This window comes from Talpa occidentalis, unplaced genomic scaffold (genome assembly GCF_014898055.3).
Source record: "Talpa occidentalis isolate TD23 unplaced genomic scaffold, MPIMG_talOcc4v2.1 talOcc4.15, whole genome shotgun sequence".
Lineage (NCBI taxonomy): Eukaryota > Metazoa > Chordata > Mammalia > Eulipotyphla > Talpidae > Talpa > Talpa occidentalis.
The window spans coordinates 87,681,507-87,753,214 of NW_023601543.1; the positions used below are offsets into that span (position 1 = coordinate 87,681,507).

The following is a 71,708-nucleotide window of genomic DNA, read 5'->3' on the forward strand; positions in this document are numbered from 1 at the left end:
AAAAATTCAGACAGAGCAAAGATTAGAATTTCAGAAATCCTTCGTTAACCCTGTAGTTCTCCACCGATTTTGCATTTGATGTTTACCCAAAAAAAAAAGAAAATGTTTACCCCAAAACTAGCAGGGACGTAGCCAGAAAAAAATATGGGTTACCGGTCAGTGTGGGGGGGTGAAGACAGAGGCTGCACCCACAAGGCCTCTCTTGGAGTGTTTTCCCAGCGATAGAAATTCCCAAGAGGCAACCACAAAAAAAAATGTGAATTTTTAAAGGAGAAGGATCATTTTTAAGGCAAGATCACAGTCTTTGAGTACCAGGTAATGGGTACGCCAACCTCCGTGAAAGGCTGGAATCGAGCAAGTTTTCATGCGTACGACGTGTGACCTCTGAGGCAGAAATTTATGGTAACCGTCCTGATTGTTAGTGTGCGACTGGAAGTACGCGACATTTTTGTTGTCTCCAAAAAAGCAGGTGGATAATAGATTTTTGCATTTTTAATGTACAGCTGCCCACATTTTGGGGGAGACTGGAACCCTCGCACACTGTTAGTAGAATGAACAATAATATAGCCATGCTGGTGAAATGGATAGCAGGCTCTCAACGCCAAGAAATGCCAGGATCCAGGATAGACACCCATAAAAACAGGGTCTCGGCGTGTTGTTTGCACACCCACGTAGGTAACAGCATGTTCACGAGAGCCAAGAGGTGGAGAAAACCCAGGTGTCCATCCCAGCGTGAATGCCAAGCCAAATAGAATCTCTACAGTGGGGTGGAATATTACTCAGCCATGAAAAGGGAAGCTATTTTGACACCTGCTGCCACACGCATGAGCCTCCAAGGCATGACATGTCCAGAAAGAAGTCAGCCACAGAACACATGTGCACGCTGTTTCCAACCACAGGAGGCTTGGAGCGTGGTCAGGTTCACAGACACAGACAGGAGAATGCCCGTTGGCAGAGCCAGGGGGGCTGGGGGCGGGGAAAGGGAGTTCCCACTGCAAGAGTAAAGACTTTCCGCTTGAGAAACAATGTGGGAATCCGGAGGTGGCCACGTCTGCACACCCCAAATCTACTGAATGAACCCCATCTATACCACCTGCTGAAGACGCTGCACCGACACACTTCAAAAATGATCAAGATGATCCATCTGGTGAGTGTTTGAAGCCCGCAACGAAAATTAAAACGTAAAGAAGAGAAGAAACAAAAGCAATAGATCCGCCGCACAGGCACCAAGGAACAGAACCCACATAGAACTAAATCCGTGATATCTAAGGACCCCTTTAGAGACATCAATGCAATCACAAAACAGAGGCGTGACGAAAGCGCCGTGTTGCGGGATCAAAGCGTGTCTGCATTATTGATTTTCCCGCTGGCTGGCAGCTCCGGGAGGACTCACAAGGGCCCCCAGCAGCCCACCTGGCCTCTTAAGTCGCCTGATTTAATTCCAGCTCCTCGGCTCTCACGAAGGAACGGATTTCCTTCCCAGGAGACAGATGGCAAAGTCTGGGTTCATTTTATCCCAGCCCTGGAGGGGCGGAGGCTGCTGGCATCTGCAGGGATGCAGCTCAGCAGCCCCCACGGGCACAGGGCACCCCACCACAGAGACGTGCAGCCCCCCATGTCCATGGCGCCAGGCTTCGGAGCCCTCCGCGGCTGATCACGGCTCCTCAGGGCTCTGCGTCTGCATCGACCTCCCCAGCCAGCCCGGAACCACCATCGTGCTAGATCTCTGTCTCGTTAAGTTTGCTGAAATCACACGCGCCATCTGTGCTGCCTGCACCACCCGCCACTTGTGGGTTCCTGGGGCGCAGCAGCAAATGGAACACAATCCCGCGAGGCCAAACCGGACACCCCTGAGCTCAGCCCCCAGCCCGCCCGTGCCCGCTCCAGAAAGACCATCGCCTCGCCACAGAGGCAAGAGTGATGTCCGCTCCTGTTTTCAATAATCGTGTCAGCAGCCGAGACCCAGCCTGATCGAAGTCCGGTCAAGAGGACAGGAGCCTCCCGTCCGCCTGCCGCTGCGGGGAATTTTCGAGCTGAAACGCTGGAAGATGGGGCATCGTGATGGAGCCAGCCCTGGACACCAGACACCCCAGTTTGCTCAAGCCTGTGTGCGTGGTGAGTTTGCAGCAGTTTCTGCAAAGTTACCTCCTCCCCAGGGAGAGTCCGCCCGAGAATGGAGGGAACAGAGACACGGGAGAGCGTCGCTCCGGGGCCCGCCACGGCGGACACGTGGCATCCGCTGCGGCGACACAGCCGGGCAGGAGGAGGCCGTGTCCAGGTCCCCGCGGGCACCGCGCCCTGGCAGCTCACGCCACCGCACGGCCCAGCCCCGCATACCCGGATCAGCATCACCGTAAACTTATTACCCCAAATTAAATTCTTGGCTCCCTGCACCTGTGTAATGTGCGGCAGAAATCCATGACCGTGCGAGCCATGAAACTTGAGTTAGATCTCGTTGCAGAAAAAAGCAATGTTGCCAAACGCCGGCTGCAAATTTTAATTAGGTTGGTCGTGGCCTGGAATTTCCAGCCAAGGCCACGGAGTCCGGCCGTGGCTGCGGCCTCGGGACCGGCACGGCTGGTTCAGGAAGGCCGAAGTTTCCGAAGGGGCGGCCGGCGGCCCTGGCAGCTGCCCGCCTGGAAAGTGTCAGCGAGCCTCGCGCTCAGGGCAGCGGCTCATCCCCGCACGCCCCGGGGGCTTCCCTGCACTTCCCCGTCCCCAAGTTGGGCTCCACGATGGGGGACGAAGCCGCGTCCATCCGCTTGCGGGGAAGCTTCTCTGAGTCCCCACTGGAGAGCGTGGACACAGGCGCTCGGGCGCCCGGTTCCCACGCAGCCTGGCCGTGCCGGGAGCTGCTGGCCCGGGGTCCGGGGTCTCGCAAGAAGAGCGGGGCGGCTTGGAGCCAGGGGCCAAAGATACCCCGTCCCCTCGCAGACCGTTTAGGCAACAGAAAAAGAGAAATTATGAGCCAGTGGGAGGCTTTTGGCGAAGTCAGTCAAGGGAGTGCCGGATCCCCCACCCTCCCCCATGGACCGGAGATGCAGAATGCCGGGCGCGGAAACCCCAAGGGCCGTGTTCGACCAGGTGGACAGTCCTGTTCGCTGACCAGTCCTACTTGAAGGCCCCTCCCGTGCTCATCACCTGCCAGGCCCACCAAGGCGCACGCTGCTTGACGGTCGCCCTACAGCTTCCTGCAGGGGGCCAGGCTGAGACCCCACCTGCCAAGGCAGCCTCACCCACAAACTTCCCTCCCCGAACCCCCAGTCTTCCCTCAGAGCAAAGCCAAAACTTCCTCCTCCATCTCCCACTGCTCCTGGACAAGGGTGAGGACTCGCATCCTGTCGCGGGTGTCCAGGGAGCTCCCTGAGAAATGCAAACCTCAGCCTCCTGCCCCGACTGTGGCCCTCGAATGTTTTCAGTGCATTCAAGCCAGAGGCAGGACACCCGGGGTTACCTGCTTGGGCATCGTTGTGCCTGAAGCCAATTCTTTCAAAATCGTTGCGTTTACTCCTGAAGGGCACTGGGCATCCTCTGCATCGCCTGGCTGGGAGAACCGCTGTTTTTTCTCTAAAATGCATGAAACAGGGGCCTCGCTGGTCGTCCAAGGGGTTAAGCACAGCACCGTGAAGCTGTCTGCAGCCTCTGCAGCACGAGTTCCTTCCCCGACCGGCCAGGGAGCTACCCACAGGGTGCAGCAGACCTCTCCTGCCTCCCCGCTGCTCCCCTCAGCAGTGCATTTCAGTAGATGCACCTGTTCTGCTCCCCACTTTGTCTCTGGTGGGTCCCCTCACCCTCCCACACCTCCGGCCTGCACCCCAGCTCTCGCATGCATCAATAAATCCTCGAAAATAAATAAAGTTCTCACCAAGACACGGCAGGAAGGGGTTACTACCCCCTCCCTGCTCTGTTTGCCGCGGCTCGCTGTGCAAATGTCACCCCGGCTGCGGGGAGCCCGGCTGAAGTCCTTGCAGGCTGCAGAACACTATTATTTCATGCTGCTCGGAGATAATCTTTTCAGCTGCCATTTTCCAGGGAGAATCCTCAAAGCGAAAGCTGCAAAGCACCGACGCCGGCCTTTCTTCGCCGACGAACATCGTCGGTTAAGTGACTTTCGCCTCGGCGCGCTGGGACCCCGGCCGGGAGCCTCTGATATCTCGGCCGCTTAAATGTCGTCTTGCTGCGCGTTTTCAAAGAGCCTCTCCCCGGCCGGGACGACACCCCAGAATCCTTCCATTATCGAAAGGGAGCCTGGCGTCCACGGAACGGCGCCTCTGTGCCAGCGGCAGGTCTCCGAAGACGATTTGGGGCGAAATAAACCTTTTGTGAACGTGGCCCTGTTTGCTCACGATTCCAGTTCCCGTTGCTGGGATGAGCTCAAGCGTGTGGACACGCCACCGGCCACACACACACATGCTGAGCGTGGCGTCGGGCAGCACCGCGCCGATCAAGACACGGGCGCCGTGGAGCGGGCCGCGCAAGGCAGGATGCTGCTGAGAGCAAGATCCTGGCCGTTTTTATTGATAGAACAATCCCAGAGCATCCGCTGCGTGTGTGAGGAGGACAAGGAGAAAGTGGGGGGACACTCAGGGATGTTATGCAGCGCTTGGGGGTCATGAGTCTGCTGACCATGTTATCAGCTTGATGACACCCCGTCCTGCTCTCGGGCCGTGTGCAGGGATGTTTATACAAAAGGGGACTAGGCGGAGGTGGACGAGGGTCTACAAAGGGGAGCAGGAAGGCTCAGCCAGTCCTTTTCATGCAGGCATGAGGACGTTGCTTGGATTTTTGGGGTGCACCCCAGTTTGCTGTGTCAACAACTGCCATTGAGCTCCCTTTTCCTTGCATGAAGCAGACAACCCTGTTCAACAAGGGGGGATGGCAGGAGAAACTTGTTCATGCTCATCTGAGACCCCAGTCATTGGAAAGCGCACCCCTAAGTGAAAGCAGTCCCCCCACATGCACGCATTTGCTGCATTATTCCACCTACAGAGGATGCCGCCAGCAGGCAGATCCCCGGAGACCGCGAGCAGCTGGTCTCTGTCAGGGACTGAGGCTCGAGGGAGGGAGTCAAGACCATCGAAGCTTCTGAGGCTATGGGGGGCCCCCTTTGGGGGTGAGAAAACCACGTTGGCGCCCGCCGCTCTGTCCTCAGCGCCGCCGAGTGGCCAACACGAAAGGTTAATCGGGTTATGCAACATTCAGCTCATAGAACGCTAAAAACTAATTAAAGGCTGTAATTCTGCCGCGCGCCGGAGCCGACGGCTCATCTCCGCCGTTGCCCTCGGCCCCGAAGGTCCGTGGCGGTGCAAGTTACACCGTGACGAGAGCCGCGTTGCGTAAAGTCCCCTGCTGCACCTCAGAGCGGGTCGGGCGGCAGCGACAGCGGACAGCGGTGGACGCCAGGCGCAGCAGGTGCCCCGTTGCACAGCCCTGCTACGGAGACTCCCGGAACCGGCGGGAGCAGCGCTGCCTGGGGCAGGTGCCCGATGCGACCCCACCCCAGGGCGGCAGCACCACAGCCTGCATTTTCCCAGGTTCCCCAGGTGAGACGGGCCCTCGACGGTCCGCCAGGTTGGGCTTCTGAGCTCTGGAAAACCAGCTCGTGCAGCGTGGACGCACGTCTCTCGCCCTCCGCAGCTGCCGGGCAGGGCGGGGTGTGCCCGGGTGCCCACCGCACACTCTGGCCGTCCCAAGGGGTCAATAACATTTTAATAGTTAGGAAATAAGCAGAGAATGTCCGCAGAATGTTGCCGGAGGTGAACGCTGCTGCTGGGGCTTTGTTTTCTAGTTGTTCCTCGAGGTCACGTTGGCTGTTGTGACTGTGCTCAGATCGCCACAGCCCAGCCAGGTGGCCTCACCCCCTTCCCGCCACCTGATCCTCCAAGGGGCACTCCCCGTGAACTCCGCGTGTCTGCCGTGATCCACGACGCGCCGCTTGCGGGAGGGACATCGGGACCCACCTCCTGAAACCGAAACATCCCTCAGGGCCGATCAGCAACCCCATCATCTCCTCACGGGTGGGAACAGCTTCATCCTCCTGATCGGCCTCCACTCTCCCCTCCGAAATATCCGAAACACCCATTTCAATTCCCAGAGTGTCCTCGGCATCCCTTGGACGCGGCTCCCCAAAGAACTGACAAATTTAATTCCTTGTTTGTTTTCCCTCCGCCTTGTGAACAATGTTCTTTCATTTTTCCTTGAGAATGAAACCGTGCGTGAGCTTTCCATTTCTCCAGATCCGGCCGCGCGCTCCATCTCCGATGCGGATGCGGGTGTTCGGCTCTAGCCCTCGGAAAGGATTGGGGTGCACGTGATTGCAAGGCCACCCCCAAGCCTGTCCTCTCCGCGTTGGCATCGGCTGTAAAGCCGGGCGAGTCCTGAAGACGAGGCTCAACCTCATAATGAATCAAGGAATAAAAAACCCAGACTCTAGCCCACCCCCTTGAATGAAAAAGAATGAAAAAACAGCAACTCCGCAGAAGGTGGCCGGAAGGTGGCCGTGGGGTCCGCGCGGGCAAAACCACGTTGGGCTTGGGAGCAAGAAAGGCTCACGGGAGACCCGCCGCCTGCGGTTTCTTACCCAACGACCGGACGAGAAAGGCAAGGGTGCCTGAGACCCGCCCGAGGTGGTGAGAAATGAAGCCATCAGAAAAATGAGAAGCCGGAGCGGGGACCAAAACGTGTCACCCGCTATGGAAACCAATTTGACCCCATCTTTCAGGTTTGAGGAGGCCTGAGGAGCAGAGGCATCACGAGTGCTTGGAAAACGTGGGCTCAGCCTCCCCCAGAAGGGCCAGACGGGCTTTCCTTGGTGAGTCCAGAGTCTGCTCTCGTCACCTGGGTGAGGAACTCGGGGTCCCTCGGGCCGTGAGCCTGGGCGCTGTCCCTGGGACTACAGAACCCAGAGGGTTTGGGGTCCAGAGCAGCAGGGCTGCGGTGGGAGACGCTCTGGCCTCCTTGCACCCTCCCCTTCTCTCAGTGTGAGCTTCTGCCCCTTCCCTGCCCAGAGAGGCCCTCCCTGCCCCCTCTGGTGACCCAGAATGAGTCTGGGGTCTCGTCCGCATGCACGTTCTTCTGTCCCCGAAGCCCCAGGCCCCTAAATGCAGGAGACGCCCCCTGGGTCTCCCCCATCGCCCTTTAGCCCACACGCCCGTGTGCGTTCTGCGCGCGCAGCTGATTAAATTGCTTTTTTTCTTGATCACCCAAACCCGATGCCGCTGGGGTGACTCGCCCCGTCTGAGAACCACCCAGGGGGTGCGGGATGAGCTCCTTTGTTCCCCGACTTCAGTAGCATATTCTGTGCGCTGCGTGCGTCTCTGGGGAATTTGCCGCCCGCCTGGACTCAAGAGGTCAGATCCAGCAATTTTCTTTTCTTTAAAAAGGGTAATTGGTTTTGGTGTGTCCCATGTATTTTGCAATATTGTGCTTAGTGTATAAAACGCTTCTCGTCTACCCCGAGCTTATGATTTTGATAAATCTGACGGAACCATGAAGACCGCCTGGGTATTTGCATGTCCACCAGACAGAGACGGAGTCATTCCTCCGGCCGTATTGATCAAAGGCAGCACATGCCCGAAGAAAAAGGAAATTCCAATTCATGTCACAGAATCCATAGCACGTGATTCCCTTTCTGATCGCAGAGCAATTAAACGGGGTTCAGTGGGAAAAACTGAACTTTTCATAAAGCAGACCGAACGATGCGTATTTGGAACAATAAATTCTGCCGTCCTAATTAATCCGTGTTCACAAGGAGACCAGGGATTCATCTCTGTGCGATGCATGACCTCAAAAATAAGTTATTTAAAACAATGCTGTTACTTAAATGATTTTTATTGAGGTGACATTGGTTGACACCCCCTCTAGGATTTAGGGGGACAGGTGCTCACGTCTCAGATCTACGTGACCGCACCAGCCACCACGAACCAACCCTTAATCCCCCTCCGCTGTCCGTCCCACTTCGCTTCTTATCCTCCCTCCTCTCTCTCTGGCTGAGTTCTGCAGATTTCCGGAGTTTGTCTTGGTAATTTTTGCCTTTTCCTTTGCTTATTTCTCTATATTTCATACATGAGTGAAATCATTGGTATTTGTGTCCTTCCGACTTATTACACTTAGCATCACCCCTCCACTTCTATCCATGGTGTTGCCAATGGCAAGATGCTATCCTTTTCAGGGCTGTGTAGTACTCCAAAACCATCACTTTGTCTGCTTAGCACACCACTGGTTAACAGGTATGGCTACGGGTCAGCTGCCCCATGGGATTCCTCTGGGAGCCTGCAAGCTCCTGCCAGATCCATGGAGACCAGAGGAGCCTCCAGGAGGTCACTTCAGCTCCATCCCATGAGGTCTTAGTTTCCAAGAAGGTGAGAGAAGGAAATTCAAGACCCCTAGAGGTATCCACCCAGGACTCCCACCTTGCTGCCTGGCTAACAACCTGTTGGTCAGAGTCTGACCTGGATAAGCTGAGATTCAGGAGGTGAAAGAGGTAGAATCCATCTCTTTGTGCAAATCTCAAAGACATCACATGCAAGGAGCTGTCCCTGGGCCTCCCCGGTGGCGCAGCAGTTGAGCGCTGGGTTGCGAAGCTGCCCGCGGCCTCTGCAGCGCCGGTTCGATGCCCGGCTGCTCCCCGGCCACCGGAGGAGGGTCCCCCATGGCGCGCAGACCTCTCCTGCCGCCCGCTGCTCCCCTCAGCAGTGCACTTCGGTCCTTCTGCTTATTCTTCTCCCCGCTCTGGCTCTGGTGAATTCTCTCACCCTCCCGCGCTTCTGACTGTACCCAGTGCTTGTATGAATAAATAAAAATAAATCTTAAAAAAAAATAGTCTTTAAAAAAAAAAAAAAGAAGCTGTCCCTGTAGGGACAGGAGAGGTTTTCAGCCAGTTGTTAGTCATCTGCTCCACTCAATGGCTTTCTCACCGCCACGTGTTTACAGAGAGGATAGTCTGGCAATAGAGCTTTGAGTAGATATGGATATGGATAGATATAGAGACAGATGAAATAGGAATAGATAGAGGCATGGATATTGATGAAATAGATCCAGATATAGATGAAATATACAGATACACTTAGGAAGTCAGAGATAGATACAGGTAGATGAAATAGGTGTCAACATAGGTGAAGTAGAGGGGCACATCAGAGTTGTAGGTGATAGGGAGCTAGAGATAGGGAGAAATAGTCTAGACATAAGGTATGGACGGATAGATGGGAAGATAGAGAGGTAGATAGATATGGATGGATGGACGGATGGAGGGATGGATGGATGGATGGATGGATGGATGGATGGATGGATGATGGATGATGGATGGATGGATGGATGATGGATGGATGTTGGATGATAGATGAGGGATGGATGAGGGATGGATGAGGGATGATGAGGAATGGATGATGGATGGATGATGGATGGATGATGGATGGATGAGGGATGGATGATGGATGGATGAGGGATGGATGAGGGATGATGAGGAATGGATGATGGAAGATGGATGGATGATGATGGATGGATGGTGATGGGTAGATGGATGATGGATGGATGATGGATGGACACCTAGATATCAATAGATAATTAAACAGTTGGACTCATGATGGATGGATGGATTGATCAGTAGGTAGGTAGGTGGCTGGGTGGGTGGGTGGATGGGTGAATAGGATAGATGCATATTAATTATATATGATTAATTACATAGATACACCGGAGGGTGACAGACACACACAGATGGTGACAGACAGCTTGAGCTCCCAAAGGACATAGAAATCAAGTGGACTTTAATTCTAATGAAACGATGTAAAAGTTGAATTACAAAACCCCGTGGGGGAGCAGTGGAGGAATCCCCAAACAAGTTGAGATCATCAACATCAGCCCAAAAATGAGGGAATTCAAAGCGCAGCACCTCCTGGGGAAAACCCAGAGAAAAGCAAAATCCATCTCCCTTCACCAACAAGGACGACGGAACCCCAGCATCAAGAAAGGACAAATGAAAACCCAAAGCTCCATTCTGAGGGGTTTGGGGGTTCAGCGAGAGCTCAGAGATCCGAGTTCGCTGCATGAATTTGAGAATCATCGACTGAACAATGTGCCCGAGACCCCACAGAGGCTGAGCAGAGAGAGGAAGGGGAACCTCTTTTATCAGAAGAGAGAAAGTTTGCTTGGCCAACAGCCTCCGGGTGCCGGGGTGCTCGCCTGAGGGAAAGCCTTTGGCCACGCGCACTTCACAGCAGCGCCCACGCCAGCCGGGGCCGCGGAACCTGAGCGGCTGCCTGCGGGGGGTGCAGTGATGTTTTCAGGTGGCCCCTGCATCTGCGGCTGGTCAAGCGACGCCAGGGCCTTGCATTTTGCAAGTCGGTCAGCACTGACCCCACTCGGGAGACCTGGGTCCTTCCCTGCGGGGAAAACGCGTATTTCACGGTTTACAGTTCAACCCACAACCGAGAGAGAAAGACGGAAAAATTGAAATAAAAGAGAAGGCGATGTTTCCAGTCGGAGGGCGAAAGGGAAAAACAAAAACCTTGAGCTCGCAGGCTGAGCACGTCGGCAGCAGCCTCACCCCAGGACTTCCCTCCGGGCTTCCAAAGGGGGGGTCCTTTCGCCAGCCCCAGGCCTGGCAACCCCTGGAGTCTTCCTTCGAATGAGCCGCTGAGACCCGGACTCTGTGGAGCGCTGCTGGCACCTAGTGGCTGCAGATCGGGGATCCCGGCAACACCCCAGATGAGGCCGTCCGGACGGCCACTGGCTGCGTCTTCATTTCCAACGGAAATGTCCACAGTACCCCTCGGTGTCTTCCCTCCAAGCCACACACGAGCCCACGCCACGTTTCCACGACATTGAGACCTTCAGGCACCCATGGGCGAAAACGCAAGAGCGGGACGGGGCAGGGGGCGGTGTGTGCCTTGCAAGGGGGCACCATTGGCGTGGTTTTGGTGGACCTACAAAACATCCCCACGGGCAGGACCACGCCGAGCGCCACGCCATGCCCGGGAGCTGTGCGGAGAGGCCATGGGCGAGAAGCAGAGCCGGGGATGTCCCAGCAGGTGGGCCGGGTCTCTGGGTGATGGAGACATTGACCGGATGGTGCTGCCGGCTCAGTTCTGCGATGCACAAAACGCTTCACGCGGCCAGACAGGACAGGAGAGGACCCTGCGGGGGTTGGGGTCTGCGGAGCATCAAGGCTGCGTCCTGCAAATGGGCGGCCAGCACACGAGCGGGCCCCAGGGTCCAGCCACCGGTCCTGATTCTAACCCCAATCTTGTGTCCTCGCTAAGCTGCTGAGAGGCTCGATCTCGAAGATCCTCGCGCGGGGAGAGCACGCAGTGAGGTGGCAGGAGACGGTGTCACCCAGCGGGGCTCAGAGCACACGGCGGCGTCTGCACATAAAATCAGGGTCAACAATCACAGGGTGACATCCCCGCAGCACCCACACTAGCCAAGTCATGCACCTTGGTCTGCCTTGGGCTCTGTCCGGGCGTGCAAGGAGCAGGAGCTGGGGGTGCACCCGAGGGGCGCCCCAGGTGGTCAGGGAGGGAACGGCCGGGAAGACCCAGGTGCTCCACCTGTCCTGCTCACCTGACCTGGAGGCTCAGTGCCGCTAGAGCCGGGTCTGGGCTGTGCAGGAAGGGACGCCCCAGGGCCCGCGACCAGAGCCCTCGGGTGCTGCCTCCCCAAGCTGGACGCATTTCTCCCAGTCTCACCTGCTCCCCAGCCCGGGTTTCCTTCGCGCTCCAGCCCCCCCAGAGCCCGAAGACGGACGGTTCTTCACAAACGCGCATTCCAGATAATTCAACCCTCTGACTTTCAGCCACCGTAGAATTATTTTCGGGACTTAATGGAGCTTAATTCTGAGTAAACAATCTTTCGTAAGCATCTCTCTCCGCATCCATATCGGTATCACAGCTCCTCGCTTCCGTAATAATATTTTCACCAAAATTAAGTGGAACTAAACACCGGATTTATTTTCGAGGCATTCACTTATCTTCCCTGCTCCATCTCCCTCCAAAAGGATTTAAGGGGCTTCATTAGCCACTTAATATGCCACTCCGAGCAGGACGGCGTCGTGAGAGGGGGAGCTGCCTCTATGTTTGTCTTCCCTTGAGGGAAAATCGTGAATACCTTTCCTTCAGTCGGGCCACGCTGTGGAAGCGCCCGTCGCGGGAGCCGTGTGTGAGCAATCGGGCACGAATGTGTGAATTCCATTCGTGGAATTTATTTCCATTCAGTGCCCTGCACCTCCGGCCTGCACCCCAGCTCTCGTAGGCATCCATAAAAAAAATTTAAAAATGAAGAAGAGCCACTGGAAATAGATCTCCCCCCAGGCTTGGGGGTCTTGCTTTCCAGAGCGAGGCAGCAGTCCGTAGCCTTGGGGGACAGGCAGCCCGTGCAGGAGAAGGTGCGACCCAGGGCGGGACCCCACAGGTCAGTCGCCTTCTCATGAAAGCCCCTGACCCCGGCCCCAACCATAGCGGTCAGCGTGTAGATTAGGGGAAGGAGGTTGGACCCTTGAGGTTCTCCGGGACGACCCAACATCAAGCAACATGGCTGGGGAGCCTCGAATCTGGGGTGACCCGAGGCCCCAGCTCTTCCTACAGCTCCTTTCAATCCTGGCTGAACCTCAAAGTCCCATTAGGTCAAAGCCCCCTCCTTCGCCCCAGGCCCACATCGCTGAGGCGCCTGAGACGAAGCTCGTGGCCAAGGTCACACCGCCAGAGGGGTTCCTGGCACGTGGGGGCCACAACAGTGTTTGCGTCTCGCGGCGCGAGTCTCCGCAGCTCGCGACCAACCTCAGCAGCCAAGACTGAGCCAAGGGACCTCAGCGGCGAGAACGCCCAGGGATCAGCCGGTCCAGAGGCAAATTCGCTTGTCAGAAAAAGTGGGATGTGCGCGTTTCCTCTCCGCTGCGAGCGCCTCGGCCACCTCTCAGCACCTCGCCTGCCCGGCCTGCAGGTCCCCCAGCAGCGAGGGAAGAACCCGCAGGCGAAATGGCCCATTTGTCTCCATCTCCACTCTCAAAATGCATTAGCGGGGCGGCGCGCTCCTGGATGCAAAAATTGCTTCACGGTGACAGGAAGAGAAAGCGTCATGTCTCATCGAATTAGCCACGGAGTGAAAACTCAGGAGCTCGCGAGAGCAAAGCTGACGCCCCTCGCAATCTGAGTAACCAAATTCTGTATATTTTTAAACACTCCTCCAAGAAACCCTGTCCTGTCAGAGTGGTGCCGCGTCCCCCAGAGAGCCGGAGTCACACTCCGTCAGCAAACGCTCGTGCACACTTGCCCGGGAGAGCCTGGCATGGCGCCCAGCATGGACAGTGAGCGCTGGGAGGTCAGCGTCCTCCAAGGAAACGCAACAGCCAGGAGATGCCACGTCCTCACTTGAGTCCTCGGCGGCTCTTGGGCCCCGACATTTAGCTAAACCAGGGAGGAAGGAAACCCGATGGGTCGTGGAAACGTCACCAAACTTCTCAACGGAGACCCTTCTTCATCCCAGGGGGACAGTCCCCGTTTGGAAGAAGTCCAGGAAGGCAGGGGACGGAGACGGAATCGGGGTGACCAGACCACGTGGGGTTTATGCAGCACATCTGGTCAAGCAGAAACCAGTTGCAGCCTGCTCGGGGGGTGCAAGTGGCATCTGTCACGTCCCAGAAGGACCCTCATACGGACGGAATTTCTTCAGAAAGAGAAATCGGTGTTAATGAAGCGTCAGTGTACACGTTTCTGTGCATGGAAATCCACTGAGACAATTGCCTCAAAGCCACCCCAGTAGAACTCTACTGAGCTCTACCCCAGTAGAGCTCTACTGAGCTCCACCCCAGTAGAGCTCTACTGACCTCCACCCCAGTAGACCTCTACTGAGCTCCACCCCAGTAGAGCTCTACTGACCTCCACCCCAGTAGAGCTCTACTGACCTCCACCCCAGTAGACCCCAGTAGAGCTCTACTGACCTCCACCCCAGTAGAGCTCTACTGACCTCCACCCCAGTAGACCTCTACTGAGCTCCACCCCAGTAGACCTCTACTGAGCTGTGGACTCCACGCATCTGGCCCCTTCCTACCCCGGGTCGCCGTCGGCTGCTGTGTGTTGCAAACAGAGACATGGAAACCTCCCAGCGCAGGGGAGACCAGACGGCGGGCGTTTCCTCTTTCAAGGGCCTGACATTTCCCCCCAACATTTTACGCGATATGAATAAAAGAACTCTGGTGGCTGGCAACTGCCCCCTGCTCCGTCGTGCCTCAAACCCACAAGATGAGAAAAACGCAGCCCACACGACAATAACCGCACATAAAAGGGAAAACGGTACCTGGCAGATTGCATTAAAAATAATTCTGTTTGGAGTGATTATCCGCAGCCTCATTTGCTGTGAAGGTTTAAAATAACCCGTTTTTAGAATTTCAGCCAGCAGAAGCCTGGAACGATCTTAAGAGGATCCCACATCAGAGCGAGTCTCTAACTAAAGTCAAGACCCTCCTTTAAAAAAAAAAAAAAGGAAAGCATTTCACTTTATTTAATTAAGATGCATCACTTGATTACTGCCTCGGCTTTTAATAATTTTGTTTTTGCCATTAAATGGATTCTTACTTCCATTTAATTACTTTAATTTGTTTTGCAGTATGCTTTGAGACACATCAATAATGCCTTCAGCCAGAACAAACACTCGGGCTCCTAAATCAAGTCAACTCGGGGGGATGTGACCACGTTCCTTCGTCACCGCCGAGAGAGGAGAGTCACTTGAGGGAAATGTGTTCAGACCATTAAAAAGTCCTCAGAAAGAAGAATAGCAGGGGACGGAGGCGGGGCGGAGAGATTCCAAGAGACTTTCTTCATTTTAGGCTCCATATTTTAGCAAATACCCTCAAGAAATAACAGACTTGAGTCCTTGCTCTGTCCGCTGACAGAAAAACCAAACTAGGCGGACCCGATGGGCTCTACCCCACCCAAAATTATAGAGACCCCCTCCAAGAAGGAGCACAGAAACTCCCAGGTTCTCAGCTCCTCCATTAGCTGAAAAACTCGTCATAGAATAATTGTGGCTTTTCTAGGAAGTCACTGAAGAGAGCATTTGACGCCAAAATCCTATAAAACCCCAGCAAAGAATAAGCTTGTGCAGTCATTGGTGGAAATACCTACTGGTGGGGCTTTAGGATTTGCTCAGTCTTTGTTCTGGGATTACTCACCACGGCCCCCGTGACATTCACCCTAGTCCCCTGCTGGCTGCCTCAGGTCTTTCGTTTGTCTGCAAATGTTGTCTTTTTTCAGACTCTTTGTTCTGTTTCTACCTGTAAGTGAAACCATCGGAAATTTCTTTTTCCTTCTGACTTATTTTGCTTAACAACATCCCTTCCAGCTCCATCCATGGTGCTGGAGATGCCTCGGGTTCATCTTTTTGATGGCTGCATAGTATTCCACGGTGTGTGCAGACCACATGCCTGAGCCATTCATCTGTTCTGGGGCATTTGGGTTATTTCCATATATTGGTTGCTGTAGGTAGAGCTGCATTAAACACAGAAGGACAGATTTCCTTTCGATTTAGTGGTTTTGTGTCCTTTGGATAGATTCCTAGGAGTGGAATTGCTGGATCATAAGATTGTTTTCTTTGTGCAAATACATGGTATGAACAAATATGCTTTTTTTGCCAAAAATGGATAATTTTAATAGCTATTATTCTCCCAGCTCTCCTTACACTGCAGTGGTGGATTCCATTCCTTCGATGCAGTCCTACATTTGTTTTATCTACATGGAAGTTGACTTTCCACAAAGTCATGTCCTGCCTAAGAACAATCGATCATCTATACTTTGATCTGGATAAAAACATCAAACAATCTGTATTCTCTGAGCTCAAAGAGAATCATCATGAAAATTGGAACTTTACAAAAGTTGATGATCACAAATCAATCAGATCATGCATTTGTCGGTGCTCCGTTCTTTCGTACACTGAGATATTTGCAATTATTCCGTGGAACTATGACTCTATCAATAGGAATTTGTGATCTCATAATAATGAGACATTGACTCACAGATTCAAGTTGGTTCGAAAATCCTTTTGCAATTTCATCTCCTAACTTTAAAGCTCATGGAAGTCTATGCTCATTGTAAGTCTTCAACTGGCCGATGGGTCTTTCGCCGTATTAATAGATCTTTTAAATAAGGCACCGTGTCCAAGACCACGTACAAGATCCATTGGATTCTACCCCAAATCAGTGTGTACTTTACTTTTCTACTCCATAAGTTTCTTAAAGAATATGCATTTTAAGGCTGGGGAAAAGAAGACCTTGACGAATTTATTAACAAACATAAGTGCATTTAAAAGGATCCGGTGCCTCCATAATTTATGAAGTAATTAATTCTGACTTAAACAATTATTTACTCGAAACTGAGATTTTCTCTGAAACTCAAAGTAATGTTTCTTTGCTGCGAGATAATAAAGTTCTTATGCAATTACTAATTAGTCTCAAGCATGACAAATGTTTTAATTAAAATCATTGAAACAGTTAATCATTCATCACTCTTTCTTCATCTTTTCACTTTATTCACTTTAGATTAACTCTTTCGTGGTCACAGAGTCTGCATGTGCACAACACCATTCACCAACGAAAGGATATTTTCTGGTGGGGATGCTAATCGGGGAGGGAAAAACAAAACCTTCTGATTTCCAATATTTTACAAAATATCTTCTGCAAATAAATTTGAAGTTATAGGAAGGATTGAGTAGCTCACTCTGGCCCACAGAGGCAGATTTCACCTCCACTGCCTTGTTCAATGGTGCCCTTGACAACAGGGAGGCAGCAAAGACCATGGAAGAATTGTTTGAGGTCATCTCTAATTCTTCAGTTCAAGGTCATTTTAAGCCATCAAGGACACAAGACTTACATGATGGAAATCTCTGGTTCAGTGTCTCTCCCTTGATGAAAGGATGGGTGGGCTATCATCCTTAGCTGCTGGGCAACATCTGTGTCCACAGTGTTAGTTGATTATGGAATAAGAGTTCACTCAGAACAATGAGTCCCCATTGGTGGTCCTGGACGATGCTTTGCTGAAGACCACCTGGTGCAGTCCCCACAGGATAACGCCCATGGAGAATGGACTTTCACACAGCAAGACCAAGACCATGGAGAACGGGCATTTATGGATGAAGACCAAGACACATGGACAGTGGGCTTCCATGACCCAAAACCAGCTAACACCAATGGGGAATGGACATCCATACACCAAGACCAACTGACTCCAACAGACAATGGACTTTGATACCCCAACACCAACATCAAGGGGGAGTGGGCATCCATACACCAAGACCAAGATGCATGGACAATGGACACTGATGGGTGAAGACCCAAACCGAGACCCATGGAGAATGGACTTTCATACACCAACACCAAGACCATAGAGGATGGACATTGATGGACCGACGGACACCAACGGCAATGGAGAGTGGACTTCCATGAATCAAAACAACAAACGCCAATGGGTAACGGACCTTCATACACCAACACCAAGACCAACGTGCACGGAGAATGGACATTTGTGAACAAAGACCAAGACCAATAGAGAAAGGACTTTGATACACCAAGACCAAGACCCATGGGGAAACACCAACACCGATGGAGAGTGCGCTTCCAGGAAGCAAAACCAACCGACACGGATGGAGAACGGCCTTTCCTCCACAGCCCGCAAACCAGTCGAGAGTGGACACTCGTCTGTCAACACCAAGACCGAGGGACAATGGACACCCATGTCCTTCCTGCACCTCTTCTGTCTCCTCTGAGATATTATCTTGTCCGCCCCTCCCCACCCAGTCCCAGCGCCCCAGTTTAGCAGGACTGCTTGCCTACTTCTGTCAATTTTTTGTGTTTTTTTTTTCTTTTTGGTGTCCCCCCCCCCAACCTGAAAACGGATGGCACAGACGCCAGCTATTCTGGCCCCTCTGAGGTCACAGTGTTTCGTTAGGACACCTGTGCCGCCGTCCTGGAGTCGATGGCAACTGCAGTATTCATGAGGAAAGACCAGCATGTCCTTCAAGTTTGGGTTTGTTTCTTGGTTTCTTAACTAACGGACAGAAAAGCAGCTTCCAAGGATGACTCTAAGGTCGAGTTTCCCACTGGGGCACTGTGCCATGTGGAGCAAATCTCTTTGGCTCGATTTTTTCTCTCAGTTTTTCCCTTGACGCATATGAAATTTCCTTGAAAACCCACGGCTGGTGACACCGTCCATTTTCCTTCCAGGGGGCTGGACGTGATGACCACAAGGCAGGGGCGCTTGGGCACCCCCAGAAATTCGTATCCACAGGCTGTTTCTCATCCCCACCTATTTCCTCTCCGCCTCCTAGAATCCAGGGGCACCTGCAGGGACTTTGCTGTAAAAATGGGTTCATTCTTGGGAATTTAATTTCACGGAAATAGTTAACAAAACAGAGGCTCGGTGGCATCTCAACACGGGGCTTTGAAACCTCGTAGGATCTGCTGCCCGGGAGTGACCAGCGGAGCAGGTAAGTGGCGCTTTCCGTGGAAGGACGCGTCCCTGCGCCCCCCGCGTAGCTCGCCGCCGATTTTAAGCTCTCAGTACATTTTTGGAGTTTAATTTCATCAAATATTGACTCGCTCAGTGGTTCAACTCAATTAACTGCTTTGTTTACTGTTTACCCACCGCGCGGCGCGTGGATTGACCTGCAGAGAAGAATCCAAGAGGAAGAAATGTGGTTAGAAGGGAAACGATCAATAGAATCATAAATTCTCTTTCCGATACACACGGTGGCCGGGCTTCCGGCTCCTCTCTTGAGACGGCCCGTAAATTCCAGGGATATTTCTAGGCCTTCCGTCTAGGGTGAGGATTCTCCTGACATTCCTAAGCCCATGTGCCCTCCACGTAACTTCTCCCGTGACTGGGAAGTGACAGTGGTGCCCGGTCTACGGGGAAGGGCTTCCACCCACGGACCAGGACTCTGGGATTTCCAGTCACGGCTCTCGTTCCGTTGGGTTTGCTTCCGAGAGGCGAGACGTCTCCGTGTGTCCCCGGGAATCTCGTCACCGTGGTGAGTCAAATGCACCGATGTGACAGGGCACATCTGCGCCCCAATGTGTCCTAGGCTGTCGAACTCTGGGGACATGTGACGGGGACAGAAAACATAGCGATGGGATGTGGGCATGTTCTTGGGGCTGACCCAGACCTCATGGTTCCGGGGGGACAGAGCAGCCAAGTACCGGGACTAAGACGAGCGTGAGTCCTGAGCTTGCAGTGTCACAGGTCTTGATCCTGTTCCGTGGACTCAATGTGCTGGCTCAACTCTCCACTCGTGGAAGATTCTGGAGAGAATTTTTCACCCGAGATCGTAGCTTTTCCTAGGATCAAAGGCGAGATTCTGGGGTGTCGGGGCATGTATTGGAAATAGGCTTATAAGGACTTCATTGCAAAATGGTGGCCCCAGGGGCCTCCTTGATGGTGCAAGGTGTTAAGTCTCAGTGCTATGAAGCTGTCCGCAGTCTCTGCAGCAGGAGTTCAATCCCCGGCCAGGGAGCTACCCCCAGGGCGCAGCAGACCTCTCCTGACTCGCCCGCTGCTCCCCTCAGCAGTGGATTTCAGTAGATCCACCTGTTCTGTTCCCCACTCTGTCTCTGGGGGGGTCCTCTCACCGCCCCCCACACCTCAAGCCTGCACCCCACTTCTAGTATGCATAAATAAATAAAAAATCTTTAAAAAAAACCCAAAATGGTGGCCCCAAAGTTAAGTTTACAGCTTCAATTCCCAGAGCCCGTGAGCATTGCTTTATGGAGCGGAAGAGTGGATGACATCTCATCTAATAAAAAGGATTAACATTTTATTTTTATGATTTTTTGTTTTAATGTTATTTTTCAAATTTATTGTACTTTTTTTTTTCCATTGAAGTAACATTGGTTTACAACACTGTGTATGTTTTCAGGGGGGCAGGTCCACACGTCTGTGAATGTTTGTGACCACACCCCACCCACACTAGAGCCCCATAATCCTCAACCGCAGCCCATAAGGACCCTCCCTTCCCATTTTGCTCTCCCCCTCCAGCCTGCCCCTCGGGAAGCCTCAGCTCTACAGTCAGATTTCAAGCAAAGTTCGCTTGGGGTTAGTTTTGTCTGTTCCTGTGTTTTGCTTCTTTATATTCTGCATGTGAGTGACATCATCCTGTATTAGTCTTTCTCCTCTCTCTACCCACCCCTGTTCCATCGAGGCTGCAACAAATAGCAAATCCCACCTTTTTAACGGCCATGTAGTATTCCACCATGCAGATCCACCCCAGTGCCTCTTGGGAGATCTGTATCAACTTCCTCTTCCTTGGGCACAACAAAAGTGGGCACCATCATTTATTAGCAGAGAAATGCAGGTCAAAACGACAAGGAGGTACCAGTTTGCACCTCTGAGAAGGACCCACATCAAAGAGGCCAGAGACACCGGTGCTGGGGAGGGCGTGAGAACAAGGAGTCGCACGCCATGCATGGGAACGTGGGTGGGTCCAGCCCCTGTGGGAGGCTGTACGGCGCGTCCTCAGTTTCGTTCAAAATAGATCTGCCATGTGAGTCGGCAGCAACAGTCCCAGGTGTCCACCAAAGAACGAAACGGCTGCACGATGGCAGAAAAACCAACGCCGTCAAAGCTGGCTCCTGGCATCGGCACCGTGGGATTGAATCCGTCGTCCCCGAGCTCCTGGACAAGGACAGAGGTTGTGCCTTCTCCCATTCACCTGTCTGCAACTCTGCTTCCCGGAGACTCTGCCAAGACACTCTGCTCTTTTGAGTTCTCGCTTCCCAACGCCTTCGCCAGAGTCCTTGGCCAGCAAGTTCATCTGCATTTCCCTGGGGAAATTAGAGCTTTAATTAAGCTTACAAGAGCCTGCCATCCTGTAAAACTAAATAATTAAAAGATCTGCAGAAGCAGAGCAGCCGGGATGCGGCGTTCTGAAGGCGCACCTGTCCGTCTTAAAGGGCCAGCGCAGGGTGGCCACGGAAGCAGATGCAACCCGAGGAGGGAGCGAGGAAACAGAAGACGTTACATAATCACCAACGCTAATGGCTAAAATATTTTACAATCAATGTCTTTTATTAGTTAATGACATCAACCACCTGTGCCAGGGGCCGGCGCTGACCCCGATTCACAGATTCAGGATTTCAGCAGCTCCCATTTGCTCTTCCCACTCGCCAAGCCACGTGCACCGAACCTCTGCAGAGAGACAAGGTTTCCCGACTCCCCGAAACGGGGAGTCCCACGCGCCTCTCCTGTCTTCCCCTGGGCGATGCATTCATCTCGTGATTTTCCGGCAAAGCCACCCGTGGGGTTGAGCTCTCCGGGATAGACACGCGGTGTCTTGTCCTCATCACGATGCTCCCAGCATCTGCGTTGACTATTCAGAAGTGTTTCAAAAACTCTGAAATGTATATCCTCCCTCCCAGGCTCTTGGGGTCTTCAAAATCCCCAAGGTAATGAAGAATCAATACAAACTCGTATTTTAAAATTCACTCACATTTTTTTGGTTGAAGTGGCTTTCATCATAACTTTACAGAAGCCGCAGGTGCCTTGGGCGAGAATACGTGCACAGATACCACACCCAGTTCGCCACTCAAAGCCCTCGTCTACCCCTCACCCTACGATTCACCCGTTTGACCCAACTGACCCACCCCACACCCCTTTCCTTCAGCCATTACTGTGGTCTTGCCGTCCAAATGTCTACTTCTCTTCTGGCCAGACCATTGGTTGACTTGATTTCTCTGTGCACCACACGTGGATAACTGCATGGTAGTTCATTCTCCAACGGACTAAATTCCACTTAGCACAATACCCTCCCCAGTCAACCTTGAATGGCAGGGGCTCACCTTTTTCACAGCTGAGTAGTATTTCATAGTCTGTCAACTTTGAGCGATCATCTGTTGATGGGCACTAAGGTTATTTGTAACCTTTGGCTACAAAAAAATGTAATGTAGCACGGGCCTCCAGCCCTCTCTTCAAATAGTGTTTGTTTTTCGTACTCTTCAGGTAAATAGCCAGACGCGGGATAACTGGATGCTGTGGAGTTTCTATTTTTATTTTTTTGAGGAATTCCATCCTGCTGCACCAATTAACATTCCCAAAACGAGGGGATTGCATGAGGGTCCCCTTCTCTCCACATCATCGCCAACATCTGCCTGTCGTCCTGTGGACAGGAGCCACTCTCATGGGTGTGAAGTGATGTCTCGTTGTTGTCTGGGACTTCACCGATAATAACGAAGCTGTTGGTTCCAGAGGGTTTTACCGGCCACTGTTTGCTGATTTCTTGCCACCAGTGAGACTCTAGACCTTCGCCCACCAGCTGAACCTGACCCAACAAACTGTGATGATTCATTTCTGCAAACTCACTCACTATCGCCCCGTCCCCCAGATTAACTGAAGTCTGTCCTTCAATTTACGCCTTCACGTCCTGGGCACCTACACCTCAATTCCAAAATATCCCGTAAGAGTGTAAACACGCTACAGCAGGTCACCTACAGAGACATGTTCATTGAAAACAGAACACGGACAACACGCACAGCTTTCTGATGTGACATTATGCTGGTGGCTGTACGTTGAGGGGGTGAGGAGAAAAGCTTTATATTCAGTATTAACGAAAACACAGCTCAAGAGGGTTTCATCGCAGACAGCTGGGATAGGGATTTTGCCTTATGATAAATTTGTTATCTTCCTGGAGTACCAAGCGTTTCATGAATTCAGCCAGAGTTGCCAATTTAGAAAGGTATGGTATTCTTTTTTCTTTTTGAAAGATTTATTTATTTATACAAGAGCTGGGGTGCAGGCCAGAGATGCGGGGGTGAGCGGATTCCCCAGAGACAGGGTGGGGAGCAGAACAGGTGGAGCCACTGAAATCCACTGCTGAGGGGAGCAGCGGGGAGACAGGAGAGGTCTGCTGTGCCATGTGGGTCAGCCAGGGATCGAACTGATGCTGCAGTGACTTCAGAGAGCTTCATAGTGCTGAGACTTGACCCCTGTGCCACCAGGGAGGCCCAGTATTGTTCTTCTACAAAAGACAGTGACTCTGGAGCCTCCCCATTGGCACAGCGGTTGAGCACTGGGTTGCGAAGCTGCCCGCAGCCTCTGCAGCGCCGGTTCGATCCCCGGCTGCTCCCCGGCCACCGGAGGAGGGTCCCGCATGGCGCGCAGACCTCTCCTGCCGCCCGCTGCTCCCCTCAGCAGTGTCCTTCGGTCCTTCTGCCTGCTCTGCTCCCCGCTCTGGCTCTGGTGAATTCTCTCACCCTCCCGCGCTTCTGACTGTACCCAGTGCTTGTATAAATAAATAAATAAATAAATAAATAGATAGATAAATGGATGAATGAATAGATAAATAAATAAATAAATAAATCTTAAAAAAAAAGAATTAAAAAAAGAAAAAGACAGTGACTCTGATATTGAGTTAAGAACTGGAAAACCACCCATTTCGCCATCAGTAACATTCACTTCATCTTCCAAACACAGACGTTCTGGTCAGAAATAACAGTGAAATCCACTCAAGCGAAAGAGATTGTATTTATGTTCTAGACACAAAACATTTTAATTGCATTCGAAATAGAATCATTTGCAAGTAAGGCCATCAAAGTGCTTTATTTTTCCCCCACAAGAAAATGTTTATTTAGGGCCAAAGGTCCAGGTTTATCCATGTCATTGCAAATGACCAATTTTATCTTTTTCATAGCTGAGTAGTATTCCATTGTGCCTAGAGACCACATCTTTCCCCACTCAACCGTCAAGGAGCATTTTGGTTGCTTCCAACTTTCCAACTCTATTACCTGAGTAATTCTGCAGTGAACATGGGCGTGCAGAGATCTTTTCAAGTTAGTGTTCCTTTTCTTGACTGCATATTATTCCATCATGTGTCTATACCGCAGTGTGCTCATTCATTAATCCACCAGTGAACATTTGGATCATTTCTTTCTTTGGATTATTGTGAATAGTGTTTCTGCGACTTTTCATGCCTGAGGACTTGTTTGAGTTGTTTCTATATATTGATCAGATAGATGAGTCACATGAGCCATTACACTGACCTTTCCGAGAGGATGTCTATCAATATATTACATGGGCAAATCTTTCCCATTATCAAATGATTTTTAAATTAAATTTCACTTGAAATATGCTGTCCAGTATGTTCTCTTTGGGGCCATATATTGTCACTGGTACAACATTCTGCACCTCAGGCGTTTTAGAAAGTTCTGTGGAGAAAATGTAATAACTTTGCTGGGCCCTTTAATTTCTGAACTTATTTGACCACAGATGCACCTGCTTCTTCTCACTGTACTTCCTATTAACAATCTGTGGAATCCAATTTATTTTACTTGCAACCCAGTAAATTGGAGCGAGAAACCCAATGTTTGTTTGTCCTTCTTAATTAATCAACATGTCTGGGAACTTTCCCAGATGAGTAGAAGGTTTTCCCTTCCCTAACACCCAGTGTTTCTTTGCAACTTTTGAGTCGAAGAGAAAATTATTCAGGAGGTTATGCCCGCGGGATAGTCCACGCACCGTGGGCTCATGGCCTCCGCACATGAGAGGCAAGCCACGAGCAGATGTTGTGAAAATGAACCAGAATTAGAGTCCACCTCCCCGCTGGTGCCTCCAAGGGGCATTTCTGGGGGTGTCCCAGCCGCCTCGGGGGCTGTGCTGTTTGCAGTGGAGAACAGACATGTCCCCGGTTACCATGGAGCTGGCAACATCTCCCAACGCTGCTCCAGCCTCTTAGCCAGCATGTGCAAGGACCTGGGAGCAGCTTCGTGCAAACACTTTTACAAGCAGAAACTTTGATTTCTGAATTCCCAGAAAGAGTTTATATATAGGGAAACCATGTTAGGGTTATACTGTCCAAGGGCCATGAATTAAATGAGCGCACACAGAGGGATTATTTTGAATACGAAAAGCAAATTACAAGGATTGGAGGGGGTGGGTTTGCGGGCTTGTTCCAGAGGCCGCCCACGCACCCCTGCCCTCCTCGGCTGGCTGGGGTGAGGGTGTCGAGCGCTATTAAGAAAAGTTGATTTAATGATGTCTAGAGCTAATAATGGGATGTTTTAAAAGCATGTTAGATTTCAGTGGGAAGACAACTCCTTGACTATGACTTATCCTATAAAGTTGGTCTCATTGTACTCTCAAATTCTTGGTGATTTCTTGCTACTATGATGTTTTTTAAAATAAATATTTACATGTTTGTGTACATTTACATATAACACACGTGTATATAATATCGGTAGAGATAGGTGGGAAGATATGTGATAGGTAACAGATAGAGGTGGATGGATGGGTGGATGGATGGATGGATGGATGGATAGATGAGTGGATGGATAGATACATGGATAGATGGGTAGATGGATGGATGGATGGATGGATGGATGGATGGACAGACAGACAGATACAGAGATAGATAGATAGATAGATAGATAGATAGATAGATAGATAGATAGATAGATAGATCGATAGATCAATAGATAGAATGGATAGATGGATGATGGATGGATGATGGATGATGGATCGATGATCAATGGATGATGGATGATGGCTGGATGATGGATGGATGGATGGATAGATATATAGATATATAGATAGATGGTTATATGAATGGATGGACAGACAGATACAGAGATAGATAGATAGATAGATAGATAGATAGATAGATAGATAGATAGATAGATAGATAGATAGATAGATAGATAGATAGATAGATAGATAGATAGATAGATAGATAGATAGATAGATAGAATGGATAGATGGATGATGGATGGGTGATGGATCAATGGTCAATGGATGATGGATGGGTGGATGGATGGATGGATGGATGGATGGATGGATGGATGGATGGATGATGGATGATGGATGATGGATGGATGGTGATAGATACATCCGGGAGAGAGAGATGACCTGGAAATGCCTGACCATTTTGTGCAGCATGTTGTCATATCAGAGGCTAAAAACCACTGCTCGAAGCCAACAAAATGGCTCCCGAGACATGGCTTGTCAGACATACCAATTTCCCAGTGAAGACAACCCCTTCCATTGCTGATGCATTCCGCCCCGTGTGCGTCCTTCTCATGCCCCCGCTCTCTCTGACCCTTCATCGTGAGTGTCCAGCAGATCCATCTCTCCATTCCAGAGCGGGTGGGGTGGAAGCCAAGAGGAGTTAAGTGCAACATCCAAATTCCCTGGTAGGAGGAGAGGAAGCCAAGATGTAAATTGAGATATTGTGACTTCAAGCTCGCCGCTCTTTCTCCTGCAGGAAATGTGTTTATTGGAATCTTAGTAATTCACTCTGAAAACCGTCGCTGTAGATGGAGACTGCCGAACGGGAAAGCCTTTATAAAATGGGCTTTTGCAGAGTTTGCTCAAAAACCAAGCGCATAACTGCTCTGCACATTTAAAGAGCTGGCTCCCTCCTGCCTCCCTCTCCCTGCTCCACCCTCTCCTTTTTTAAAATGCGTAAGGCTGTGATTTTGTTAAGAACAGAAAATAAAAGCAGTGGAATAAATCAGCTCTTAGCACAAAATGAATAATAAACGACCTTCTGAAAGCAGCTAAATCCCTCCCCACCCTGCTCCAGCAGAAGTCCAGAACCTACTGCGGGATTTCCAAACTCCACAGCTGCCTCCAGCATGGCGATGAGGACCGAGCCATAAATCCTAAGATGGTGGACTGACCTCAAAGGCAGCGTCCAGCCCTTAAATCACTTTGCTCCCCGCGCGCTTTGTAACACCGTTGGAAACATCCCTTGGGAAATTAAGGAAGCCTGTTTGTTACGATGTTGGAGACGTGGACAACCTGGGGAGTGATATTTTCTATGTGATTAGAATTCTATCATCAAGGCCTGCCCGCTAACGTAAATAAATAGTCCCGATAATTACAAATGTCAACTGTTTCACTCTATTAATGACGCTTCCCATTCTTCCACGGTAAATGATGCTTTCAATATCATGTCTTGATTATTTTCTTAAAGTGACACACTGTGCCTTTCTCCAAACTAGGTAAGTCACCCAGATCTAAAACAAAACCCTAGTGAGGACTGAAACAAAAAAAGTTGTAGTGAAATCACTCAGGACTGTTTTCTTCCACCGTCCAAGAAACTGGAAAGATGTGGTGACCAGTAAGTCTGGAATCAACATCTACAAAATGTCAAGGTGCTTCATCACAAAGAAACGATATTCCGATCGATATTTCACTCACTCCATTTGTTGAATCGTAAAAATGAGCTGACATAAAGTCTCACAAGGAGTTTCTGAAATGCTTGTAGGACTTCATGAAGACGTAAGTCTTTCCAAATCACTGGGAGCCACTGGGCGGAACATTTGATGATGTTCGGTGTCTGGGTGAACCCCCACTTTCGAGCAAATACCCCAAAACAAACCACCAAGAAGGCATTTAGGTGGGAGAACACGACCAATTTGATCACAGGATTGTTCAAGAAGAGCTGAGGCCCTAGGACAGATTCTTGGTCATGAAAACATCACACACCTAATATCCAGCCATCATCTGTGTTCATCCATTCATCACTCCACATCTTGGTTATTCCAGTTCATGGTCACAGAGGGGTCATCCCACAGCTGATAGTCAAGGGGTACCCACAGCTGGACAGGGGGCCCCTCCAGGACACCCCACGTTCAGGCCGATGAGGACCGTGGAGACTCACCATGAAACTCACGTCTTTGGGATGCGGGAGGAAACTGGGACCCCCAGATCAAAACCATGCAGTCATGTGAGAACACACCAAGACCTGACAGTTGCCAAGAATCCATTGCTTCTTCTCATCAAGGTCATAACCAAACCCCATTATTGGGGTCCTGCCATCACCCAGAGCAGATCGTCCGTGGCACCCTGGGATCCACTCCCTGGGAAAGCACGAGCAGACGATCTTGGCTTCCTCTGTTGAGAACGTTTGTCACCGTGACTTCTGGTTGAATCAACTCCCCTATTACATTCCTGGAACAATAGTTGGGATAGAGAAGGACCCCAGAGAGTTGGGGTCTGTTGGTTCCAAGATGGACAAGGTTGAGGAGCAGATGCGTCCCTAGGCTTCATCCAAAGCACCTGCCTTTTGTGTGTGTGTGATGACAAAAGTAATTTTAAGTCCTATCAATGCTCCATGTCTTGATTTTAATTATATGGGTAATTGGGTGGTTTGGGAGCATGTCATTCTTCGGAGACAGACTGAATTATTAGAAATATAGGGGGGAGAAAGAGAGAGAGGGAGGGAGGGAGTCATAAATCAAAAATGCACTAGAAGAAAATGTAGACAACTGGTAAATCAACATAAATGAAGACGAGAGGATGACCCTCGACCATCCTTGCGATTCCTAGACCAAACACTCAGTATTAATCAATATTAATATGATTGCATCCACCTGATTTGAACACTTCGGTCTGTATTTATTGCCACTGCCGTGCTTTGTGGGAATCTTCCAGTCTAGGAATAGTGTCGTTGTCGTCTCTCAACACCACGCAGCTCCGAATTTTGCTTTGAAATTAGTCCTCGGGAGGGTCTTGGTCCTACAACTTGTAGGGGGGAGTTTTGCCAAAATGTAGAAGCTTAACTCTAGAAGAACGGGGCCTGCCTCGGAGCACAGACGGCCTCTTGCAATTGGAAAAGTGCTTTTGGGCAATTCAGCATTAAAAGGAGAGAGGGCTTCGAGGCTGGGGAACTCTATTAAACTTCCTTTTAATAATAAATGCTGTTTTTGCAAAGAGAGGCGTCTCATTAACCGTCGTCAGAACCATTTAAAGGGAAATCATCCTTTAAGTATACATTTCTCATTTCCCCACGGTTCGGTTTTTTAATTTTTCTGTCCCCTTGTGAAAGATTTTCTGCTCTTTTTTCACCCCCTTTCAAATTTGACTGGAAATAACTGTTTTAATCCAGACAAAGTGATAGAATCCACATAATAAGCTTTTTGCTTTTTACCACACAGCAAATAATAGAGCCTGTGGGTAATTCACTTTTTTCCAAATGCGGTCATTTTTTTTTTTTTCTTTCCCCTAAGCATTTGCAAAGCATTTCTGGACAAGGTTCACAAGAGCACTTTGGTGCATTAAAAGGCAAAATTCCACAGCCGGTTCCCAGATATTTTTCATCCACCAAATCACTCTGTCTTATTTTCTACAAGGCCCAGGTTGCCGTTTTAAAATAAGAAAATGCTTTCGATATTTAAGCGTGCGACTTGCAGGCGATGGGATGAAGATTTACCAGAGTTTGCCGGGGGGAGCTAGTCACTTTGTGCAGGGCTTCAGCCCTTCGAGAAACTCACACTTCACGCCCTTTCTGACTTTTGAAACTTCAGCGATTGACCTTTCTGCTCATTATCCACCGCGACTGTCCGCGTTGTCCGTGGTGAAAGATCCAGCTGACTTTGAAATGTGGCCTCGGGTCCCGGAGGAGGACGGGCCGAAGGATCATATGAATAGCCCTTCACGGCGCCTGTGGAATGGAAAATTCCCAGCAAACTCTTCCCATTTCGATGTGCTGGTCTCGCCTGAAGCCAGAATCACTTGGAGGTTGACGTCTTCCAATTCTGCAGCAACTATTGTAGAAAAAGCCTGCCGGGCTATATCGCTATCCCGGCGCTGGTGTCGGAGTAGGCCGTTTGCATGGGGCCAGCGGGAGGTGGGAATCATACATCAACAGCCGAGACCGACACAAGTTAGGGTCTGCCTCGGTCTTGGTCTTTCCGGAGTGAATTCCCTTCAACCCGGGGGTCTTAGCTGCAGGCTGCTCCGGTGTCAGCTCAGTATGTTATAGGGCAGCCCCGATATTGAGCGGGTGGCCTGGCTGTGGGTCCTCCCCCGCGCGCTTACAAGGGACTTACGGATACTCCACTGCAGGACACACAACAGGTTCATAAAGGTTTATTGACAAGGGAAAAGGAAATAAGGAAAATGTACAACTCAGGGAGAAAATAGGGAAATAAAGTCTTTACTGCGTCCTACCCGATCCGCCGACCTGGAAACCCAAAGTCACTCTCAGAGCTGGCCGGACGCTGCGAGCTGGCGGGGAGCCAACATGGGGGACCCCCCAAAGCCCACGTGTCTGGCTTTATACCCACCTGGCTGCTGAACCCCACCCTCAGGTCCCAGCCCCCTTCCCTTGGGTGGGGATGGGATGTGGAGTCCCCAGTGTCTTTGGCTTTGGCTTGGGGTGGGGGTGGCGTCCACAAAGCCTGTATGGGATCAGCTTCAGGACAGCCTTTTCCCCCTAACAATTAGGGCACTGATCCCGCAAGTAGGAAAAGGATAAATCTATCCCAGCCACTATTAATCGACCAAGAGAGAAACAACTTCTTCCTCAAACACAGGTGAAGCGAAAGATGCTTCTGTTCCTGCCACCGATCTGGACCTCCACAGGCCTCCCCAGTCTTCTGCTCAGCTCACAGAACTCAGGGAATATCATCAACAGTCGCAAAATCCAACTTAACTCAGGAAGGTGAGCGAGAAGGAGCTAGAAGTGGAGGGAGAAGGTGGAAAACCATCAAAACCTGAGCGGGCGTTTCAAAAAAAGAGCAGAAAGGAGTTTTCTGAGGTCCGTTGGGCCTTTGGGAGGAAAAAGTTCTGGGAGAGAAACCAAAGCCCCTTTGCTGGAATTCTCGGGATAATTCGTACAACTCGCCTTGTCTTGATTGTGTTCTTGAATTCTCCGCTTTTTCCCTGTTTCATGGAAATCGAAACTCCCTTGGCGGTGCGAACAGCCAGCGGCCTGAGTCACTTCTAATAAGTTCAGCCTCTCTAGCTGCAAATCTGAGTAAAAAAATGCCTTTAATATTCTTGGAAGTCTAATAAGAAGGAACACAGAGTTTTGCTGAAAGTCAGCTTTTAAGAATTTGCTCAGAAATTGGCTCCCTGTGGAGAACGGAGGCTGGGTGGTGGCTTTTACTCTCTTGTTGCCACGGGGGGGGGTCCCCCAAAAAAGGGAGGTTGCAGGTTCTCTGCCCCCCACCCAGGGAGGGTGGAGCTGAGCAGGGAGAAGCCACAGAGGAGCTCGGGACAGGAGGCGGCTGGGGGAGGCCCGTGGGCAGAGACAGGGGAGAAACTGCGCTGGCTTCTTGGCCTTCGACCTGTCCAGGGACTCGGGGACACTCGGTAGAGACAGAGGCGCAGGGTGAGCCCGTGAGGAGGTGACTGCGGCCGCCTTTGTCTTGACTTGGGTTGGGTTTTTCTCCTTGGCTCCCAGCCCTGCCTGGCCCCTCCTGTTCCTCTCTTGTGGGTCCCCCAGAAGGAGCCTTACATAAGGGGCACACTCTTGGGGCTCAGGGGCCCTGCTTTGGTTGGACATTGACCCACGAGGGGGCAGCGACTCTGGATGCTTGATTTGGAGACACTAATCTTTCCCTTTTCTGCCTCGCGCACTCATCGTATCCAAGTCCCTTTGCACGGAGGGTCTCATGCACTCGCGTGTGTCTGTCTTGATGCAGCGGAAGGCAGCACCCATTCAGAGCAGGCAGGTTTGGGGGTTCTGGGGTCCCCCTCGCCTTGCCCTGTAACAATCCAAATTCTGGTTCCTGAGTAGTAGGATGAGAGGCTGGGTGGGTCCCGGGAAGTGCTGGCAGGCTGCGCAGATGGCAGGTAACAGGGTCCTCACCGCAGCCACATCGTGATGCTAAAGGGAAAACAGCCCCGTTGGCTGTCGATGGGCTTTGGCCAGCAGAAGCCTTAGGAGCCAATTTCAAAAACAAATCAGAGACCTAACGGCAAATGTTAATGCCCAGACGGACACCAGAAGTGGCAGCTGCGCACTGAGGAGACACCTTCTCCCCACAAACGCCCCTCCCAAGCTGTGTGACCCCAGAATTTCCTCGACCTCTCTGTGCCACATGTCCATCCATTTAATCATCTATCTAGGTAGTTGGCTAGCTATCTCCGTCCATCCGTCCATCCATCCATCCATCCATTCTCCATCCATAATCCATGCATCCATCCATCTATCCATCTATGCACATATCTATCTATCTATCTATGTAACTATCTATGTATCTATCCATCCACTCATCTATCTATTTATCTGTCTATCTATCTATCCATCCATCCATGATCCATGCATCCATCCATCCATCCATCTATCCATCTATCCATGTATCTATCCATCCACTTATCTATTTATCTATCTATCCATCATCCATCCATCCATCCACATATCTATCTATCTATCTATCTATCTATCTATCTATTTATCTATGTAACTATGTATCTATCTATGTAACTATCTATGTATCTATCCATGTATCTATCCATCCACTGATCTATCTATTTATCTATCTGTCTATCTATCTATCTATCCATCCATCCATAATCCATGCATGCATCCATCCATCCATCTATCCATCTATCCACATATCTATCCATCCACTTATCTATCTATCTATCCATCCATCCATAATCAATGCATCCATCCATCCATCCATCCATCCATCCATCCATCCATCCATCTATCCATCCATCCACATATCTATCTATCTATCTATCTATCTATCTATCTATCTATCTATCTAACTGGCTAGCTATCTAATGGAATACTATGCAGCCAGGAAAAATGAGAGAGTCATGTCATTTATGGTAGCATGGAGGAGCTGGGAGGGATGATGCTGAGTGAAAAGAGTCAGAAGGAAAAAGACAAAACTTGCAGACCGACCGTAGATCTGAGACATCCAGGAAGGGAGGACAAGGTCCAAACAGGAGGGAAGAGCTCAAGGGATGGTGGTGATGGTCACGGGGTCCAGGGTGGTGGGAGAATTATGGGGACCACACCTGAGGGGAGAAACCAGAATCTGTCCAAAAATAAACAACAGTGTAAGAAAAGAAATAAATTTGTAAAAAAGGATAAGTGACGCGGTACCGGCCAATGCATGACAGAAGTGACAGGGCACCATCCACGGCATTGTGAGGTAGACACTGCATAACTAAGCAAGAGTTAGCACAGCCTTGACTACTTCATTGCACGTGACTCGGGCAGAAGGTGGCACCACAGGGACCTCCACAGCCCTCACGAGGACAGGAGAGTGTGTTCTGGTGGCAGGCGGCAGCTACGCTCACGAGGTGCTGAGTTCACAGCACAAGCCAGCGTCAAGGCACAATGCCATGCACCTGGCATTTGCAGCTCAAAGAAAACCACCCCCATTGGGTGTTTAATCACACACACGGTCATTTCATGGACTTATGAACATGCAAAAATAGAGATGCCGAGAGAAGCCCTCAGAGAACTCGGACTTGTCGTAAATGGTAACACAGGATGTGAAAGTAGCTGCAAAGTGCCACATCGCCTATAAAGTCAGTGATAACATAAACAGCAAGCGATGCCATCACGAGAATCTACATGGATATATAAGATACATGATGTTGAGCGTGTTTACTCTAACGTGGTGTAATAGCAGACGGATCATCTTTGCAGGCGACGTGAAAATGAGGATAGTCACAACAGTGTCACAAAACACAATATGGTATTTTAGAGATGCATAATAGGCTAATACTCGAGGGGCTGGCATAGAACAATGTGGGATAGAACACTAATAGGATTCATTGATACAGTAGATAACATGTCGCAGTGGATGATATGACATCATAATGATATGACACAATAGATGACATGACATCATGGCAGATGGTATGCCATTATAACAGATGATGTGATGTCATGATAGATGTCATACCATCACAAAAGATGACGCGGCGTCACAACAGATGGCTTGACATCATAAAGATATGACATAATAGGAGATGTGACATCATACCAGATGGTATGACATCATAACAGACAGTATGAGATTGTCATGATATGACAATAGATGGTATGACATCATAATAGATGCTATGACACCACCACAGAGGCTATGCCATCATGTTGTATGGCGTGACATCATGACATATGGTACGACATCATCATCCCCTACAACCATCAAACCACGCGGAACAGCACTGGAATGCCACGGATTAGCAGAAAGTCGCGTGTTCAGGAAAAACACGCACCGACAGTGTCTTCCCGGGCGTCTGAGACGGTTTCCTCTGCTGCACTCACAGCCAAGGGGAAGGCGCCGACTGGAATCACCGCACACATCTTGGGCCACCTCCCAGGCAGACGGACGCCAGTGGACGGGGCACGTGGACTTGAGAAGGACGTTTTGTCCACATCGAGGACACGCTCCCCCTCAGTGACAACACCCACGTATGATTTCTAGGCCAATTCTCAAATTTCTAGACAGGTAAGTGGATTAGTTAATATCCCTACAGGCTCCTGTTTCTTAAAGTTCCGAATGTTGTGATTTCCACTGCATGGCCGCTGCGGCTTGGTGCCGTGTGTCCTGGGCGTGAGAACAACGAAATCAAGAGACAAGGAAGCACAGAGGGAGGGAGAGAGTAAAGGTTGTCACAGACTCCCCTTTAATTCCCGCCGCCGACACGATCAAGTTCACCGCGGCGACTCCAGAACATTTCATGGGGAGATGCCTGGCTGCATGGAGGCCGTGGCTGCTCGGTAGAATAATAACGTCCTCTCGTTTTATGCCTCACCCAAAACCTAAATCTAGCGGCACACGGTGGTGAAATATGCCCGCTCCATCATTCCGCCCAGCCGAAAAGATTTCAAGAGGCGAAAACAAGATGAGCAAACCCCCCCTGGACACGTATGTTTTCCGCAGCGCTTCCCCCGCTGCAGGATATTTGCGATCTTGCTTGGAGCGTAACTTACCCAGAATCGGAGCGATGCTCCATCAAGATATGAAATTCAGGATAAACAGCGGTCCCTGCCCCACTCCAGGCCTCTGGCGGAGTCACGGAGCTTTGCCAACGCGCTGCTAAATCATGCCTGCGGCTGAAAAGACCAATATCTGACTCGTTTTCTAGGATTTAATGTAAGATTTTATCTCAGCATCTATTTTGTTTTGGAGATTCATTGTATAGCGTTGCTTTCCAAGAACTAACGTGGTGCTGAACAGGGTGCATTTCTGGTAGCTTTTACTTTTTTAATATGTTTATTGCAGTCACGTTGCCTTACATGGTTGTTAGCGTTGGGTCACCACACCTCAGCCAACTCCAAACTCCCCACCGGCCTCCACCATCATGCAGGAGGTACCTCTCCCTCTGGAGGCCTCTGATCCATAGTCAGCTTCCACAGGGTAGTTTTTCAGGTTGTCTTTATCTGACCCCTCGTTTCCCTGTATCCCACATAGAAGTGACACCCCCCGGTATTTGTCTCCTTCTGACTTATCTGACTCAGCATCATCCCTCCGAGCTCCATCCTCGTTGCCGCAAATGGAATCCATTTACCTTTTTGATTGCTGAGTAATATTCCACCGTGCACATAGACTACCTCTTAATAAAGGAAATAGGTTGTTGGGGGAATTTAAACAATTCTGGAAGGATTTCTGTAGATTTTATAGTTTCTGGAAGGTTTTGATAGCTTTATGTGTTTTATTTTATTTTTTTTTATAGAGGCATGTTTTTATTTATTTATTTGTTTGTTTGTTTTGTTTATACATGCACTGGGCACAGTCAGAAGCACGGGAGGGTGAGAGAATTCACCAGAGCCAGAGCGGGGAGCAGAGCAGGCAGAAGGACTGAAGTACACTGCTGAGGGGAGCAGCGGGCGGCAGGAGAGGTCTGCGCACCATGCGGGACCCTCCTCCGGTGGCCGGGGAGCAGCCGGGGATTGAACCGGCGCTGCAGAGGCTGCGGGCAGCTTCGCAACCCAGCGCTTAACCGCTGCACCACTGGGGAGGCCCATTCCATGGGGTAGTTTTTAAGGTTGTCTTTATCTGACCCCTCGTTTCCCTGTATCCCACATAGAAGTGACACCCCCCGGTATTTGTCTCCTTCTGGCTTATCTGACTCAGCATCATCCCTCCGAGCTCCATCCTCGTTGCCACAAATGGAACCAATTTACCTTTTTGATTGCTGAGTAATATTCCACCGTGCACATAGACCACCTCTTAATAAAGGAAATAGGTTGTTGGTGTAATTTAAACAGGGATACATCCATGGCAATTCTGGAAGGATTTCTGTAGATTTTATAGTTTCTGGAAGGATTTTACAGCTTTATGTTTTTTAAAGATTTATTTATTTATACAAGAACCAAGGTACAGGCCAGATGTACTGTAGAGTGAGAGGATTCCCAGAGACAGAGCGGGGAACAGAACAGGCAGACTGATGAAATCCACTGCAGAGGGGAGCAGCGGGCGAGACAGGAGAGGTCTGCTGTGCCATATGGGTTGCTCCGCGGCCAGCGGGGATCAAACTGGTGCCGCAGAGGCTGCGGACAGCTTCACAGTGCTGCGCTCAACCACCTGCGCCACCAGGGAGGCCAGGATTTTATAGCTTCATAAAGGGAGGCCATTTTTCTGGGGGAAAAAAATTGAGAAACCAGGAAGCTTTGAGAATGTGAATAAACATTTCTTCTTGGAAGGGCTGGAGACCATCACAAAATTAACGAGCTTCTGCAGTCTGTATCGAGTTCTGGGTATCCTAAGAAGACATTTTCCTAGCTCCCAATCTTGGTGCGATTCTTTTTGGTGAAAGGCTTTCTTGATTTAGGCGCCATATTGATCTACCCACATCAGACACGTAGAGTTGGGACTTTCAATATTGCAACAGCTCCTTTAAAATAACCCCAGGGTTTGAGTATAGGACATAATGTGGTGGTCCTCGACTGGGAAGATTTAATTCCCCAGGGAACATGGTAGTAGCTTGAGTTTCTTTTTAAGAGAAATATTTTTTCGATCATTATAATTGGAGAGTTGGATTAAATATAAAGCAAAGGGCCTCCCTGGTGGCGCAGGGGTTAAGTCTCAGGCCACTATGGCCTGAATCCGACACCCGGGCAGGGAGTGACCCAGGGGCACAGCAGACCTCTCCTGTCTCCCGGCAGCTCCCCTCAGCAGTGGATTTCAGTAGATCCGCCTGTTCTGCTCCCCACTCTGTCTCTGGGGGATCCTCTCACCGCCCCACACCTCTGGCCTGCACCCCAGCTCTTGTGTGCATCAACAAATCTTTAATAAACAAATATAAAGCAACATAAAAATAAAATATTTTGAAATCCCACACAAACTGCGCAAAATGAGGAAACTAAAAAACAAAAATAAACCTTTAGACGATGGGACCAAAGTCCTGGTGACGGGAGGGGAAACACATTGAGTCAGATCAACCGAGCTCAGCCGTGCAGGAAGGAGGTGACTGGGTTCAGCCGCGTACACGTGGCCTCACCGTGGCGCGCACCTGACATTTATGCAATGCCGTCAGGCGATGCTGGGCCAATGGTGATTATTTGAGACGTGGCAGGTGATCCTGGCATCTACAAGACACCAGGGCACTCCTAAGTGTGTTCCAAGGCACAGCACTGCCCCCCAGAACAAAGAACGAGCCCGTCCCCAATACCAAAGTTCCCGGAAATCCTCACACGCTTGGCATCGCCATCGACAAGGCTCATTTGTCTTTCCGTAGTGTTCTATGCTGGTGTATTTACCTCGCGGTCGGGCAGAGGGTTTAGGGCCACGCACACCCGGCTTCCTCGGGGCTGTGCTTTTTCCCTTTGCACAATGAGAACGGCTGCTCCTGTGTTGGAGGCGGTAACTGCCCGAGAGACCCAGGGTAACTTCGGGTGCTGCTGGCAGGTTTCTCGTGTATAATGACTGTTCTTCTAAGGGTAACTATGGCATAAAGATAACGTAGCAATTCATCACGGAGCGTCTCCAAAGCTGACTCTGTCTGGGAGCGTGAAACAAAGGGTCTCGCTTCAAATGAGATCGGTCAGGTGGCAGCCAAGCAAAAGCAAAATCGCTCTGAATTTTCAACACCCCATTGCTGTAAATCTGACGTGCTCCCTGTTACTCTACAGTGACACGGTCCTCTGTGTCCACGGCAATTCTATGGAACCACTCGTCGCCAGTCAAAACCCACCTACGTGTCCATCGACACGGGATTACATGAGAAGTTGGGGTGCAGCGACATAAAGGAACCACCCTGTAAGTACTTAGTCAGGAAATACTGGAGATGCTCGCTATTTAAAGACACAGAATCTTGCAAGTAGCAGCAGCATGGGTGGGAGTTGGGGGTTTTGAGCTCAGTGAAGTCAGTCAAATGGAGTGAGCAAAAGCTGCGTGATTCCACTCAAGCACAGACGATAAAGAAATTCGACAGGCAAGCGAAACCGAACAAAATCAGAGTCCTGGATTCTGAGAGCAGGATGGTGGTCAGCAGAGAGGAAAGAGGAAGGTGGACGGGGTCGGGGGTGGGTGCAGCGGGTCAGGAGGGTCCATTGGATGGCGGTAGGTGGAAGCTAGACTTGCACATATAAAGACATTGAATTACGGGGCTGTAGCCCTGACACCTGTATAATGTGACATCAATTACAATTTTCCAGTAAGTTCATTCTAAAAATTGCTCTTTGAGTGGTCGTAAGACAGGTGTGGGGGCCTCCCTGGTGGCCCAGGGGGTTAAGCACAGCACCATGCAGCTATCAGCAACCACCGAAGCATGAGTTCGATCCCCGGCCAGCCAGGGAGTGACCCACAGGGCACAGCAGACCTCTCCTGTCTCCCCGCTGCTCCCCTCAGCAGCGGATTTCAGTAGATCCACCTATTCTGCTCCCTACTCTGTCTCTGGCGAATCCTCTCACCACCCACAGCTCTGGCCTGTACCCCAGTTCTTGTATGCATCAATAAATAAATCTGTTTTCAAAAAAGAAAAGACAGGTGTAGGCAATGAGCTAACTGAGCAGACTGACATGATCAACAAAACCTTCCATCGGGTCGTCGGTGAAGTCAGGACGTATTTTTTCTGCTCGCTAGGCAAAATGCATCAGGACTGTTCTGGCAACCCAATACCTAGAAATCAGCAGAACCAAAGTCTGTCATTGCTGCAGCTTCAGGTTTTCAATTCCTTGCACGCTCGGCACTGGCCACCACTGGCGCCGACGTAAGGAGAAAGGAACCCTGTCTTCGAGAAAGGCACAGCCGTCGAACGTTCGCTGCGCCAACCCCAGCGGGCGTCACCCGACAAACTCACGAGGACCTCGTCAGCATTACTAAGCATTTTGCCGTGGTGTCTCTATGATGGCAAGAGAGCCCAGCGGCCGGGAGCAAAGCCCCCCCGGCAACCACGTCCATAAATCAAACAGATCCCAGGAGGCGGCGGCGGGCTCATGGAGGGGCCGGCGTGACTTACGGCCTCCCAGGATTATTGAATCCTTAAATGAACTGTACACTCTCATTTTTAATGGGCGCGAGCAGTGGGCAGGCATAATAAAAATAATTGAAATGAGGGCTCGCGTCCATCCATCTACTCAAAAGTGCCTGGAAAAAGAAGTGAGGCAGAAAAACAGCCAAATGGATACGAGAGTCCCCGATAGATGTCATTTCTGCCTAATGGGCTCGAGGGACATCAATAAGAGAGTGAAGAGTGTGGATAATGAAGAATAAAAGTGGAAGGCGAATTCCTCCCTGGAAGGAGGAGACCCAGAGAGTAGAAAGAGTGACGCAAGCAGTCCATGTGGCCTCCCCATTGCGCTTTTGGGGGAAACAAATGGAAATGTATTATTAATGAACAAGGAAATTCACGCTGAATGCGCAAAAACCTGCCCCCCAACACCCCCATCCTGCCACTGCACCTCCCTGTTTGGAGAAACCCTCTCTGAGGCCACAGATTCATCTGAGACTTTTCCCGGGGTGGGAGCGGCGTGAGCCCCACCTCCTGTCTTTGGAGGGTTCCAGGCCATGGGCTGGCCTCCGTACCACAGATGTAAGAGGCCGCCAGGCATGGGGTCCCCACGTTGCTAAAAAGAACCCCATTTTGGTTTTGGAAGTTTCATTTCTGCTAATGATCTGTCCCTGCTGAGAGGTCTTGATGCAGTGGGACGTCTACACAGATAAGCTGTTTGACTCCCCGCGGGAAAGCGAGCACATACGCCGACTATAACATCGTCTTTGAAAACAAATGGCTGCATACTGCAACATGGCGTGCATGTACCCCAGATTCTTGGGCAACACAGGAAGGACTGACTCTGCAACCCTGGCCAGTTCTGAGCAGCAAGCGCTCCCTCCAGGAAGCACGGCTCTGTCTCTAAGCCCCAGGTGTGCTGTTGCATCCATCTGTAAAGGCAACACACAGCCCACACCCCTTCAGTGGGCTCTTCTTAAGTGAATGAGTTAGCCTGGAGCAAACACCCTTGTGAACGCTGTTCGGGAGTGCTGTTTGCACAACTGGAGAATCGTGTCTCCATTGTCTCCCCTTGTCTCTGTGAGATGTTACAGGGCAGCTACCCTGAGCATTGTGAGGGGGTTTAATTTGTTCCACTTTCCGGTCTCACAGTGATGCATTCCATCCCGTGCTCAAAGTAGGAGCTCGCAGACCAAAAGTATGTTGAAGAATTCACTCTGAGCAAAAAAATTAAAAAGTATATATATAAAATCTGCGGAGATGCGTCTTATCTGACTCATTCTGCGTAACAAATGCTCACCCACCCCAGACTGCCTCTTCCCAGCTGACTTTCATTCTCGTTGAACAAAACGGCAGCTCACGTTGCTAATCCCTCTTGAAGTCACAGGTCCTTGAGCATTTGCAGCTCATTGAGTCCCTTTGGCGGCTTGAGCGTCTATTACCGAACTCTTTTATAATCGCACAATTGATGCAATCCCGCACCCCGGCGAAATCGCTACTCCTTTCAGAAGTTGCTCCTCTTTGCAAACAAAGGCCATTAGTGTGCCCTCAAGAAACACTTAAAACCAGATTTTCTGCTTTGAGAACGATAGGATCTTGGACAATTTATAGACACTCTGCGTTTAACCCCAGGGCTCTGAAAACAAAGATATTTATTTCTGTGCCAGGCACACCAATTTCTGGCTTCCACAAAGCAGTGGGTGTAAAAGGGCTTTGCAAATTTTAGTGCCTCCCAAAATCCGAGGAACTTAGAAAGAGCTGGGATTGCCATTCCCTCTCACGGCCAAATCCCCAGGTTTTCCAGGTCACAATCCTTTGAGAAAGCAAGTTTCCTCCCTGGTTTTAACCCAGCATCTGAGTGCCTGGAGTTTGCCCATCCCTGCGGATGTGCCTCCTCCTAAACATTCATAAAACAGAATGCAGGGTCAGCGGGCAACCCATGTGGTGAGGCAAGGAAATATGCTGAAAAAAATTGGCCTGATACCTTCCTGCGAGCAAGCTGTGTTCCTGTGTAATGGAGGCTTGTCTGATTGTGTGTGTGTGTGTGTATCAAATTAAGAGAGAAATTAATTGCAGGCTGGGCTAAAGGGTGGGCAAATTAACCATGATTTCTGGGTGCTCATGAGGGTGTTTCCACATGAGATGAGCACTTGAATCAGCAGCCTGAGTCAAGCAGATTACCCTCCCCAGTGTGGTGGGCCTCGCCTAATCAGTGCGAGGGTCCAGGTGGGCCGTACCTGATCAGGTGAAGGCCCAGATACAACAAAAGTCAGATAAAGGAGGGACTTGCCTCTTCTGCTCCTGTCTCCTGACCCGGGACATCCCACCTTGTCGTCTCCTGTCCTCAGACTTTTACTTAGACCACAGACTCGCCAACCTTTGGATGCAGACAGAACCACACCCCCGACTTGCCTGCATCTCCCGTTCCAGGTGACAGTGATGAGACTTACTGACGTGAAGAATCACGTGCACCTGCCCTCGGTTGTGTTGTCATCAGAGCTATGGAGTCACCGAATCAATGCAGCAAGTTGCGGGAGTTAGAAAAGGACACTGTGCCTCAGGAGATCCTTCATCCCTGTGACATCCCATCAATGTGATGTCACGGATTAAAGCGACTGACAGATTCCATGTGCACCACGGGCTATGAGAGCCCGTGGCTCCGCCCTCCCAACGGCCACTTAATTAACGCCGCGCTGGTCACTCGAGCGCTTTTCTATTTTCCAGCCCTGCACAAAGTTACAGGCAGAAGATTGAACCAAACCCTTTTGCAGTTTGTGCAGAGGGAGTTTCTAGCCGCCCCCCATTTGTCCTCAAAGCTCCAATCCCCTGCTTTGCAGCTTGGCCTAAATTCTCCGGGTTTGTGATGCAGGCGGCCCTCCAGGAGGTGGCGCACGTGACGCGTGTGGATTGCACGTCTCCTGTCGCTGCCAAGGCAGGAAGAAGAACAGGCGCTGAGTACCAGAAAGAAAAACAGCTGAGTCGGGAATCTGGTGCCCTGGTGCTACACCCCAACCAACACAGGGACGAGACGGGAAAAGGTGTACACGGGCCTCAGGGTTTTGGGGCACAAGGCATAAGCCCGTGTGAGTTCGACCTGGAAGGACACGAGCATCACCCTCCAACCTTTACTAGGCAATAGAGGTAGCAAACCAGGGTGCAGAGACGCCCCTTCCTGCTGGAGCCAGGACGGAACCCCAGCAGCGCGTGGACCATGCGTCCGGCCACACAGCCCACCCCGGGGCGGCCTGGGTCACCCGTCTGGCCCACTTCCTCCTGAGTCTGCACATCCTGGAGATTTCTCTCAGCCTCACACTCAAAGCTCCCGGACACGCTGGGGATGAGTTACGTCTACATTTGGGAACCTGTAGGCAACTACTGTTCTGGTTTTTTTTTATAAATGTTTATTTATTTTGTAGACAAACTGGGGTGCAGGCCAGAGGTGCAGGGCAGAGAGGACTCAGCAGAGACAGAGGGGGGAGCAGAGCAGGTGCATCTACTGAAATCCACTGCTGAGGGGAGCAGCGGGGAGACAGGACACGTCTGCTGCGCCCTGTGGGTTGCTCCCTGGCCGGGGATTGAACTGAGGCCGTGGTGGTGACAGCCTGAGACTCAACCCCTAGGTCACCAGGGAGGCCCCGGTAGAAGTTACGTATCCTGATTGCATGAACCTACATAACAAGAGAGTGTCCAGGTGACTCCAGGCAGACACGTGAGCTCCTAGTGGGTTTTGCCCACGCCCCTTGCGTGACACTGTACAGTCGGGGCGCGAGATGGTGGCTTTGGGGAGCACAGTCAGTGCAGCAGGGGACGCCATCCCGACCTCAACACGCGCCTGTGCAATGCTCTGCGAGGACGTAATTGAATTAGAAAAGAAAGCAATCCCGAAAATTGAAAGTCAAATAAAATGGATGAGCCTAATATTTGTCCAGTTGGGAACACAATCACACAGAAAGGAGACTCTGATCTCCCAAGTGCCAGTCACACACGCAACCCCCGAGGGAGGCTTGATTTATCTCTACTTTGAAAATAAGAAATTAAACTCAATTTTTTAAAGCAACCTACGCAAGATCTGAGCCCCAAGGGCAGGCTGCGCGGGTGGCATCGACCCCACAGAGAAAGATAAACACGGTGATTCCATGCAGGGCAGGACGTAGAGAAAGACGACGGAAAGATGAACTAAATTTACATTTTTCCTAGTTTTAAATCGAGGTAGCATTGGTTTGCGAAGCCGCTTGGGCTCCAGAGGTAGAGGATCTGCCCCTTCGGGGTTGTTTGCGCATCACACCCACCACCAAGACACCCACAGTCCTCCAGCTTCTTCCAATTTCTCCTCTCCCCTCTCTCTCCCGCTTTGGCAGCTTGAATTCTGCCGTCAGATTTCTATGCTTTGGCTTTTCCTGCCCCTTGGTTTTGTTTCTCTTTATTCCGCTAGTAGGAGTCCTTCTCCCTTTGACTTATTCCGCTAAGCATCCTCCAGCTCCATCCATTTGCGGAAAATGCTAAGAGTTCATCTTTTTCCTTTTTCATAGCTGAGTAGTATTCCACTGTGTGTATAGATCACGTCTTTTTTTTAAGATGTATTTATTGATGCACAAAAGAACTGGGGTACAGGCCAGAGGTGCGGGGGTGAGAGGACTCCCCAGAGACAGGGTGGGGAGCAGAACAGGTGGATCCACTGAAATGCATGGCTGAGGGGAGCAGCAGGCGAGTCGGGAGAGGTCTGCTGTGCCCTGTGGTGTGCTCCCTGGCCACCTGGGGATCGAACTCATGCTGCAGAGCCTGCAGACAGCTTCACAGCCCTGTGCTTAACCCCTGCACCACCAGGGAGGCCCAGATCACATCTAAACCCACTCACCTGTCCTTGAGCACCTAAGCTGCTTCCTCTGCTTCTCTATTGTGCATGGTCTTGCAGTGGACACTGAGGTCAGACAGCTGGAGTCAGTGTCTACACCTGCAGATATCAACCCAGAATTGCGACTCTGTGTGGTTGATCTGGTTTTAGTTGTTTATTATTATTATTATTATTAAGATTTATTTATTTATTTATTTATACAAGCACTGGGTACAGTCAGAAGCGCGGGAGGGTGAGAGAATCCACCGGAGCCAGAGCGGGGAGCAGAGCAGCAGAAGGACCGAAGGACACTGCTGAGGGGAGCAGCGGGCGGCAGGAGAGGTCTGCGCGCCATGTGGGACCCTCCTCTGGTGGCCGGGGAGCAGCTGGGGATCGAACCGGCACCACAGCCAGGCAGCCTTGCAACCCAGCGCTCAACCGCTGCGCCACTGGGGAGGCCCTGGTTTTAGTTTTTTGAGGAACTTCCGTGCTGTTTTCCACAGAGACTGCATCCGTGTGTGTCCACACCAACTACATCCTTGCACAAGCAGGATGTTTAGGATCATCGCCAAGGGTCTTACCTGGTAGGGGAAAGTCCATCTCTCAAGGAAGTTACCGTGCATGTCAGTGGGAAGGGATGTTGAAAATAAACACCCCTAACATTTGTCCTGGGAGTTAATAGGAGGGAACTGATCCTGGGTGGGTCTTACCTAATCAGGTGAGTCTTGTCAAGAGGGGCCAGATCATCACTGTGCTTGAAAAAGCAAACAGCCACGGACGGACCTCGTGACAAGAAACCGAGAGACTTGAGGAGCTGAGAGAGGCTCCCAACCAACGGCCAACAAGAAAATACAGACCTGGGTCTCCCTGGTGGCGCAAGGGGTTAAGACACAACCTATGAAGCTCTCTGCAGCCTCTGCAGCCTGAGTTCCTTCCCCGGCCGGCCATGGAGCTACCCACAGGGCACAGCAGACCTCTCCTGTCCCCCCCTGTTCCCCTCAGCAGTGTGTTTCAGTAGATCTCCCTGTTCTGCTCCCCACTCTGTCTCTAGGGAACCTCTCACCCCTGCACCTCTGGCCTGTACCCAGTTCTTGTACGCATCAATAAAATAAATCTTTTTTTTTTAAAAAAAAAAAAAGACAATACAGTCCTCAGTCCCACATCCCCTAGAAATGGGGCTACACTGTGCCTTCTTGAGCCTCCATGGAGGCAACATCTCCCTTTTTCATTGCTGCGTAGTACTCCACTGTGTACACAAACCACCTCTTCCTCATCCACTCATTGACTAACGGACACTAAGTTTCTGTCCACAACCTGACCCCATCGGATCAATGGTTTTTGGCCACAGAGTTAGAAAGTCAGTTCCACAAGTGCACGTCTAGATCCTGTGATGCCCAAAGTTAGTTGCAAATTAATATCAAAGACGAACAACCAGCCAACATCTTGCCTTGAGTATTGCGAGACTCTCAGCAGGGCAACCGGTACAATAGTCCAGAGCCCTGAGCCAGGAAAAGGTAAGAGCAGACACGGGGCTATTTGAAATGTTTTGAAATTTTAAACTGATCTCTCTCTCTCTCCAACAGAGGGTGCTTCTCATAATCCTTCCTCGGCAGACTTTAATTCTTTGATCCGGGAAAGCGTCCATCGACTATTTTACAATCTATGCTGGAAAACAAAATAACCACCAAACGAATCACCTGGACGGGTTTGCAGTCCCTTCGGATGCTCCCAGCTGGAAACCCCACGCAGGTGGTAAGTCACAGAGCTGGCAGGTGGCTCAGCGGCGGCTCTGAGACTGTCATTTTATTGCTTCCCCGAAAATCCCCGGGCCTGCTCGTTCTTTACATTTATATTTGTTTATATTTATATTTTCTTAGCAGTGACCGTTTTCTTGGAGTTGGTGCTTAATCTTGCACAAAGAACCACTTCTGGCGAAATTTAACTTTGGATTTCATGAGCCTCTCACTATTTTTATCTTTCTTTCACGTCTGCTCTTGGATGGCCCAGGCCTTTCGAGTTTTCATTCCTTTGCTCGGCTCTGAAATTTTTCGATTCACGTGCTTAAAAATTACCTAATTCTCCCGAGCCTTCCCCGGATGCTCCCCACCAACTTCTTCTGTCTTAAGTGAGCTCAAGAGAAAATGATTTGTCCTATTAATAAAGCTCTTAAAAATAACGGGGTATAATGAGCTGCTTTAAATACCTCAGAGGACTATACGGCATTCGTTATAAAGTAGGTTTCAACAGCGCCACCCCCTACTGTCCCTCCCAACCCTCCAACCTCTCCCCCTGCAGAATCTACCACTTTATTGCCATGCACTCACCTTGTTCATCGCCGAGTAGTATTCCATCACGTATAGGGTGTTTCTGCCAAAGCACCCTCATTTAGAGGCCTCTGTGAATCACCGCATCGCGCACTCATGACATTCTCATTCCAGGGGAAGAAAGTTGACTGACGATTCCCTCGGTGGAGCTTCTGAAGAGCCAGCCCGGGGCGGAGCGGCCACTCTCTCCGTGAATCTCTCTCCCTGCTGGTGGGTGTGATGGCTCTGCGGGCGTCGGGCGACCGGGGCTGAGTCACATGGGCCCAGCTGCGGCCAGTGCTGTGTGGTGTTTCCACACTCAGGACCCGGCAGGCCGCTTGGCAGAACCAGAAAACCCTGAGGGGTGAGTCCCAGACACGCACCGGGCACCAGGGTGCCCCTCCCCGCTCAGGGAAGGGAACAGGGAACGTCTCAAATCCGTCAGCATCTTAGCAGCGCAGGTTGGCTGCGAAAAACGATGTGCAGCCCTGGACGTTCCCCCTTGGGGCATCAATCCTCTTGTGGAATCTGGAGATTTCAAAATACACCCCACAGCCGCTTAAAGGACGGCCTTGGGCTCCTGCCACGACACAGGGTCCTCCGCTCCGGAAATGCACCTGCTGCTCCTTGCAGCAAGCGGCAGAAAAGCGTCTAATTACCGGCGTGAAAGGGGGCTCGCCCGGCGAGCATACCCTGGGGCAAGAGGACAATCACCGAAGCAAAGAGCAGGACATCCCTGAGGCCTGCCACACCCGTGGCCATGTCTTGGGGACGCAGGTGACCCCCAAATCGTCACACAGCTCGCGGCCGACCGCACCTGCCGGGGACAGGATGTCGTGTCCGTGTCCGTGTTCCAAGCACACCCGTGCCTTTGACGGCGCAGGAGACGGTGCTTCACGCCCTGGAGCGCTCCCCTTGCACCCCGCATCTCCCCTTGCACCCCACGTCTCCTCCACGCACTGACCCCAGGCGGTGCAAGCTGCCAGACGACTGGGCAGCGCTCGGTCAGGCCGCCAGAAGGGAGACGCTGGTGTCTGCCGCCATCTAGTGGACCGAGCGCCGGCACAGCCCTGCTGGGTCTCGCGTGTGCGTGTGACGTGATGCGGACTCCAACCTCTTCTCCATCCTGACCCAACTTGCTCCTCTGGACCCAGCGGGCGGTGCTGGAGGGTCACGGGAGGCTGCGGCGGGTCGTCGTGGCCACTGGCGTCTGAAACAAAGTGGGATTGAAGGCGTTAAGGCGACAGAGCGCAGAAAAGTTTTCATACCACAACGACACAACAGATGAAAGGCAGGAGGGCTGTGGCCAGCGTGAGGGTGGACTTGGGGGCCGCAGCACGCCGAAGCCATGCCCAGTCTGCTCCTGCTTCTTGGGGGGCTGCACATGTCTCCTGTGTCTCCCCCCAGCCCCCTTCTGCACTTTGAGGTGCCAGCTGGAGCGTGCAAGGAGGGTCAGGCAGTGTCCACACTCAGCGGCCGGTGCCTGCTGTCCACACATTTCCCTGCAGCCCAGTGGGGCCACACGGAGCTCTCGCCCCCAGAGGTCGCTTCTCTGCAGAGACCCTGAGTGTTTACAGGGGCGCTGTGTTGGGGTCCTAAGGTCCTTGGGACCCCAGACCATCCTGGGTCCTTCTGGGAGGTGAGGCAAAGCAGGACAGTGGGCCCCATTGGCCAGCACCGAGCACCTGCCCCTTCCTGGCTCGGAATCCAGCTCCCACGTCCACAACCACCACCACCACCCATCAAGCGATCCATGATCTGTCTTCCTGTTCATCTATTGATCGACGTCATCTATCCATCACTATCATCGGCCCCGATCTAGCCATCCAAGTGTGTCCAGACGTATCTGCTCCCCCAAATGCCCGGCGATTCTTCTGGTCAGCTGATGACAGCTGACCCTTAGGGCATCCAGGGCACCCACCCTCCACCAGAGACACCCACGTATCACTTGGGACTCCCCCAAACTTAGCCACCGATCAGCCTGCTGTCGACCGCAAGTCACACGCATGTCACCCCAGTGAGCTCCATCTGCGGGTTCTGCGTCCTGGAGGCTGAATCCTTACGACGCGGCGGGCTGCAGCGGAGAAAACCTTATACAGTCGCCAGGGACAGAACACGCAGGCACCGCACCAGGCTGCGGGCACGACGCCCTCTGGGCAGGACGGGGAGGCACTCGGCGCTCACAGCGGCCCCGGCCCAGGGCCGCGGAGCTCACTCCGCCCAGCCCTCCACGGTGAGCGGCCGCGTCGCCCGCAAATCCGTATTTCTGTACAGGACGAGCTGTCACCGAGGCATCTGCACAGTCATGGGCTGAGCCCGTCTCGCGGGCCGTGTGGGGCCTGACCTCACACACAAGCTTCAAACCACCCTGCACGTGTCATTTCGACCCCACAGCTCCACCCGGCTCTCCTGTCATGGAACGTGCTGGAAACCACGGCCCGGGAAACCATCCCCAGGCAGCCATGCAGGGATCGTCCACCTGTGCCTTTGCCAGCTCCCCCTACGCCAGCAACGTTGGCTCGTGGAGGCGGCCCGAGCTCCCTGGTGCCACCGTGACCGCACAGAGCGGCGTGCACGTGATTCTGGTTGTGCACTCATGGCCCCGGAGCACGCACACCCTCCCTCACACAGAAGCACCGTGGAGAGCTTCCTGCTGGACAACCATTCACTGCTGTGTGAACTGGGGCTCCCCGATTGCTGCACAGCTGCAGTGCGTGGGGTACGCTGAGGGCACCGGCGTCCCGGGCGGGCGCCCAGCTGCTGAGCCAGCCGCTGAGTCAGGGTTTCCGTTGTTTGCTGCAGGCTTGTGACTGGCTTCTTCGTGAAGACCTCATTGTTTCTGCGGGGAACAGCGGGGGGACCTTCGCGTGTTTGAGACGCGATGGTGAAGGGTTTCTGGGAGCAGAAGCAGAGCAGGAAGAATCCTAAACACAGAAGCCGTGGAGGGCGCGACTCGGCCCCGCGCAGCAGCCAGGGGGCGCCGTCTGCAAAGACAAAGCCAGCTGGCGTCACGCACGCGGCCGAGCACGGGCCCAGGGCTCCGGGGACAGGGATCTGGATCTTTGCAGCAGGCGGAGAGGCCGCTTCTGTCAGCTGATCGCTGCTGTGATGGGCCTTGCTGGCTGCAGCCGTGACGGCCTCGTCACCCCCACCACCCTCAATGCCCTCCTCATCCTCACCAACACCCTCACCAACACCCTAACCCTCACCAACACCCACACCAACACCCTCACCAATACCCTAATCCTCACCAACACCCTCACCAACACCCTAATCCTCACCAACACCCTCAACAACACCCTAATCCTCAACAACACCCTCAACAACACCCACACGAACACCCTTACCCACACCCCCACCCACACCCTCACCAACACCCTGACCACCAGCATCATCGCTCAGTCTGATAATTAACTCCCCAAGGAGCTCATCTCCCCTGAGGCAAAGACACTCTCTCGCCCCCAGGAAGAGCAGGTGTGATTTTCCTTCACCCTCCCCTGGGGCGCGCCGGCAGAGCTTCCAGTCACCTGCGCACGGAACAACACCCCTGCTGGATCAGAAGCTCATCTCGGCGTCGGGGTCGAGAGCCAGCACCCCCACACGAAGAGGGTTGAGTGACCGGTGGGTGGAGGGTGAACCATCTTGGCAGAAGAAAACACCCGTCTTCCCGCGCAGGGTGCAGAAAAGGGTCGTTGCGTTAGGAGCCAGCTAAGGGGGGGCTGGCGGTGGAGCATGCAGGGGCACAAAGGGGGTGAAAACAGTTTAGGGAAGGAACCGAGCTCGGCCACGCTGTCCCGCGGGGCGGGGGTCCTCACGAAAACAACAAGTCAACCCAGGACTCCTGGGGGTGGGTCCTGTGGGTGAGCACAGAGGCTGTGAAATGTGGGGGAAACCGCTGTATACCTCGGGGTCCTCTTTCTAAAACAGGAAGCAGGGGGAGGGGTGGCAGCAGCTGCTGGGGTGCACCTAGCTCCTCCCTCCCGCCCGCCCCTCTATCCGCCATCACCTGACCTTGCTCCTCACAGAGGTCCGAGCACCACCCAGGACTAACTCACCGGTTTCCAAATGTGCAAACTGAGGCTTGGGGAGGGTGACCCCAACATTTCACAGCTTAAAAAGACAGGGGTGTCCATACCTGAGTATCTACCGGAGGGAAAGGAAACGGAAGCTTGCGGGCGCGTGTGTGTCCAGCCCCAGGTTCTAGTAGCCAAGTTTCCCAGCAACCCAAAGGGTCCACGGGCCGAGGAGCAGGTCAACACGGGGTGTTGTTTCCCCGCGATGGAATAGCACGCAGCCACGAAAAGGGCTGCCTCACACATACACAACGTGGATGAGCACAGAAGCGCCGTGCGCTCAGACGGAGCCAGTCACGCAAGGTCACACGGCACGACCCCAGTCGTGCAAACCCCAGGCTGAGCAAGTGTCCAGAGACAGAGATTGGCGACTGTTCCGGGTCCCGGGGTGCGGCTAAAAGGCCCCGATCATTCCAAGAGACGATGAAAATGCGTAAAACGGAAGGAGCCGCTGCTGGCGCCACTCACGGGCATCGCCAAGGTCGTGACATTGTTCCCTTCCGGCGGGTGAGCCGCAGGGTGTGCAAACTAGACCTCGAGAAAGCCCCTGGGAAAACTCCCCGAATACCCAGACAGCGCGGTGCTCTTCAAAAGCAACATTTTAGATGAAAAAAATAGCGTTTCCACAACCGTGTGGCTGAAGACGCGGTCGGAGAATAACTCCAGTTTCAGAAAAATGAAGAGCGGGGACTTGGGGACACATCCACATTTGCCATTTTTTACATAATAACGGCCCCACCCGCTCCGTACCAAGCCCAGCGGAGCTTCGTCACCCACCTGCACGTGCTGCCCTGGGTTCTCTCCAGTCCCCCCGAGTCTGTCCACAACACATTCCTTTTTTCTCTCTTCCAGAAATTGGCATTTTTCACACAGAACCAGCAGCTGTAACCACACGCCAAGCCGCTATTTATGTCCATCTGAATGTTCCGAGCTGCCGGCATCGCCAGCCCTGCTGTCTGCACCCCAGAGTTTAAAAAACCTCAGGTGGAAACACCCCAAGGTCCATCCCTGGATCAGTGAATGAGCAAGAGGGTTCACCTATACGATGGAATATTACTCGGCCATGAACAAGGGGAAACATTCCAACCCTCGGGACCAAGCGGATGAAACTGGCAGCCAGGATGCTCAGGCAGAGAAGCAGACACAAGCGGACCCACAGGGAGGGGTTCATGATGGGGAGTGACCCCCTTCTTGGAGTTGGGGTCTCCTTTAGTGGAATGGGAATGTTCTGGAACAAACAGAGGTCGTGCTGGCAAACCATATGACTTGTGCCTCATGCCATGCACTGGGAGCCTTTGCAAGGGAGAATCTCATGTGATTTATGGGTCCCCTCAATACCGGCATGCCCCCCAACATTCCAAAGAGTTAGTAGCCTCCCTGCCGACCCCCCCACCAAATCAAGAGCAGAATCCCGGGCCAACCTTCAGTTGCCCAACATGCAAGGAGAAGAAAATCTATAGATAAAGATGAGCCCCCATGAGGGTGATTTGTGCCAAGGAAGGGGCCGGCACCCCACAGCTGCGCCCGTGGCGTGCAAAGACTTAATGCCCCCCTTATCGTGCCAGACACACTGCGGGGCGGACGGTTGTCGGGGCGAGCAGAGAGCTGGTAGCTGCCCCAGCCTGTCCCTGCTGTTTCTGCTGACTCACGCGGCCAACAAGCTGGAGCTCGTAGAGGAATCCTGGCGTCTGCAGACGGCATAGCGGGGGGCGGAGAGGCGCTGACTTCCTCTCCCCAGAAGCGGGGTGCAACGGGTGTGCGTTCAGTCGGGGCATTAGAGATGAGCCAGGGGATCCCTCAGTTCTTAGTTTGCAGCTTTAGTCACCGGTCTGGAAGGGGCTCGTGAAGGTGACAGGGGTCCCCCGGACAGGGGGGGGGCTTATAGGAACAGGAAGTGGGGGCTCAGAGCCCAGAGGTGCAACCCCAAGGTGACCCCGGGACCTCGTCTGGCTTCCCAACACAATAATCAGTAACCCAGGAAAAAATGGGGAGCCACATGCACAGAGAATCTGCCAAACAGGACCCACAGCAGGACGACAGTTGCAAAGGACTTTGCGCAAAGGACTTTTGGGGTAAAGCCACGGGGACACCCCACCTCTTGCCCAGTGAATAGCCAGAAGAGACCCAGCAAGTGCGGGGAGAAGGGGCAGCTCGTGTCCCCGCTGGAGTGGTGGGGGCTGGGGCCACCCCTTTGGAAAACGACATCAAGTTGCGTTAAAAACAAAACACTAAAAGCGGGGTTCCCTTTGACCCAGCGAACCCCGCTCTGCACAGATGCCGTGTCTTCTACTGCACTGGAAAGTGACCATTTCCAGCATTTTTTAGCTGCTTTCTGCAGCCCTAGGCGCTCCCCCTGGCCAGCCACAGGCCTCGCGGTGCATTTTGCAGAAGTGACCCTGTTGGGCACAAAGCCGTGGGTCCTAGGGATGGGCTATGCGCTGGGGACCCCGAATCTTGGGCCCTGTGGTCACCCTGGAGTGTCAGCTCCCTTTGCCAGGCAGCCCAGAAACAGGGGTCCCCCAGCACTCCCAGGTGAGGCAGTTTGGGGGGACCAGCCGCAGGGAGAGCTCAGCTGTCTGGAGAGTGAGCACGAGCAGGTTGCAGGAGCCCCAAAGGCCAGTTGCACCCCCAGCCTGCGGGCCGGCGGCCCACAGCCAGCCCTTCTCTGCAGCGAGCCCCGGCGTGTCCCCGGAGACGGTCACCTTGGCGCCTGAGAATGTTTACCCACCCCCGGGTGCTTTGACGAGGCAGCACCTCCCAGCATCGAGGACACAAACAGAAGTCCCCACGCCTTGCTGGAGCACCCCCAGAGCATCCTCCTGGGGTCCCTGCATCCCTGGTCAGCACCGGAATCACCCCTGTGGCTGCTTCTGGCCTTGACTTGGGGGGGTCCACAGGTTCACTGTGACGAGGGACCCTCCATGTGGGGTGCTGGCCCCTGGGAACGAGCTCTCGGCCACTCCTCCTGCACCCCCAAGTCCATCAGCCCCCAGGAGAGCCGTCCAGGACGACCACTCACTCCGCGGAGACACTCGCTGCGCGACCAGGAACGCAAGAGCCCCCAGGACTGCGCAGGGGCTCCGGCCCCTGCCAGGGGTCACAGCACCCAGATGCTGTTCTGTTTCAGGGAACCCCAGATCTGTGCACAGGACCCCACATCTATTCCACAAGAAGCAACTCTCAGCTTCCCCTTGCAGCTCCCGATGCTGACGAACCGCCACACACGCTTCTCGGGGGTCCAGGAGCAGAGACCCCCGCGGGAGGCCCGGCCCCAGCACCCGCCGGCCCAGCACCCCGAGCCCAGGCGCCCGCGGGGGGCTCTTGCGGGACGGCTCGGCTTCCCCGAGAAGACGGCCACGACGTGGAGGCGGTCGCCAGGGGACGCCGGCCGGCACGACGGGCAGCTCGGGCGGACAAAGGGCCGGAGCTTCCGGGCGGGCGGCGGGAGGAGCCTCCCCGGGGATCGGGTTACTCTGAGCGTCACCGGCCAAGCCTCTGGGTTTGCACCTGAGCTGCAGGGACAGTGACCAACAGGCACCCCTTTATCTGAGCAGAGCCTCGGGGGGGCCAGCTGGGCGCCAAGCTCTCCGGCCTGGGCCGCCTGCCCACACGCCCGGCCCTCCGGCCAGCGGCCCTGCCCCCGACGCCGTGTCCAGTTACAGGCGTGAGGTGGCCCAGCCATGCCGGGGACGCAGGACTCCAGACGCCGCCCGGCACCCCTGGGGTGATCCTAGGACACTGCGCTCAGGAGGCTTTGGTTTGTCCACCCAGCCCGACGCTGGAGCCCCCGGAGTGTCCCCCATGGCCAAGGCTCCTTCTGGGGGGCCCGCAGGAGAGGGGCAGGAGGCAGGGCTGGGAGCCAAGGAGCCAAATCCAACCCGAGTCAAGACAAAGGCGGCCGCGGTCACCTCCCCACGGGCCTCACCCCTGCGTCTGTCTCTGCCAAGTGTCCCCGCCGCGTCCCCGAGTCCCCCCAGGGGCCTCTCCGGATTCTCCTCCCTGCTCAGCTCCCTTGGGGGGGCGGGGAACCGGGGACCCCTCCTTTCTGGGGGGTTAGCCTGGTACGCGTTCTCCACACGCAGCCTCTGCGGCCCACGTGCACGACCTCAGCTCGCTCCCTGCCCAGGGTGTCTCCGCCAGCCCCCGGGGTGGGGGAGACAGAAAGGACAGATGTGGGGTCCCCTCCCCCGACATTTCAGGTTTCTCTGCTCCCGGCGCCAAGCTGTGCAGCAGCCATGAGAGCAGCCGCCTGCTTAGGCCAGGCCCACTCAGGGGGATCATCCCCACTCATCAACAAACATCTTGGGGGACCTGTTGTGAGCATCTTGGGGGTCTGTTCTGGACATCTCGGGGGCCTGTTCTGAGCATGTTTGGGGCCTGTTCTGAGCATCTTGGGGGGCCTCTTGTGAGTATCTTGGGGGCCTCTACTGAGCATCTTGGGGGCCTCTACTGAGCATCTTGGGGGCCTCTACTGAGCATCTTGGGGGGCCTGTTCTGAGCATCTTAGGGGTCTGCTCTGCACACCTTGGTGGTCTGTTTTGAGCATCTTCGTGATCCTGTTCTGAGCCTCTTGAGGGCCTGTTCTGAGCATCTTGGGGATCTGTTCTGAGCATCTTGGGGGGCCTGTTCTAAGCATCTTGGGGAGACTGTTCTGAGCGTATTGGGGAGACTGTTCTGAGCATCCTGGGGGTCTGTTCTGGGCCTCTTGGGGGTCTGTTCTGAGCACCTTGGGGAGCCTGTTCTGAGGATCTTGGGATGCCTGTTTGAGCATCTTGGGGGGGCCTGTTCGGAGCATGTTAGGGGCCTGTTCGGAGCAACTTAGTGATCTGCTTTGAGCATCTTCGGGATCCTGTTCTGAGCCTATTGAGGGCCTGTCTGAGCATCTTGGGGGTGTGTTCTGAGCATCTTGGGGGGCCTGTTCTAAGTATCTTGGGGGTCCTGTTCTGACCCTCCTGGTGGCCTGTTGTGAGCATCTTGGGGGTCCTGTTCTGACCCTCTTGGGGGCCTGTTCTGAGCATCTGGGGTTCCTGTTCTGAGCAAGGAAACCGGAGCTGTTGCTTCGCATCTGCCCTCACCAGGCAGCTCTCTCAGCATCACCGAGGCGAGCTCCGTGGAAGGCAGGTTGGATCTATCACTGCGTCTTCCCTGAAGGAATTTAATTTCCCCCACACTGGAACAAAAAGCAGCTGTCAAGAGAAATAATCTACCACCCACTTAACGGACGGCAGGAGCCCTGCACGCCGGGGCGGGCGTGGCCAGACGTGGGCGATACCTGCGTGGGCTCTGCTGCCGGGTGCCCTGGGAGCAGCACGCGTGATGCCCAAATGCTGCCTGGGCCCTCCGAGGGCCTCTGTCCTCCTCCTAAGCTTTTCCTACTCAGAACCGTGGCGCCGAAGAACCCCAAGGGTGTCCTTCCCGGACAGCCCGCGTAGGGACAAAACGTGGGATCCACGGGTCCTCCCTGAGCACAAATCCTCTGTGCTGGACGCTGACCCCAGGGGACATTCTGCGCCCGACCGTTGGACGGACGAGCTCCGAGCCGCCTGTGCAGGCACAGCTCATTCTCGTGTCCCCAGCCCTCACCTTGACGCATCCGCACGGTGCAAAAAAACAAAAAAATGAGCTAAAATCTCCCCTCCATGTTGCTGGAAACCCAGTCACGACGGAGCTATTAACGGCCATGACTGCGAATCCGGCCGCCGGCCACCGTGCCCCATGCACCTCGCTGGACACACCGTTTATTTTCGTTTACGACCAGGAGATGCCGACCCCGGCACGGATGTCGTTACGGAGGCTCTTAACATGCTAAAACTCCTTGATCGTCTTCCCTGGAGTCCGAGGCGAGATTCACTCGTGGTGGTCGAGACGCCACGGCAGCCCACGGTTTTGTTCCTAGGAAAATTAGCCGAAGGCGATGAATGGTGAACATCACAGCCTCAGCGGATGCGCCCCTCCACGGGGAGCCTCAGGATCCCACTCCGTGCCGGGCACTGCGGTGCATCCCCCGGACGCCGGGAGCTCAGAACCGACCCCGTGTGCTGTCTCCTCGAGTCTAAGAGCGTGAGCAGCTTCAAAGACGCGCCAGGCTGCACGCAGGGAGGTGGACTCTGTGCTGACACGCAACATTCATGTATTTTTCTGTTCTTTTCTGCTCCGGAAACGATACCGCAGAGCAGTCCAGGGGAATTGTCCCGTCTGGATGGGACGGACTGCGTGTAGGTCACCCTGATCAGAGAAACCCCAACATGCTGTCCGCTACGCCCATGCTACAGGGCGGTGGGTGCGCACGGAAGGGACACGGAGCTCTGGCTTGGCGCAAGAGTCAACTCAGCTCACTGTAGAAGGAGAGTCAGCGAATCTCCCGGTGACTCTTCCAAACTAGGCATCACTTTGCTTTTGCAGAATAAAAAGATGCAGAAATTGCAGACATCTTATCTGCTTATTGAGCCAGTAAACGAGCAAATCAGGGTTGGAAATCTCTTAACCACCCCCAATCTGTCCATACCCGCAGGTGCCAGGGGCCTCAGGAGGCCATAAAACCCAAGGGGTTGAAATGCCCCCATCGCTCTCCCTACGGCGTGTAGGAGCCACATGCGTGTGTGAAGAGATGCGGGTCATAGTCATGAGCAGAAGCAGCGAATTCTTCACGTGCGCCCGCATCCAACACCCCGGGACACCGGGTCTCGGGGCTCTGTGGGAGCCGGAGAGGACACGCTTCTTTCCCGAATCGTCTCATCATCAGCCCTTTGTCAGGGAAGACGGAGCTTTTCCACAGAACAGGGAGCTTCAAAGTCTGGAGGTCGCGACACCGAGGGGAGTTTCAGCCCCTAAAATCGCCGCTTTCTGCTCATCAGCCCCTGAAATGTGCTCCGCGGCCCCTCGCGGTGATTCGAGGCGAGTCTCCGCGGCTGCAGCTCTTCAGATCGGAAACTTTCATGGAAAACGGCACCGTCAGCTGGTCGAGCTGCTCTAAAACATCGGTGGTCTTTGCTTGGGCCACGACTGACTTCGGGGATTCACCAAGAAAGCCCATCTTTTAAGAGGCCGGAGATACTGTCACCAAAGCGAAGGGAAGTCGCGTCCACGGAAGCAACCAGAGCTCCCCCAGCGCTCCAGCCCGGACAGACCGAGCCGGACACGAGTGGTCTCCATTACAAATACCTTTGCCCGGGAGATGGGTCTTCCGAGGAAAAGCAGTCGGAATCCGGCAGAAGACGGAGGCAAAGAAAATTTCAAATCCTCCGCGGAGTGCCGACGCACGCGGTGGCAGCACGGAGTGACGGAGGATCCATCTCCCCGGAGCTAAGAGCCAGGGAACCTCTCCCCCCCGGGGTTACCTGCCCCTCCAGCAGGATCCATCCCCCACACGTTACTCGTTTGCACGAGAGCTCCTCAGCCGCCGATCCCTGGACGCTCGCTCGGCGGCAAACATGCATGAATGAATAGAGAGAGAGCGAATCTCCACCGTCACCTTGTGACGTGCTGCCAGTCTGCGCCCGGCGGACGCCTCTGCTTGGGCCTCTCCGGCTGCCCAGGCGTCAGGAGGGCGGGCGCACCGCAGGAGGCTCAGCTGCATCCCTGAGGGTTCTGCTGTCTTCTCGCTCTCCTGCTCCCTTCCCACCCCACATCCCTCAGCTCCCGCCTTTCAAGTGAGTTGCTTCTAGAAATCACCCTCAAGACACAAAATGCAGCCGTCTGCGCCCGGCCAGGACCAGCTCCCGTGAGCGCCGTCGGAAGACAACGCCGCGGACCCGGGCTTCGGACACTCGCGAAGCTGCCGGCCCCCAGCTCTGTGATCCGAGCCCCCAGCTCTGTGACCCGAGCCCCCAGCTCTGTGATCCGAGCCCCCAGCTCTGTGACCCGAGCCCCCAGCTCTGTGACCCGAGCCCCCAGCTCTGTGATCCGAGGCCCCAGCTCTGGGATCCGAGCCCCCAGCTCTGTGACCCGAGCCCCCAGCTCTGTGACCCGAGCCCCCAGCTCTGTGACCCGAGCCCCCAGCTCTGTGACCCGAGCCCCCAGATCTGTGACCCGAGCCCCCAGCTCTGTGACCCGAGCCCCCAGCTCTGTGACCCGAGGCCCCAGCTCTGTGATCCGAGCCCCCAGCTCTGTGATCCGAGCCCCCAGCTCTGTGATCGGAGGCCCCAGCTCTGGGATCCGAGCCCCCAGCTCTGTGACCCGAGCCCCCAGCTCTGTGATCCGAGCCCCCAGCTCTGTGACCCGAGCCCCCAGCTCTGTGACCCGAGCCCCCAGCTCTGTGATCCGAGGCCCCAGCTCTGTGACCCGAGGCCCCAGCTCTGTGACCCGAGGCCCCAGCTCTGTGATCCGAGCCCCCAGCTCTGTGACCCGAGCCCCCAGCTCTGTGACCCGAGGCCCCAGCTCTGTGACCCGAGCCCCCAGCTCTGTGATCCGAGCCCCCAGCTCTGTGACCCGAGCCCCCAGCTCTGTGATCCGAGCCCCCAGCTCTGTGACCCGAGCCCCCAGCTCTGTGACCCGAGCCCCCAGCTCTGTGATCCGAGGCCCCAGCTCTGGGATCCGAGCCCCCAGCTCTGGGATCCGAGCCCCCAGCTCTGGGATCGGAGCCCGGTCCTGGGCCCGCGCCTCCGCTTCTGCTGACCGCGGCGGGTTCTCCCTGGCCGTGGCCACGGCGCTGGGAGTGACCTCAGGGGGCCGGGGATGGTTTGTCAGGAACATCTTGATCCCAAAGGCTACCGGGAAACGGTGCGTGCAAAGCGCTGATGGTTTGATTGGCAACTGCCCCGTGGCTGCATTATTGATAAGCCACGGGCAACCCGCAGTCACGGATGTCATGTACAGGGCAACGCGCGGGCAGGAACTAAAAGGCCATTTCCGCGTTTATGCTCTGGGTTCTGGTTCGGTTCTAAGGCCAATGGGTCAGCCGCGCTGGAACGTAAACAAAGGCCTGTGGGAGAAGCTCTCCCCGGGGCTAGCTTGGGTGGCGGAAGAGCAGATCCACGCAAATAATTTTAAGGGACATTTTGATTCTCAAACGTCCGTGAACAGGGACGTTCCTGAGAAGCGTGTTGGGTGGAACTCACGGCGCCGACGGCGGGCACTGAGCTGCAATTGCGGGATCATCCCTCCCCGGTGGAGCTGACGTGCCGTGAGCTGGGGCGTGACGAAGGCGTCTCGTGGCGGGTGTGCAGAGGCGGGTACGAGGAACCGAGAGCCTGTGCGTTCGAGGACAACATTCTCTCCCCAGTGTGAGGCCACGCGAGCAGCGCGCAGTAGGTCCGAGACACGGTCCGTCTCCACTGCAGAGCACACGTGTTTCTGGGTGTTTGCAGCAATGCATGGGGGTTTTCCACAGGCTTGGGCTAGAAGCTGTCCCCAGAAAATGCAGAAAAAACCCCAGTGAACCTCTAGCTCAACCACAAATTGGGTCACAACAGCAGAGTGCATGTTTTTTGTTTTTTGGTTTTTTTTTCTGAAATTCAGTCTCACCGTTTCCCTGACAGCCAGTGTGAAATCTGCAGCTTTGTTGGGGGTCTTCAGCCTGGTTTGGGATCTGGAGCCTGGTCTGGGGCCTCCAGTCTGTTCTGAACCTTCACGCTGGTCTGGAATTTTTAGCCTGGTCTGGGGCCTTCAGCTTTATCAGGAAATATCAGCCTGGTCTGGAAGCTTCAGCCTGGTCTGGGGCCTTCAGCTTTTTGGGGGGCCTTCAGCCTGGTCTGGAAACTTCACCATGGTCTGGGGCCTTCAACCTGATCTACTGCATTAGCTGGTCTGGAGCCTTCAGCCCTGTCTGAGGCCTCAGCCTGGTCTGGGGCCTTCAGCTTTGTTTGGGGCCTTCAGCCGGGTCTGGAAACTTCATTCTGGTCTGGAGCCTTCAGCCTGTCTTCTGCATCAGCCGGTCTGGATACTTCAGCCTGGTCTGGAAACTTCAGCCTGTTCTGGAAACTTGAGCCTGGTCTGGAACCTTCAGCCTGCTCTGGGGTCGCAGCCTGGTCTGGGGCCTTCAGTCTGGTCTGGGGCCTCAGCCTGGTCTGGGGCTTTCAGCTTTGTTTGGGGCCTCAGCCTGGTCTGGAAACTTCAGCCTGGTCTGGAAACTTCATTCTGGTCTGGAGCCTTCAGCCTGTCTATATATCAGCTGGTCTGGATACTTCAGCCCAGTCTGTGGCCTCAGCCTGGTCTGGAGCCTTCAGCTTTTTGGGGGGCCTTCAGCCTGGTCTGGGTTTGCAGCCTGGTCTGAGGCCTTCAATCTGGTCTGGGGCCTCAGCCTGGTCTGGGGCCTCAGCCTGGTCTGGAAACTTCAGCCTGGTGTGGGGTCTCAGCCTAGTCTGGAAACTTCAGCCTGGTCTGGGGTCTTCAGCCTGGTCTGGAACCTTCAGCCTGGTCTGGGGCCTTCAATCTGGTCTGGGGCCTTCAACCTGGTCTGAGGCCTCAGCCTGGTCTGGGGCCTTCAGCTTTGCTTGGGGCCTTCAGCCTGGTCTGGAAGCTTCAGCCGTGTCTGGGGCCTTCAGCCTGGTCTGGAAACTTCAGCCTGGTCTGGGGCCTTCAGCCTGGTCTGGAAAATTCAGCCTGGTCTGGGGCCTCAGCCTGGTCTGCAGTCTTCAGCTGTATTTGGGGCCTTCAGCCGGGTCTGGAAACTTCATTCTGGTCTGGAGCCTTCAGCCTGTCTATGTATCAGCTGGTCTGGATACTTCAGCCCAGTCTGTGGCCTCAGCCTGGTCTGGAGCCTTCAGCTTTTTGGGGGGGGCCTTCAGCCTGGTCTGGGCTCTTCAGCTTTTTGGGGGGCCTTCAGCCTGGTCTGGGTTTGCAGCCTGGTCTGAGGCCTTCAATCTGGTCTGGGGCCTCAGCCTGGTCTGGGGCTTTCAGCTTTGTTTGGGGCCTTCAGCCTGGTCTGAGGCCTTCAATCTGGTCTGGGGCCTCAGCCTGGTCTGGGGCTTTCAGCTTTGTTTGGGGCCTTCAGCCTGGTCTGGGGCCTTCAGTCTGGTCTGGGGCCTCAGCCTGGTCTGGAAACTTCAGCCTGGTGTGGGGTCTTCAGCCTGGTCTGGAACCTTCAGCCTGGTCTGGGGCCTTCAATCTGGTCTGGGGCCTTCAACCTGGTCTGAAGCCTCAGCCTGGTTGGGAGCCTTCAGTTTTGTTTGGGGCCTTCAGCCTGGTCTGGAAACTTCAGCCTGGTCTGGGGCCTCAGCCTGGTCTGCAGTCTTCAGCTGTATTTGGGGCCTTCAGCCGGGTCTGGAAACTTCATTCTGGTCTGGAGCCTTCAGCCTGTCTTCTGCATCAGCTGGTCTGGATACTTCAGCCCAGTCTGAGGCCTCAGCCTGGTCTGGAGCCTTCAGCTTTTTGGGGAAGCCTTCAGCCTGGTCTGGGCTCTTTAGCTTTTTGGGGGGCCTTCAGCCTGGTCTGGGGCTTTCAGCTTTGTTTGGGGCCTTCAGCCTTGTCTGGAAACTTCACCCTGGTCTGGGGCCTTCAGCTTGGTCTGGAAACTTCACCCTGGTCTGGGGTCTTCAGGCTGGTCTGGAACCTTCAGCCTGGTCTGGAAACTTCAGCCTGGTCTGGGGCCTTCAGCTTGGTCTGGGGCCTTCAGCTTGGTCTGGAAACTTCACCCTGGTCTGGAACATTCAGCCTGGTCTGGGGTCGCAGCCAGGTCTGGAAACTTCAGCCTGGTCTGAGGCCTTCAGCCTGGTCTGGAAACTTGAGCCTGGCCTGGAAACTTCACCCTGGTCTGGGGTCTTCAGGCTGGTCTGGAACCTTCAGCCTGGTCTGGGGTTGCAGCCTGGTCTGGGGCCTTCAACCTGGTCTGAGGCCTCAGCCTGGTTTGGGGCCTTCAGCTTTGTTTGGGGCCTTCAGCCTTGTCTGGAAACTTCAGCCTGGTCTGGGGCCTTCAGCTTGGTCTGGAAACTTCAGCCTGGTCTGCGGCCTTTAGCTTGGTCTGGAAACTTCACCCTGGTCTGGGGCCTTTAGCCTGGTCTGGAAACTTCACCCTGGTCTGGAACATTTAGCCTGGTCTGGGGTCGCAGCCTGGTCTGGAAACTTCAGCCTGGTCTGAGGCCTTCAGCCTGGTCTGGAAACTTGAGCCTGGCCTGGAAACTTCACCATGGTCTGGGGCCTTCAGCCTGGTCTGGAACATTCAGCCTGGTCTGGGGTTGCAGCCTGGTCTGGGGCCTTCAACCTGGTCTGAGGCCTCAGCCTGGTTTGGGGCCTTCAGCTGTGTTTGGGGTCTCAGCCTGGTCTGGAAACTTCAGCCTGGTCTGGGGCCTTCAGCTTTTTGGGGGGCCTTCAGCCTGGTTTGGAACTTTCATTGTGGTCTGGGGCCTTCAACCTGATCTACTGCATCAGCTGGTCTGGAACCTTCAGCCCTGTCTGAAGCCTCAGCCTGGTTGGGAGCCTTCAGCTTTGTTTGGGGCCTTCAGCCTGGTCTGGAAACTTCAGCCTGGTCTGGGGCCTTCAGCCTGGTCTGGAAACTTCAGCCTGGTCTGGGGCCTAAGCCTGGTCTGGAAACTTCAACCTGGTGTGGGGCCTCAGCCTGGTGTGGGGCCTTCAGCCTGGTCTGGGGCCTTCAGCCTGATGTGGGGCCTCAGCCTGGTCTGGGGCCTTCAGCTTTGTTTGGGGCCTTCAGCCTGGTCTGGAAGCTTCAGCCTGGTCTGGGGCCTTCAGCCTGGTCTGGAAACTTCAACCTGGTGTGGGGCCTCAGCCTGGTGTGGGGCCTTCAGCCTGGTCTGGGGCCTTCAGCCTGATGTGGGGCCTCAGCCTGGTCTGGGGCCTTCAGCTTTGTTTGGGGCCTTCAGCCCGGTCTGGAATCTTCAGCCTGTTCTGAGGCCTTCAGTGGTTGGGGGCCTCCCTGGTAGCCCAAGGGGTTGATCACAGCACCGCGAAGCTATTGGCAGCCTCTGCAGCACGACTTTGATCCCAGCCAAGGAGCTACCCACAAGGGGCAGCAGACCTCCCCTTTCTCCCCACTGCTCCCCTCAGCAGTGTGTTTCAGGCAATCTGTCTGCTCTGCTCCCCACTCTGTCTCTGGTGAACCCTCTCGTGCCCCACAACTCTGGCCTGCACCCCAGCTCCTGTACACATCAATAAATCGTTAAAAATAAATAAATAAAAGTGAGACTTTGCAACGGATGCTTTTATCTCCAAATTTTGGGCACAGAAACATGCTGTTTTGGGTTTCATGCACTACACAATCCCCTGGAGATAATCCGGTCTGTCCTTAGAACAGGAAGCAGACTCACACAATGCCAAGATGCAAATGACTGTCTGTGGACGTGTTGCAATAAAACTTTATTTACAAAAGCAAGCCGAGGGCCACATTGGGCCCACACCCCACGGAAACCTGACACAGAGCCAGGGGTCACTTCAAAGAGAATCCCGAAGACTTGGAGCTGAGAAATGGAGCAAGGGAATCCCACGGAGGCCACTGTTTCCCCAAATACCCGATTAGATTTTGATTTCATTTTCAAAACAGGCCTCTCTGCCACAGCCTTACCAGAAATCTATTTCAATCCCCAATGAGGAAGGTTCTGGAGGAAAATGAGGAAGGAGCTTAGCTGATCTCTTGCATTAGTGACAGGCCTTTTTTTCCTGCATCCTTTTAAGACAACACCCACTTCATTATCAGAGATTGAAATGCCAAGACTTTGCTATGGAACAATTATAGTAAATCCATCAAAGGGGATGCGTGCCCGGGCTTGGGCGCTGCTGCCTAAAATACATCTGCAATCTGAAACCGCAGGGGAGAAAGCCAGCAGCCACCCAGCCAGGGACTCAGAAATCCCCACACCAGGTGGCCTGGCACTCCCAGTCTGCACCAGTGTTTTGTTTTTTTATAACAAACAGCCCTTGGAGGGATGTAAACTTTTTTGAGATTACTTGTGGATGGCACAGCAGGCTGACAATATTAACGGGAAGGCGAGAAACTGCTAATGCACAGCAGCAACCCCATTTGTTACCCCGTTAAAGGCATCAGGCCAGAGAGACCGTAGCTGAGAGCAACTCCATCACTCCGCCCAGCAGGCCAGCCCCCTAGGGATGAACAGATGCATCAGCCCGACTCGCCATGACCCCATCAGTGCGGAAACCTGTCAGGATGATGCTTCTCGGTGGAGGGCGTGGTAATGTTCATCCGCAGAAGCATGAGCTAGTGTCTTAAATCATATACAGTGTTGTCAATCGATGTTGTTTCAATAAAAAAAGCAAACAATTAAAAGATAAAATAATCAGGCTGGCATTTAGGTACCTTGTATGATTCATATGGATGTGCATTTATGTGTACACAGTGGATACACCTGCCATATCCCATATGTACAAAATGATGTGTGTGCATATGTATTGGTATGTACAGGTATAGATGATAGATAAAAAATAGATACAGAGACGGATGATGGATAGATAGATGATAGGTGGGTAGGTAGGTTGATAAGTAGAATAGAATAGAATAAAAATATAATATATCATTAGGTGGGTCGGTGATGGATGGATGATGGATGGCTGATGGCTGATGGACGAATGCATGGATGGATGGATGGATGGATGGATGGATGGATGGATGGATGGATGGATGGATAAGGATGGATGATGGATGGATGATGGATGGATGATGGATGATGGATGGATGATGGATGGATGATGAATGATTGGTGGATGATGGATGATGGATAAAGGATGGATGGATGATGGATGGATGATGGATGAAGGATGGATGGATGATGGATGGATGATGGATGGATGATAGATGATGGATAGATGATGGAAGATGAATGATGGACGGATGCTGTAGATAAAAGACAGACAGATATGTAGACAGATGAGCAGAATCTCTAACACAAAGACAAAGTTTCTCAGCGTCTGGAATTATGGTGGATCCACCCATACATTGTAGGGTCTTGAGCACCCTCATGGCCTTCACCCAGCGGATGCCAACAGCAGCATCTCCATGAGATGAGACCATCAACAGACACCGGAAGGAACGTTTCAGCCGAGGACCCTGCAGTGTCAGCCCTGGCTCCTCAGGGCCTTTGCTCAGCAGAGCAGACAACACCCCTTTCCCATCCTGCCAAGGCAGGGAGGTCCTGCCCTGGGGTCACCGTCCCCAGTCCTGCACCCCACACAGCCCTGGTTCCAGCAGTGTACCTGCCTCCTGCCCCCCCAAGCCCAGCAGACCCTCCTCCCAAACACTCTCCTTTTTGTAAAGACCAAGTCCAGGCTGACCCCCATTCCTGAAACAGCCGCACAGGACAGATCTGTGACTGTGGCTGCGATTACGAGAGCAACCTCTGCCTTCTTGGATCCCTGATGTGGTGGAATCGATGGTAACGGCATGGACACGTCCTAGGTGGGGCCAGCCGGACGGCATCGCATGTGCATCACGGGGACAGTGGCCAAACTGGGGGTGGGAGGGGCTGGTCCAAAGACTTGGGGCCTCTGCACTGGCCAGGAGGGATGTGACAGCTAAAAAGTGCAAGATCCTGAGTCTCGGTGAGGCTCAGCCTCCCGGAGGGAGCAGCCGGAGTCCACAGCACGGCTGGAGCGTGACGCGTCTGCACACCCAGGAAGCCCGACCCGGAGCCACCAGGACCCGCTGACCTCCCGCCTGCGGGCTCAGCCTACAAACGCGCCCTCAGCCCCGTCCAGGAGCCCCGTCCGGCCCCTGCGGGCACCGGTGCCCTCTGCAGGGTCCCCAATGAGCCTCGCTGCTTCAGCCACATGGGGGAGTTCCCTCCCCACATTGCTCTTGGGGGCTCCCCCGTCCCCCCGCTCCTCAGGGCCGAGGGCGGTCAGACTGACCACGTGCCGAGATTGCGCCTCAGCGTTGGCGTGTCCGGGATTGCAGGTGTCTGCGCCCTGAGCCGGGGAGGGGGACCCGCTCGACTTTCACTTCTCCAAAATCCCCACAAAAATAAAAATATGGAAGTGCACGGCCTCCCCCGCAGCGAGAACAGGGCGTGGACGCGGGAGGAACAGGGGCCAAAAGTGAGAAATTCAGCTGTTTTCTGCCAGGCAGAAAGAGGAACCGGGCGGTCGGGGCCTGCGGGGCAGAGCGAAGGTCTCCACGTCTGCTGGGGGTTGTTCTCCCTCTCGGACACGACTGTCCATCGACAGGGTGCATCAATCAGCCCGGCTTCCCCGAGGAGCAGATGAAATGACGATGCAGCTCCGATATTCTTCCCGACAGGGTGCCTCTTGGTGCCTCAGACCCCAGACCCTGCCCTAAATTGCCGGACGCGTCTGCCGTTTTCCAGGAAGGGACGTGTCCGCAGCTCAGAGCACAGAGCTCTCCGTCAGGAGGATTTCAGCAGTTGCCTCCGGCACCCCCTCTTGCTGGCCCCCAGCTGACCCCTGCGCCTGTCCAAGCTCGGCCTGCCCTTGGTCAGCTGACGTGTACGCTGCAATCCTGGATTCTAGTACCTCCCAAGTGTGTGATCCCAACCCCGGGGGGCAGAGGTTGATCTTCCATGCATGTGTCTCCATGGCCCTCATGACGGCAGTGCACACAGGAAGGCACACGGTCTTTAGTGACCCACCCACGCTGCCGAGACCAGGCTTCATGACCTTCACGCGGGGACACATGACAACCCACACAAAAGCAATGCTGCCCTTTGTAACCGCAGCTCTGTCCGAGCACAGAGAAGCTCCTGGAAGAGGACGTGGAGAGCTGCTGTCCCTGGGGGGCAGGGCGTGGGCCTCCGGGAGCAGAAGCTGGGGGAGCTGGGAGGACGAGCACAGACGCAGGATGAGCACAGAAAGCAGCAGGAAATGGAAAATGATATTCCCCGCCTGAGAGGGAGGGTGTTTGCTTTGCTGTGTTGTAGACCGTAGCTGTCTTTGTGGATAGGTGTTGCACGCAAGGCTCGCCTGAGATACTGAGATAACAAGGTTCAGAGAAAATAGAAGGTGGGTGGTTGGTGGATGGATGATGGATGATGGATGGATGGATGATGGATGGATGATGGATGGATGATGGATGATGATGGATGGATGATGGATGATGGATCGAGGATGGATGATGGATGGATGGATGATGGATGGATGATGGATGATGGATAGATGATGGATGTTGGATGGATGATGGATGATGGATAGAGGATGGATGATGGATGGATGATGGATGATGGATGGATGATGGACCAGTGATAGATGGATGATGGATGGATGGATTATGGATAATGGATGGATGATGGATGGTGGATGGATTATGGATGATGGATGGATGAGGATGGATGGATGGATGGATGGATGATGGATGATGGACCAGTGATAGATGGATGGTGGATGGATGGATGATGGATGGTGGATGGATGATGGATGATGGATAGAGAATGGAGGATGGATGGATGATGGATGAATGATGGATGATGGATAGATGATGGGTGGATGGCTGGCTAGATGATGGATGGATGATGGATGATGGATGGATGATGGGTGGATGGATGACTGGATGGATGGGTGCCTGGAAGGCTGCAAGTCCAAGCTGGAGGGGCAAGACTTGCTGAGTTGCAAAACCAAGCTTGGCTGCTTGACCTCCCCTCCCCACCTCCCAGTGACCCCCGTTCAGGAAGCAGAGGACATAAAAGCAGCGATGCTGGAGCTGCTGCTCTTCCAAGACAGAAAACAAATGGATTGAACCAAAGTGGGTTTATCACACTCTTAAAGTTTCAGCTGTGAGTTACTGTAAATCCACATGGGTGTCTACTACATTAAGCTGCCCCCCAAAAGCCCATCCTTCTTCACCCCACCACCAACCCATTTTCCCCAATTTTCCTTCCTTTCTGCTCCCCACTTCATGGGTCTGATCGTCAAAAAGTTTCCAGTTAGTCCTTTCCTTGGCTTGATTTCTATCGACCCCATACGAGTGAGATGTGGTTGTATACACAATGGAATATTACGCAGCTGTGCAAAAGGTAGAACCCTGCCGTTTGCACACCACGGCTGCACCTGGAGGAGGTGAGGCTGAGTGCAACGAGCCAAGGGGAGAACGGCCAACACCACACGGCTTCATGAGAACATTTGTAAGACTGAGTTTCCCTGTGCCCCCAGCACAACTTCTGGGCTCCACAAATATCCGCTTACACCATAGGTGACTGGGGAGAGTGGAGAGGGCCCCTCCTGTCTCTTTTCTGTGTGTCCCCCAGAAGGAGCCTTAGACCTAGGGGAAGCTCAGGCCCCCCGAATATACCCTGTTGGGCATTTACCCACAAGGGAACAGGTGAGTGTGGGTGCTTTGTGGGAAACTATTTGTCTTCTCTATTGCACACTAATTATATTCAGGTTTCTTCCCACTGAAGGTCTTAACTAGGGTATGTTTGTCTTGATGAGGCACATGGCAGAACTCACTTGGAGCTGACAGGTTTGGGGGTCCCGGGGTGCCCCTCAGTCTGCAGACTCAGCCAGCATGACCACCTCCTACACACGTATGCTGAAGCTCTCACCTCGGTGTGGCTGTGTTTCGGGTTGGGCTGTAGGCAGGGAGTTGGCTGAAGTGAGGTCCTGGGCTGGTCCGGGACACCCCCAGGCTGGACTCCAACAGGACGTGGCTTCCTATCACTCATCGCTGACCTGCCCGACCCCTCCAGCTTCCTTGAAAATGCCCTGACTCTGAAATCAACTTTCCAGAACGCAAGTCATAAACAAGCGAGTTCATCTCTCAGCTCTTGGCCACATCACCCTATCACCCCATCTGGGGGTTCCCTTCGTGAATATTCAAGCGAAATGCAAAACGAATTTCTGCCCAGCCCTTTCGGGTCCTCACCGAGATGTTATCTCGGCCTTTCTTCTCTGTTTCAGAACCCAGGGCCTCACCACATCCTGTTGACGCTGCCTTTAATCAGCCCCTTGGTGTGTGAGCTGCCGCCCGTATCTCTGCCCCGCACTTCCTGGCCAGCCGATGGGGCTCCTCACCCCCTTCCTCCCTTCTGGGATTATAGTTCACCCCGACAATCCATGGCAGACAGAGTCATTTTCTCTACATGTCAAGGACTCGGTCTTGCAGGACTCACAGAAGCTCTTTTATAAGTAGCTTTGAAATTAATTTGTTGCTTATTCACGTGTCTCTATAGCTTTGGGGTGACATTCTTACTCTGTCACATGTAAGCCTGTTCTGAGTATTTTTGGGGGCCCGCTCTGAGCATTGGGGGGGGGGTCTGTTCTGAGCATCTTGGGGCCTGTTCTCAGCATCTTGGGGGGGCCTGTTCTCAGCATCTTAAGGGGACTTTTGTACTCATCTTGGAGGGTCTGTTCTGAGCATCCTAGGGGGACTTTTATACTCATCTTGGGGGGTCTGTTCTGAGCATACTGGGGTCCTGTTCTGGGCATCTTGGGGGACCTCTACTCAGCATCTTGGGGTCTCAGTTGTCAAACCTCAGAGGATGCGGATCACGTAGCAAAGAGAGAGAACACTGGAGCATCAGAATTGGGGGAAATAAAGGGTTAACAGTCCTTGTTGTTAACGCTCAGGACAATATTAGGATTAACTACCCGTATTTGGGTTTCTTTCGGGAATTCAATTCTATTCCACTGGTCTGAGTTGCTGGGTACGGGCCAGTGCCATACTGTTTTGATGCCTGTTGTGGTGCAATATAGTCTGAAGTCAGGAAGTGCAATATTACGATTTTTCTTCTTTCTCTCAGGATACATTTAGTGATTTGAGCCTTTTCTCGTCTGCATACCTTGATAACGGTCAATTCCCTTAATAAAAATTATTGGGATTTTGACAGGCTTTGTGTGGAATCCGTAAGTAGCTGTTTTAATGCTGTTTATTCTTCTGAGTCACAAGCACAGGATATCTTACCCTTTCTTTATAGCTTCTTTTATTTCCCTTAAGATTTTATAGGGCCTCCCTGGTGGCACAAGGGGTTAAGACACAACCTCTGAAGCTGTTCCCAGCTGCTGCAGCACAAGTTTGATGCCCGGCCAGGGAGCGACCCACATGGCACTGCAGACCTCTCCTGTCTCCCTGCTGCTTCCCTCAGCGGTGTGTTTCAGTGGATCCACTTGTTCTGCTCCCCACTGTGTCTCTGGTGAGTCCTCTCACTCCCCCACACCTCTGGCCTGCACCCCAGCTCTTGTGTGCATCCATAAATAAATCTTAAAAAAAAAAACACTCAATACACTGTCATCTAAAAAGCCATCTATGACAAGCCCACAGCCAACCTCATAATGGTGCAACCCAGAGAGAATGGCACCATCCCCAGGACCAAGACAGGGGTGTCCACTCTCACCGTCCAGCAGTCTGGACGTGTGAGTCTGAATAACGAGGCAGGAAAGAGACATGAAAGGAATCCAAACCGGAAAAGCAGCAGCAAAACCAGCACCATCTGCAGATGACAGGATAACACTCACACGGAACCAGAGCTCAGGGCTTGCCGGGAAACACACCGTCTGACACCTTGTGTGCGATTTGCTCATCAAGAGCAGCGCGAGTCCACTTGCTCTCTGGAGGAAGATAACATCTCCCGGCCGCCCCCGCCTGGTGTCGTCAGAGGCAGGAGGAGGCAGGTGTTTCGTCCCGTCTAGATAACCAGGTTCCAGGCACCCCTACGCGGCGGAGCAGCCGCAGGGGCGAAAAGAAGATGGAGCAAGATAGACCTTGTGTGGCCAGAGCATCCTGGGGCCTGCTCTGAGCATCTTGGGGGGGTCTATTCTGAGCATGTTGGGGGGTCTGCTCTGAGCATCTTGGGGAGTCTGTTGTGAGCACCTTGGGGGGCCTGTTCTGAGCATCTTGAGGGGTCTTTTCTGAGAATCTTGGGGTTTTGCTCTGAATATCTTGGGTGGCCTGTTCTGAGAATCTTGGGGTTTTGCTCTGAATATCTTGGGTGGCCTTTTCTGAACATCTTGGGGTACATGTTCTGAGCATCTTGGGGGGCCTGTTCTAAGCATGTTGGGGGGGTCTTTTCTGAGCCTCTTGGGGGTTCTGCTCTGAATATCTTGGGTGGCCTGTTCTGAGAATCTTGGGGTTTTGCTCTGAATATCTTGGGTGGCCTTTTCTGAACATCTTGGGGTACATGTTCTGAGCATCTTGAGGGGGCCTATTCTGAGCATGTTGGGGGGTCTTTTCTGAGCATCTTGGGGGTTCTGCTCTGAATATCTTGGGTGGCCTTTTCTGAACATCTTGGGTGCCTGTTCTGAGCATCTTGGGGATCTGTTCTGAGCATCTTGGATGGGCCTGTTCTGAATATCTTGGGGTCCCATTCTAAGCATCTTGGGGGGGTATTTTCTACTCATCTTGGGGGTCCTGTACTGCACATCTTGGGAGGCCTGTTTGAAGCTCTTAAAAGGACCTATCTTTTACCGCAAGGACAGAAACAAACCAAGTGTCCACCAGCAGGGTCCATCTGGGTGCACAGAACGGGGTCCCCCCACAGTCCATGCATCACTCAGCCACAGAAAGGACTGAAGCTCCTTTGTGACCACATTCTGAGCCCCGAGG

At 53.2% G+C, this 71,708-nt stretch overlaps 1 long non-coding RNA gene across 1 annotated transcript; it reads right to left on the reverse strand.

Moving 5' to 3' along the window:
* Positions 1–25,979: 25,979 nt before the first annotated feature.
* On the reverse strand, positions 25,980–47,178 carry LOC119246795 (uncharacterized). Its single transcript, XR_005125555.1, has 3 exons — positions 46,272–47,178; positions 34,657–34,779; positions 25,980–26,146 (listed from the first exon to the last, which is right to left on the reverse strand). It is a non-coding gene; the product is annotated as an uncharacterized LOC119246795 (long non-coding RNA).
* Between the last annotated feature and the right edge of the window lie 24,530 nt (positions 47,179–71,708).